This window comes from Hyperoodon ampullatus (assembly GCF_949752795.1).
Source record: "Hyperoodon ampullatus genome assembly, chromosome: 1".
Lineage (NCBI taxonomy): Eukaryota > Metazoa > Chordata > Mammalia > Artiodactyla > Ziphiidae > Hyperoodon > Hyperoodon ampullatus.
Window position 1 is genome coordinate 213,936,134 of NC_136914.1, and position 72,089 is coordinate 214,008,222.

The 72,089-nt window shown below is 38.5% G+C and overlaps 1 protein-coding gene across 1 annotated transcript; it reads left to right on the forward strand.

Annotated features, from left to right (window-relative positions):
* Positions 1 to 9,940: 9,940 nt before the first annotated feature.
* TRUB1 (TruB pseudouridine synthase family member 1) lies at positions 9,941 to 38,870 on the forward strand (the record flags this gene model as incomplete). Its single annotated transcript, XM_079705289.1, has 8 exons — positions 9,941 to 10,220; positions 13,870 to 13,968; positions 20,487 to 20,542; positions 26,806 to 26,887; positions 34,168 to 34,240; positions 35,578 to 35,717; positions 37,751 to 37,807; positions 38,611 to 38,870. The coding sequence occupies 8 exons, from the start codon at positions 9,941 to 9,943 to the stop codon at positions 38,868 to 38,870; spliced, it is 1,047 nt and encodes a 348-aa protein (XP_079561415.1).
* Positions 38,871 to 72,089: the final 33,219 nt, after the last annotated feature.

Sequence of the window (72,089 nt, forward strand, 5' to 3'; positions counted from 1 at the left end):
GAGATATAACCTTTAGCAAGATAGGCTAAAATAAGTCAGTTCGACCATTACCTGACCAGGGTTAATTCACAAACCATATATAAACTTGAAGTTCCCATCCTATAGTTTAAGAAACAGATCAAGGCCCAGCAACATTGAGTTTGAGTATGATCTTAACTAAACTGAGAGAAAATTGTTTTCTTCCCTTTTGTTACTGACCGTCCAGAGTCAGCCTCCAGCAACGGTCCTGCTACCCGGTGTCGTTCAGCTCAGAACAAGACCAAGTAGTATCAGAAGTAAAGGAAAGTTTTATTCTTTGATCAAAAAATGGAGAGGTGCAAGCCCTAGTTCCAGAGCACACCCTTTCCTGGACAGGCCATGGGTGGGGCTGCTTTATGGGGATCTCACCTGTGGAGTAAGGGACAGGGCTCTTGTTCGTAGGTGCAGGTGTGTTGCTTAGGGCTCCAGGTTTCACGCCAGGGGCAGCGTCTCTGCACACTGCATGCTGTTGTCATGGTGAATTGAGGTGTCGGGTGCACCGCTTCTGCACACGGCCCACCAAATCACGTGCCAGGTGCAGCGGTTCTGTGCTGAGAAGACTGATTCTACGTGTTAGGTGCAAGGCCTCTGCACGTGCCCCCTGTAGGCAAGTGAAACTAGACTAAGCACAAAAGAAGAGGTTAGACCTTATCTCATAACCTAGATTCCAGCTTATTCTCCACCCCAGTGGGCTTTGCCAGTGACACTTGCAGAAACTCTGTGAAGTAGACATTAATTTTATTTCTGGGGAAAATGACCAGAGTACTCATGGTGAATTAGTGCTTATTCAAAGTGGGAGAGTAGAATAGAAAATAGAGAAAAGAAAAATAAATTATGTTCATTATGGATTTAGATGCATGTTAGAACTTATTTTTGAGATCCCTATTATAAAGTCTGTAGGGTAATGACAATGAAAAATTAATCAGTCAATCTTAGAAAGAAACGGAAAAAAATTTTTTAGAAGTGCAAATTTTTCCAGTTTTATTGAGAAATAGTCGACTTACATCACTGTATAAGTTTAAGGCATACAGCATGATGGTTTGATTTATATATACTGTGAAATGATTACCACAATAGTTTCAGCTGGCATATATCTTCTCATGTAGATACAATTAAAAAAAGAAGAAAAGAATAAAGAAAAAAATGTTCTCCTTGTGATAACAGCTCTTAGGATTTACTCTCTTTTATTTATTTTTATTGAAGTATAGTTGATTTACAATGTTGTGTTAGTTTCAGGTGTACAGCTAAGTGATTCATATATATATATATATATATATATATATATATGAATATATATATACTTTTTCAGATTCTTTTCCCATATAGGTTATTACAAAATATTAAGTATACTTCCCTGTGTTTCGCAGTAGGTCCTTGTTGGTTGTCTATTTTATATGCAATAGTGTATATATGTTACTCCCAAATTCCTAATTTATCCCTCCCCCCCACCTTTTCCCTTTGGCAACCCTAAGTTTGTTTTCTATGTCTGAGTGCCTGTTTCTGTTTTGAAAATAAGTTCATGAAATGGAATATTTTATTTGAGCCAAATTGAGGACTATAACCCGGGAACAGCCTCTCAGAAAGTTCTGAGAACGTTTCCACCAGTTAGGGGCCAAGGCAGAGTTATATAAGTTTTTGAGACAGAGGGCTGTACATTAAATGATGTATTATTGACTGTTTACACAATCTAGTGAGTAGAGGGTCATGGGTCATCATGGCCCCTTACAAGATCAAGAAGGAATGTTATCTTTTAAGGAGTTGCCTTGTTGATGCTAGGAATATATTTCTCTTTATGGTTAAGCAGGTATTTTTGCTGATTGGAAGGTTGGTCAATACATAATGCAGATACACAATGTACAATAGTGGGAAAAGAGGTCAAAAGGAAGAGAACATTTTTTCATGTTTAAATTTTTCTTGTTTTGTCATAAAATATGAATTTTATTTCATAATAATAAATGTATAATATACTATATGTTATTCAATGTTAAGTAGTAAAAAGTAATTTTGGAATTTCATACTCAAGCTTTGCTTTTTCCAAAATAGCTTTTCATACTTAAGGCCAACCACAAGAATCAGAAATTTTTGGAGCCAAGGTATATCTACATAATCAAGAAACTTATGCAGATGTGCCTTGGCTCCAAAATATGAGAACATACTTTTATTTTCTAACTTAGCCAAAACATTCAGATGTTTTTTAAATTGTGGAATAGATAGCAAATCACAGATTAGAGTGAACACATCCAAACATTCTCCAGGCCAAAAAAAAAAAAATCAATCGTACATTTAAAAACCTGTAAAATATTCAAAAGGAAGATCATAATTTTCTAAATTCAATTAAGTAGTAATAGAAAAGGTTGAAGTCTTCAGGAGTTTTGAGATAACTAATGACCGGGCAAAGCTTTCTTCTTCTGCTAGCCTCTAGGCGTAGTCCATGCTAAGTAAGAAGCTTTTCATTCAACCTGGTAATGGGAAACATCCATCACCTCTGTCTCTGAGTCCAGCCTTAAACCCTTCCTCAAGTGGAGAACATTATTAAACGTTTAAAGAAAACTGAAGTCACAAAATGACATTTCCCCAGCTTATGATAGCATAGATTAATCAATGAAGACAAGTTGTACATTATCTTTGGAATGAGAATATAGAACGGGTTTTAAATATTCCAAATCCTCAGAGCCTACTTAAAAACAGATACTGATAACACTTTCTCCAGGCTGTTTATAAATGACTTTACTTGCAGCAGTGGTCAATATGAAAGTTATTTCACGTGCCTATCACAGAGCATGTGCATAATAAATATTTGTTGTACAAATGAATGTTAAATAAAATAAAAACAATCAGATCTACTGTGTTGCTTTGGCAGCATTAAAGACAACATTTGACCAATCACAGAGTAATCTGTTCCTTTGTGTTTGTAATTTACCTAATATATATAATCATGTATATTTAGTTTGTATTAAACTATCAATATTTATATTATTCATGCCCTTTAATACAAATTTAATATTTATAATTGTGTATATTGATTTAATTTGAGAGTTTATTAAATGTCCTTAATGTATCTCGATAACATTGTGTACATTGTAGGGAATCAATTGTGCTCTTTGAATAAACATTCTGAGAGCTCAGGAGTAATTACAGTCATCTCTTTATAGACCTAAAAACACAAAATGTCAAGCACTCTTATTTTATACATTGTAAAACGTTTGTGTCGTTCCAGGTCTTTCTGCATTGTATCTCCTCTTTTCTATCTCTTTGCCCCTTAAAACTTTTCACATTTGTTTAACCTGAGCTACTACATTGGGCAAGGGAGGGCATACTGCTCCTTTTTGCTTATTACTGTGAAAATGTGCTTTTTTTCATAGAGAGGTCATGTGAGCCAGCTAATGCATTGGCATGTGAACTAGCTTTTACTGCCAAATGAGTCAGCTGAGATGGGGACATTAATTTATTTGAATGGGTATGAGTTGACAATGCCATAAAGAGATATTGGTACAGCTTAATGGAACAAACTGTCAAGAAAGTGTAGGTTGGGTATGGTGTAATTCGGCAAGCATCTGAATGTTTCCATGTTCACAAGTATCTGCCTTTCCTGATCTGAAATGTTGTCTCTTGTCTCTTGGATTCCTCCACTAAAATGGAAATACCTCTAGAGAAATGACACGTAAAATTATTATCAGGTGTTAATATTAGAATGAAATTGCTGATATTCAAGCATTTTGACCTACACAAGTAGTAGTTTTATTTGATTCAACATCATACCTTTATAGGGATAGTTTATCACATTGCCTTGTTATTTTTTTAAATTAATTAATTTATTTTTGGCTTCAATGGGTCTTCATTGCTGTGCACAGGTTTTCTCTAGTTGTGGTGAGCGGGGGCTACTCTTGGTTGTGGTGTGCGGGCTTCTCATTGTGGTGGCTTCTCTTTTGCGGAGCATGGGCTCTAGGCGCGTGGGCTTCAGTAGTTGTGGCGCACAGGCTTAGTTGCACCATGTCAGATTGCCTTGTTATTGAACTGAGGGAAGAAAGGGCAAGAAATCTTTGCAATAGGAAAAGATTTGGAGAATGAAGTACTACCTAGAGTCAGCCATGTTATCAGAACCCAATAACACCTCCCTCATTCCAGACATAATAATTCTGTTATTGCTTCCAAGATTATATTAGTTGTTCTGGTGGCCATTTACTATTCATATAAAGTTTATAATGCACTCACGTAAGGCTAGATATAGACTGAAATCCCTCCAATATTTTCATTTAGGTTGATTCTAAATCATGTTTCCTATGACTTGTCCTTGAAAATTGGTTTTTAGCATCTATATTCTAGGACTTAATGTTCATCTCTATAAAAGTTCATTTGAATTCAGCTTATCTCTCTAGTCTATCCATTCTGATTAGTAGTCACTGAGAAGTGGTTACGTTATGGGTTTGGGAGTCAGGCAAAACTGAATTCTAAATCTAACTGTCACTTATTAGTTGTTGGACCTTCAGCAATCTGCTTGATCTTTTTGAGCCTCAGTTTCCTCATCTTTACATGCAATAATACTTCTCAGGGTTGTTTGATGAGTTACATGTGGGTCAGTTATTGTGCCAATTCTGTACATTCCAAAGTAAAGACTAGCCTTTGACTGACTTACTGGGAGGTAACCTCTGAGCCCCTGGTATATCCTGCCTGATAAGGATGCTTCAGTGTGCCTGAGGCCTTAGGCTACACTGAATTACTCTGACCTCTGGAAGGCTGGAGACTGAGTAGCTAAGGGTCAGTCATACAGGCACTGTATGTCTGCATAGTTGATCCCCAATAAAAACCCTGGAACCAAGGCTCAGGTGAGCTTCCCTGATGGGCAACACTTGACACAGGTTGTCACATTTCATTGATGGGAGAATTAAGAGCTGTCCTTGAGACTGCACTAAGAGAGGATAGCTGAAAGCTTGCACCTGGTTTCTCCTGGGGCCTTCATCCCATGTGCCTTTTCCTTTTGCTTATTTTAATCTGCATCCTTTTGCTATAATAAACCATAACCATGAGTTAATATAGCTGTTCTGAATTCTGTTAGTCCTTCTAGCAAGTCCAGTCTAAGTTTGGTCTTGGGGACCCCTGAAACATCCACTTTATGTGAGCTATATACCCTCAATGAAATTATCTAACCTCACTTAGTTTCATTTTCCTCATCTGTAAAATAATAATAATAATAATAATAATACCTACCTTGCAGTGAAGTTCTGGCACCCAGCCTACACTTTATTTTCTCCACAAGCATAACTTGAGAGATACTATAGAAATTCCAGGAAAATATAAAGTGCCAGAACATAACATATATATTCAACAAAAGTTGGTTCCCTTGAGTAATCTTGTTTGTAAGTTCTCATATCTTCACTCTCCCCCCACCCCTAGATGTAACTTCTGGACTAGGAGATCTAACTTCAATTAGTGCAGAGATGTCTTTTTCCAATCTTTTTGCCCCTCATGGACATCCTCCTCCTCCTATCAACTGTTTACTCTTTTCATTTTCATCCAAAAATCATTCTCCTTGATGGAGAAGACAGGCAAAGTAGAAGCTTGGCTCGACCTTTATCAGTTATTTGCCTCAAGCAGTAAATATATCTCTTTCTTGATCTTTTTTAAAAGTTCCATTTAATTTTCTTGCCTCTGGTATTTTTTTCCTGTTCCCAATAAGACTTTTCTGGGCTTACTCTTACATATTTGTGATACTTCTCAGTATTTATCTTTTATTATCTGCCCTTCCTCTAAAAAAATTCTTTGCCTAATTAAAAAAATATTTTATTGCTACCTGTTTTTCCTAATTACAAAAGAAATGTATTTTTTATTTATTTCTTACAAATATTTATTTATTTATTTATTTCTTACAAATATTTATTTCTTACAAAGTAAAACTTTCTTATTAGTTCACCTCTAAAGAAATCACAATATATTTCCTTTATATACTTCAGCTCAGAGTGCCTTGTGCAACCAACTACTGGTTTCTTTAATTATCTTACCATTTTCCTCCCTATCAGGATAATTCTCAATGGCTTAAACAGAAGATTTTTTTTTGAGAGTTTTCCAGCTCTTTCAAATTTCATACAATGAAACATGCCCATCTTTTCTCTAAACTTTAAAAATCTATGCTTTTATCAAGTCCATGGTATAGATTTGGGCTTTCTCTTCTTGGGTATCAGGAGCACATTTTTTTTTAAATTAATTAATTTATTTATGTTGGCTGTGTTGGGTCTTCGTTTCTGTGCGTGGGCTTTCTCTATTTGCGGCGAGCGGGGGCCACTTGTTGTGGAAGCTCCAGACGCGCAGGCTCAGTAGTTGTGGCTCACAGGCCTAGTTACTCCGCGGCATGTGGGATCTTCCCAGACCGGGGCTTGAACCCGTGTCCCTTGAATTGGCAGGCAGATTCTCAACCACTGCGCCACCAGGGAAGCCCAGGAGCACATTTTAAAATGAAAGTCTTGGGCTATATGGTCTATAAGTCCTCATTAAGCACTATTAAAAAAATAAATTTATTAATTTATTTTTTACTTTTGGCTGCGTTGGGTCTTTGTTGCTGTGCGCAGGCTTCTCATTGTGGTGGCTTCTCTTGTTGCGGAGCACGAGCTCTAGGTGCCCAGACTTCAGTAGTTGTGGCTCGCAGGCTCTATAGCGCAGGCTCAGTAGTTGTGGTGCACGGGCTTAGTTGCTCCGTGGCATGTGGGATCTTCCCGGACCAGGGCTCGAACCTGTGTTCCCTTCATTGGCAGGCGGATTCTTAACTACTGCACCACCAGGGAAGTCCCCATCAAGCACTATTTTCTATGATTCTGTCATCTATAGAAAGTTGCACAGATGAGCAACAGTTGGAGAAGCCTCTGTAAAGAGCAGCTCTCCCAGGCACACATACCTATAGCAAGGAGCAGAGAAGTGCCCCAGTGATACAACCATGGGGGAGCCAGTGACAGATTTGGAATAAAACCTGAAAGTCTTATCAATTTTTGATTCCCATTAATTAACAATCTTTGGAGGCACATGGGTAGTTGAGGACAGCATGGAAGCTAGTCTAGAAAGCTGAAGTTTTACGTAGCAGTAGGTAGTCTTATTTTTTCTTTGCTTCAGTTCCATACATATAAAATGGAGATAAAAACATTTGAGGCCACATGAGATAAGCTACACTGGGAATATATATATTTTATGTGTCCAGCACTCTACTTTTCCGGGAACTGGTGCTAATTCCCCTCTATCTACATGGTTTCTGCTGGAGCTGCCATGTTTATTCATTCCTTTATTCAACTACTATTTATTGAGTGCTATATCTGACACTATTCCAGGTCCTGGAGATATAGCAGCAACTAAAGCATACAAAAATTCCTCACAGAGCTTACATTCTGATGGAGGAAATAAGACATTAAGCAAAATAAGTAAATATTTGGTATGTCAGATGAAACATGCTATGGAGAAAAATCAAGCAGGAAAATAATCAAGGAAAGTGCTGTGGTTGAGGAATGAAATTAGTGAAGTGAACATAGTTCATTAGGTGGCCAGGAGTGGCTTCATCCAGGATATTTTTGGAATTGGATCAAAACAGGGTGGTCTAAAGCAAGAAGTGGAGTAAGGAGTAGAAAAAAAGCCTGTTAGAAGCAAAAGAGAAGAACGAAAAAGGCACAAGAGAGTAGCATGAAAGGAGGATGTGGGGAGAGAAGGAGAAAAAGAGAGAACTTCCCAGGCTCTGCATAATATTCCAGTACACTTCTGATAAACCCTTTTTAAAAAGAATCCTTCTGATAAATTCTAAGCTGATATGAATCAGTTTCGGTCACTCCCAATCAAAGAATCCTAACTCACACATATATTAAGATAACTTATAAATGCAAGGCTTGCCCAATGTGGGAGACGTTGGTTGCCTCAGAAAATTAGAACTTGATGCTTCTGATGCCAATAATACAGATTTGATAGCAGAGTTGAATTAATCTTGCTGTTCCCTAGCACCCAGGAAATAAAATGTACAAGAAATACTTATTTCTTTGTTTTCTATTAATCAAATGAGCTCTGATTCTGCACTGGGCTTGTGGAAAATTCAAATGAAAGCATTATTTTTTCACCCCTAGTTATGCCCTCCCTCCACTCCCCGCATCGGAGTCACAGCAGAATTAGGCAAGCTTACTGATGTCTAGACAACTGGGAAAAGGCTCTCTAATTTCCAAGTCATCACTGTTCAAGCTTGCTTTAAACTTTCTCTGCCAAGAGGAGAGCACAGAAATCTTACCAAGGCTGAAGGACGCTTTGCTCCCTAGGGTGTAGCCATCCCCTCTGAAGCCGAGCCACCTTCCTGGACAAGGGAAAATCCTGAAGCAGGCTGAGGTATTCACTAATCATGGGACCCGTCAATCTTTCAGTTTCTCTCTCCTGATTCTCAAAACAATTCTCTTCTCTTCTGGCCTCCAAGACATCCTGTGCATAATGTTTTCAGTTAGCTTAGGTTTTTATAATAGACCACAAGAGTAAGTAAACTGCTTCTAGGAATTTCAGCTTTCCACCCTACAAAAACTCTCCCTCCCTTTCCCACTCCTCCACAGATGCTGGGTTTTTTGTTTCTTGGGGTTTTTTTTCTTTCTTTTTGTGGTATATTATACATCACATAAAATTTCCCATTTTAACCATTTTACAGTGTACAGTTATGTGACATTAAGTACATTTACGTTGTTGTGCACCCCAAAGATTTAATAAGAGTCCGGTGATCTGACTGAGGCAGGGAAGGGTGGAAATATAGGAAGAAATAATTATTGTATTTAAAACCTTTTTTCGTTCTTCTTGAATGAATGGGGCAAGTTCAAATGGGATCCCATAATTGGTGATTGTGAGTAGCTAAGAGGCATCATTAGGATAATAGATATTAATGTGAAAAAGGATGATGAGGAGAAAGGGTGGCTGTAAGGAAATTTGTCGGAACAATGAAGACAAACTTTATCTGTCTCACAACACTGGTAATACCATTTAATATCTCTGAAGCAGGAGTAAAATGAAGAATTTTTCTCCACTTTGCCTTGTGCCAGGGTCAGAACAGTGTTCCTGAATTTTGTTGGGGAGTGAATAACTTCTAGAGAGGTCTCAAATCTAAAGTAAAGTTTAATTTTATGAACTGCAATAATGCCTAAGCAATGTGTTACTAAAGGCTGCAATCCACAGAAGAGTTAGTATTAAATATCTTATAATTCTTAAGAATTACATGTGAGTTGTGGGGTTTGGGGGGTGGAAAGGAGTGCATGAAGGGCATCAAAATAAGCCGACGTGATTGAGCACTGGCTTGGCCTAGAGGTTTCTTTCAGGAATTTGAAGAACTCGTATCCATTTATCTGTTCCCAAATATTTAAGTGCCTGCTATGTGTGAGGCACTGGAATACAGCAGTGAACAAGGTAAACATGTTCTTTGCTCTAATAGAGATTACATTCAGGTGTATTTTAATTCTGAACCATGAATCCAAGAGCACAATAAATTGAATAAAGCAGCGAACCACGGGAGCCGTGGTTCTTCACAAGCTGCAGCGGAAGTCAGCATTTTAAGTTTTCTATTCTTGGTGGCTGACTTCTGCTTAATTCTTGAAGGAGGCGGGGGGAGAGATGTGAAGAGATTTCTCGCCGAAAATATACACAGACTTGGTGTTTGGGTTCGGCAACCCCAAATTACACCTGCGGCACCGAACTAACCCCACCTAAGGAGGAGGCAGTATTATACGAGAAAAACTACTCCATCAGAGCCCTCGGAAGAGTCAGCGAGTCTCGGTCAGCACGGGAAAGCCACGGACTACAATTCCCACAAGCCCTTGCGATCCCACCCCGCCCGGGCAGCTTCGAAGCAAGGGGAAAGACTGGGGGTTGACGGGCGCACTCCTTGTTGCGTCATTAGCGTGCGACTCCACAAAACAAAATAGGTCTGGGCTACAAAAGTATGGCAGCTGCTGAGGCGGCGGTGGTATCGTCCTCATCCTTGAAACCAGACACAGCCCCAGTCCCCGAAAGTGCAGGAATGGCTGCAGCCACGGCCGCCACATCCTCAGCGATGGCTGCAGCCGCGGCGGTTGCGGCCAGGACCGGATCCGAAGCCAGGGTCTCCAAGCCCGCGTTGGCTACTAAGCTGCTGTCCCTGAGCGGCGTGTTCGCCGTGCACAAGCCCAAAGGGCCCACTTCAGCCGAGCTGCTGAATCGGCTGAAGGAGAAGCTGCTGGCAGGTACTGCAGCCGGGTGGGGACTAGGCCGAGGCGAGGCGGTCGCCGTGAGAGCGGAAGCCGCACAGAGCACACTGGGCTTTTCGCGCTCTCGTGGCTCAAGAGATAAGAGGAAGGGAAAGGGAGAACGGCCACAGTGTAAGCTCTGGACAGAAATCTGGGGCATCTCCGGCTTGCACTTGTCCTGACGTGAACTCCTGTAGCCTAGTTGGCAGTTGTCGTTCTCAAGGGGAAAAAAACAAAAAGCAGACCCCACACATCCACAAATAAACCTCTGCTCTTGGGCCTGCAGACTATTTTTCTACAATCTGATCCCTCAGAAGCCTTTTGTTTGGCTCACGTAGATGAACTCTACCCAACGGAATCACTGGCTCTCTACACCCCAAAGTTGCATTCTTAAAAATATGTTGGAAATGCGGATGTTACTTAGTTAACCAAGACTCAACGCAGTGGTTTTCATATAGTGGGCATAAGAATTATTTAGAGTCCCTTGTACAAATGCAGATTCCTAATCCTTGCCCCCCTCAGAGACTGTGATTCTGAGGATATGGGTATTTTTAGGAAACTGCATTTTTAAACTGTTGCTCCGGGTGATTCTGGTGTAAGTAGTCAATGGACCACATTTTGACGAACACTAAATATAACTTGGTCACTTCTAAGAGCATTCTTTTCGTTTGTTTGTTTGTTTCCTCATATACACTGGGAGAATATTAGAAAAGCCTGAAGGATCTCTTAGTTCATCAGTCCAGTAGATCATTTCAGACAGTGGAATCAAGGAACCTTGGATTTTTTTGGACTCTTGCAATAAGCCAGACCTGTGCTAGCCTATGGAGAGGTGAGGGTGAAAGACACTGTGTCTTGCTAAGCTCATAGCAGTAATTTCTGCAAACTTTGGTGATAAAACAAACTATTTAACTGGGTTTTCAAGGCCGTCCAGAGTTTGGCCCTGGCTTATTTTTCCATGAAATCAGTACAGGAAATTTCTTCTTTGTTTAGTGTCCCCTGGCAAATGTTACCGCATCCCCCGCCCTTTTTACTGCAAAAGCAAATATTCTGGTAGGAATTTGTTAATTAAAACTGACACAATACAGATTCAAATGTTTAATACCTGTGTTATATCTGCTTATTCTTTTGTTATACTTTCATTATACTTTGTTACCTGTAAGGATGGGTCATATACGGGATGCTGAAGGAAGGAATTACATCAAGGACAAGCTTTGTGATGTCATGATGGAGTTGTTTCCTTCATAGAATTGCTTTCATTTGGCCTGATTTGTTAGCTACGCTAAGGCTTGCTTTTTTTTTTTTTTTTTTTTTGCGGTACGCGGGCCTCTCACTGTTGTGCCCTCTCCCGTTGCGGAGCACAGGCTCCGGACGCGCAGGCTCAGCGGCCATGGGTCACGGGCCCAGCCCCTCCGCGGCATGTGGGATCCTCCCAGACCCGGGCACAAACCCGCGTCCCCCGCATCAGCAGACGGACTCTCAACCACTGCGCCACCAGGGAAGCCCGCTAAGGCTTTTTTGATCCTCAAGGTAATGATTATCATTCAGACAAGTTTCTGATAGGATTGAAGCCATATCCTGGCCTTCTGGTTAATCTGCCTATCAAGAACTGAAATTCCTCTTGAAACTTAGTTAAAATTGATTGTTTCAAGGCTGTTGCTGGACCATCTTCTGGAAGCCACTCACTCAGAAGTAGACATTCTCATTACTCTCCATTTCTATATTGCTTGTGATTGGCCTAGTCTATATTTATGTTAGACCAGGGCTTCCCAAATGCCATTCTAACTGGCTGTCAGAATTGTCTGGGAAGGTTCCCTTAAAGATACAGATTCCAGGACTTCCCTGGTGGCGCAGTGGTTGAGAGTCCGCCTGCCGATGCAGGGGACACGGGTTCGTGCCCCAGTCCGGGAAGATCCCACATGCCGCGCGACTGGGCCCGTGAGCCATGGCCGCTGAGCCTGCGCATCCGGAGCCTGTGCTCCTCAACGGGAGAGGCCACAGCAGTGAGAGGCCCGCGTATTGCAAAAAAAAAAAAAAAAGATACAGATTCCAGGGCAAGACATTCTAACGCCAGCCAGGTTTGACAACCACTGATTTAGGCCACAGTCAGTTGTCATGCTCTCTACTAACATCCCTTGCCTTTCCTTACATTGATTCATGTCGTACTAAAATCTCTGCTCTTCCGTCTTTTTGAATCCTTCAAGGACTAAAACATATCAGAATTTTATAGCTAGAAAAGATCTTAATAAATATTCATCCATGAGTGGTACCAGTGGGGTGAACCAAATTCCAATATAGTAGAGACAGTGTGTCTTCAGACTTGAAAGAGGTAAATTTGGACACAAAGGGAAGACAGTAAATTTTAGGGCCTCCACACTCCAAGGACCATCAAGTTAAAAATACAAAGAGTTCCCCAAAATATTTCTGTGAATACAGTACAAGAGATCCATAATGGGTTGCAAGTGAAAGTGCAGGGTTTGAAGCCTAGGCCTGGCCTTACAGATTTATGTTAAAGCATATGGTCATGTCCTTCCAAGCAGGGTGATGTTGTAATCAGAGAGGGACAATAGGACTGTGTTCCAGACTGAGTTCTGACTCAGTAAGGTGGTAATGACAACCCAACTTATCCTTTGGGCCATTTAACCTGGCTTCTTCACTGTTGCTCTGCCTTCCCTCCTTTCCTGTCTCTGTCCTCTCTTTTCATTGTCTTTTACTCTATTTTCCATCTTCTCTGTGTCAGTGGTAAAAAGGAAGGTTTGATGCGTTTGGAGGGGTACAGATCAATAGAGCTCTTCCTGCTGTTCTCGCCTTTCTCATTTGAAGCCTAGTAGCCAATATTCTCTCAATATAATGTTATATGCCATGATGATGAGGATGATGATAATAACAGCGTATTGTTATAGTGCTTTGAGTTTCCAAAGCACATTCAGATAGCATTATTTCATTTTATTTTTTACAATAGGAATATGAGATAGGCCAGGTTGGCTTTTTTTTTCGTTCTTTTTTAATAGCTAAATGCTTTGGAGTATAAGTGGCAACTTAAACTGTTACCCTCTTCCCACATAACCTTTTGTTGAGATTAGCTTCTTTAGGGAATTGAGAGTTTTGATGAGGAGACGGGGACAGACCTACAGATAGTTTGGGAACTTAGTGTTCTCAGAAGTGACCCTGTATGAGATGTACTCCCAACATTTAGGTAGCTGGGGAGACCAGCAAAGAACACCAGGGAACAAAAGAGATTTTAGAAATGAAATTGAGGACTTTAAAAACTAGCTGCCTATATAAAAACTAACTTCTTTTCATCATTCTCTATCTAGCAGCCCACTACTACCAGGAATTCACTAGATCTTTGTGGGTTCGTGTGGATATTTACCCACTTTAAAAAAAAATTTTTTTTCCTTGGAAAATGAATTCTAGTTTCTAGACAACTAATTTGGGAATACTATTTCTTTGTAATTTAGGGAGCGTCTGTACATTTTAAAGTCTGTTCTTTGTTAGTAATATCGTCATAATCTTAATATGTTAAGTTTGTACAGTACTTTTTATTTGTTTTGAGTACTCCATCCACACTGCCTCATCCCATATTTATGGAGATTCTACTTCATTTGTCTCAGTAATTACCTTTTTTTCATCCCAATTACTCTTATAGAAGCTGGAATGCCTTCTCCAGAATGGACCAAGAGGAAAAAGCAGACTTTGAAAATTGGTCACGGAGGGACACTAGACAGTGCAGCCCGAGGAGTCCTGGGTAAGAGATATGAACAGAAGTTTGATGTAACTGCCACTTACATCAGAAAGAAATATTGATTAAGAACAGATAAAATTAACTAAGGCCATGCCATTTTCAGTCTACTTTGGAATATTTCAGATCTACTGGATTTATAGTGCCATCTTCTCAAGAAGCCCTTGAATCATTTGGCACAAGGTATAGAAGGCTGTTAGAAATAGCAACTTTTATGTCTGGATGGACTTTGAGAAAGGGTTTGTATCTGTGCAGAAAAGAGTTAACACAGCAGGCCTGAAATCACTATCTTTAGAAAGGCCTGCTTGCATCTGAGGACTTGGATTTGGTGGTGTTCCCACCCTTCCCCATCCGATAAGGATGGGTTTACTGTGCCTTGACTGTTTGTGTGAACAGTGTGGTTTATGCTAAATGCCTGCTTTCTATCTTGGAATCTGGGATTTTGTCCCACCATGCAGGCAGAGGGTGTCTGGGTGACCATTCCTCTCATCCCCTCCAATAGAAACTATGGGTGCTGAGTTTCTAATGGGCTCCCTTGAGCAGGAACATTGTACACATGTTATTCCTTGTTGGATTGTTGGAGGAAGGAATGTGCTCAAGTGTCCCCCCGTCATAAGAGGGAGAGAGAATAAGGAACCTGAGCATGGATTTTCTCCAGTGTCTTTACCCTTAGGATACAGCTGTGTAACCTTAGGATGTCACTGTAGGTAAATCTTAGCCATGGATGAATCTTCCAGGGTGGGATAGTCTTGGGGACTCCTGACAAGGTATATGGCTCTTTGTTCTGCCTATATTGAATCTAACTCTGACATTAGCTCTCTTGAGAAGGCGAACCTTATAGTTCTTCAGAGGAAGTCACTTTGTCTTGGGGACATTAGTTGAATGTCTTATTGCATGTGGAGGAAAATTGATAGAATTGATTGAGGGGAGAAGAGTCATTTATCCTGTTTTCTTCCATCTTTTTTTTTTTGGCATCTAGTAGAGGTTCTGAAGTCTATCTTTATAGACTGCTAAAGTGTGTATCCACAGGACAGGGTATGTTCTTAGAAACTTTTTTGTAACTGTATCCACAGTCACAGAAATACGTATGTTGGGATTCTCCCTATCTCCCCCTTCCCCACATACTAGAAAAAAACTTTTATGGAACAATACTTACCTTTTTACATGCCCTGGTGTTTTATATTTTATTGTATTCCATTTTTTTTAATGTTGATCATAATCCAGTAAATTGATTTCATGCTGCCCTAATGGATTGTGACTCATGCTTTAAAAAATACTGTGCCACATGATCCAATCCATTTTATTAGAGCTAAAATTAGATACAAATAAAAACAAACCTGATCTAAGCTAGCCAAAGGAAATGAATGCTTACTTAGAAGAAAAGGATAAAACTGGTGAAAAAAATTGTATTTTTCAAGAAAATTAGAAGCAGTTTATGATTTTGCATTTTCTGAAATTATAGATTGTATTTGATGCATGTTGACAAAAACATCTTTACCTGAGGTTAAAATAGAAAAAAAACACATGGAAATTCACTTTCCTGAATTAGAGCACTTGAATAGGCAAATTCTGACACCTTAATTACTGTTTCTTACCATAACTAATAATAATCATTTATTGAGCACTTACTGTATGTGAGGTCTGTCCCATAGTTAGTGGCAAGGTCAGGAGCTGAACCTGGACCTGCTCAGTTTTAAAGTCTCTGTCCTAACCTGGGATGGCAAATACCTGGCACTCCTGGCTTCGTTCCCTGCTCCCCATGTCCATAGCAGAAATTGCCAGTCAATCACAGCATTCTTTGCCATTGGTTCTAGAAGTGGCTTCAGGATTCTTATCAGTTCAGCTCTTCTAGAGTTGAAGCCTATTTATTATAATCTTCTGTTTTCTAAGGCACAGCACCATAAATCCAAGAAGAAAGAGGATAAAATGTGCTGCTGTGATAGGCAGAATAATGGCCCCCCTAAAGATGTCCATGTCCTAATCTCCAGAACCTATGAGTATGTTAGGTTACGTAACGAGGGGACATTAAAGTTGCACATGGAATTAATATTGTTCATTAGTTGACTTTAAGAGATACCCTGGAATATCCTGATGGATCCAGCGTAATCAGAAGGGTCTTTAAAAGTGGAAGAGGAGGCAGAGGAATGTCCAAAAAGATGTGGCAATGGAAGCAGAGTTTGTAGTGAAGAGATTGCTGGCCTTGATGAGGAAGGGGGTCATGAACCAAGGAAGATGAACAGCTTCTAGAAGCTGGAAAAGGCAAGAAAACTCCTCTAAGAAGGCTCCAGACAAAGATTCTCCCCTAGGGCCTCCAGAAAAGAATGCAGTTGTGCTGACACCTTGATTTTTACCGTAGTAAAACCCACCTCAGACTCCTGACCTCTAGAACTGTAGGATGATAAGTTTGTTTTGTTTTAAACCACTATGTTGGTAATTTATTACAGCAGCAATAGGAAAGTAATATACCCATCTATTATAAATCGCTTAAAATGGAAACTGAGTTTTTTTTGTTTTTTTGGGTTTTTTTTTTGCGGTACGCGGGCCTCTCACCGCTGTGGCCTCTCCCATCGCGGAGCACAGGCTCCGGACGCGCAGGCTCAGCGGCCATGGCTCACGGGTCCAGCCGCTCCACGGCATGTGGGATCTTCTCGGACCGGGGCATGAACCGGTGTCCCCTGCATCGGCAGGCGGACTCTCAACCACTGTGCCACCAGGGAAGCCCGGAAACCGAGTTTTTATACACCATTTTAGAAGTATTTTTTAACTTTAGAAGTTAGAAAATTACAGTGAAAAAATTTAGAAAATACAAAAAAAGTTGAAAATAAAACTTATACATTTTCTACCTTCCAGCAATAATCACTGTTAACATTTTTGTTTTATTTCTTCCTAGCTTTTTGTCTATGCAGAATTTTTAAGTTGAGCTGTTTTTTTTTTGTGTGTGTGTGTTTGATTTATTTTTATTTTATTTATTTTTATTTTATTATTATTTTTTTTGTGGTACGCGGGCCTCTCACTGTTGTGGCCTCTCCCGTTGCGGAGCACAGGCTCCGGACGTGCAGGCCCAGCGGCCATGGCTCACGGGTCCAGCCGCTCCGCGGCACGTGGGATCTTCCTGGACCAGGGCATGAACCCGTGTCCCCTGCATTGGCAGGCGGACTCTCAACCACTGCACCACCAGGGAAGCCCTGTTTTACTGTATGTATGTACGTTGTATCCTTTTTTTACTTAACATCATAACAGCATTTTTCATGTTAATTAAAAATATTTTTAAACATGATTTTTTTCTTTTTTTAGACTTTATTGAGGAATAATTGACCAATATAATTGTGTCTGTTTAAAGTGTTGAAATCATATCAAGTATCTTCTCCAACCACAATGGTATGAAACTAGAAATCAATTACAGGAGGCAAACGATATTAAATAACACACTTCTGAATAATCAGTGGGTCAAGGAAGAAATCAAAGGGAAATAAAAAAATATCTTGAGACAAATGAAATGCAAATACAACATATTAAAACTTATGGGATGCAGCAAAAGCGGTTCTAAGAGGGAAATCAACATTATTTTTAATGGCAGTATCATGTGATGTCATATTGATTTAACCATTTCCTTATTTGAGGTCATTGGAGGTTATTACCAGTTTTGTTAGTAGGACTGATTTTGTAAGGGTCATCTTTATGAATAAAACTTCCTCTTTGTTTTGGATTATTAAGATAGATTCCTGGAAGTGGAAAAATACTGGTCTTTTAAAGTGATTGCAAGGGTCTTGGAGAGTTAGATAAATGGCAGTAGAAACTTCCAACTGCAGAATGCTTTGGAATTACATGTGTAATAGACTTGCCGACCCTAAAGCGACTCTCATCATAAATAAGTTCAGTGATTTGAGAATAGAGTATTAGGACATTTGTATAGGTTTGGAGATAGTGGCTTTATTTTTTTATAGAGAAACATCTGAGCACAGAAAATTTGGGAGATAGAGTAGTAATTGTGAGACAGTACTTGGAAAATCCTGGTTTTCATTCATTCTTCTAATTCTGCACACTTTTTCAAACTGTTATGTATTTGCTTATGCTTTTCCTCACAGATAAACTGCTCATCTCTGTCTTCTTTAGTTGTAGAAATCCTACTAACCTTTCCTGATTTGGTTAAAATGCTGTCTCCTACATGTGAAGACGGCCCACTTGCTTTTTTATATTGCCAATGTAAAACTTCACTGTATTCTTTGTTTTTGTTAACTCACTGAGGGCTAAAACCAGGTCTTATTTATTTCTGTACCTATACAATAAAATTTTGAATGGTTGAGTGGGAAAAAGCTGAATAAAAATTCTGTCCCATAAACTGTCCCTTGAATGAAAAGCTGCTGGTTGGCTAGTTCTCAACTCCAGTTAATTTTTCTATATACCACTTCTGTATTAGTCTTCCTAAAATTCTGCTTTCACTAATCACCTAACTTCAATGGGCCTTGGTCTTCTTGGATATAAAATGAGAGCGTTAAGCTGGGTAACTCTAAGATGCCTTCTTGTTTCATTCTGGATCACTGAACTAGCAGAGAAATCATCATTAGTCTAGCATTTAAACCATGATAGAATCAAACACATCAGCCTGCTCTTAAGACGCCCTGCACTCTGGTTGAGAAACCCACTGTGCTCATCCTTGTATCTGAGAATTTGTCAGTTTGTTCCTTCTTTAGAACATGCTTCTCTCTTGTCTGCATCTTCAAATCCTGTACATCCTTTAAGACCTAACTCACACTAAGTGCTTGAATGAAGCATTCTCTGGCCTCTGTAGCCATTTAGAGTGCTTGCTCCTTTGACCTCCTACAGCAGTTATTCTCTCTGTGTTCATTTTGACACAATCATATACTGTTGTATTGTTATTTAGAGTTATTCACTCATTAATTAAGGCAACATTTTTTTTGAGCACTTGCAGTTTCCCTTATCTGTATTGTATTTTTCCCATGAGATTATAAGCTCTTTCAAAGTCAGGAAATGTGCTGTTCCATTAAAAGTGTTCTTCTTGGCATTGAGTGCATGGTAGCTCCTTGCAAAATATTGATTGGGGATTCTTGAATGGAATAAAATTGAATTGAATCTTTTATTATTGTACAAAGTTTTTGCCTCAGCAGCAGCTGCTAGTATTTGAAGAGTGCTATGTTCAGCAGAGGATCCTTAAGGCAGACAGTTTTTATGTTGGTCCTTGAACCAATATGCCTGTCAGAGAAGCCGAGAGGGGTGGGGGTTTGGGATGGACTTTATGAAGGAGTTGGGATGTGAGCTGTGTTTCAAAGGATGGACTTTGAATACTTTACTAAGGAGTTGGTACTGTAGGCATTGGGACCCTATTGAGGATTGTTTGGGGGCTTTGTGCAGTATAGGTTTTCAGAAATGGTATGAATTGGAAGAGGAAGGGATACGATGTAGAATAGCTAGGTTTACAGTATACAGGCTGATTTAGGCTGGTGGCAGTGGGAAGAATGCCTAGATGAGTAAGGTGGCAGGGGGGATGAGAGGAAGGGGGTCTGCTGTTAGTCTGGTTTGAACTTTAACTCCACCATTTACTAGTTGGGAGATGCTGGGCAAAGTTCTTAGCCTCTCTATGCCTCAGTTTCCTCACCTATCAAATAGGGATAATTGTATTATCTTTCAGGGTTGTTATAAGGATTAAATGAGCAAATGAATGGAAAACATCTAGAGTAGAATTTGATTCATAGTAAACTCAGTGAATCTGCTATAAATATTCATGATAATTCTTTTAGCTTGCCAATCATTTCTCCTTGTTGCTTATAATTCTGAATTGTGGTGGTTATATTGTGTTCTTTTACAAAATTGTATCCATTAATGAGAAATACTTCAATTCTTACAAAAATTTGCTTGCTATTAGGTGAAGAAATGATTATATCCTCTCATCCTCGGCTGGTGAAATGTGTTGTCATAAGGATAATGTTTGAAATTGAGGAGACGTGTGAGCCATTGTACTCTGTGTACGGCCTACACGGACATACACTCTCCAGGCTCTCATTTTACCCTGTATTCTTTTTTGTGTTGGGTTGATTTGTTGTTTCTATTTTCTTGATTGTATGCTGCTGGGCACTAATCATCTTTAAATGGTTCATTAGTTATGATGATGGCTTTTGCTTTGTTTAATAATGAACTCTATCAAATATTTTATCATACCAAGATTAATTGTACCATGTATCTTCACTGATGCCCATATAAAATTCCAGTGAGTCCTTTGAGGTTTTTCCAAAACTTTTTGTTATCTGATTGTCTGGATTGAGGTTTCTATTATGTTTCACACTTCGGAAAAGGAAAAAAAGGTCTCCCACCTGCACTCCAGAATTTCTTACTTGCAGGACAAGTTCAACCGATTGGAGTAATAGGAGCCCTCACATTATGCTAAATAAATGGTTTTCCAACTTTACATTACATATGCCAGGAAATTATGACCAATGTATGTCATAAAACATTTTTAAAACCTAGTTTTCACAATAGAGTGTCATGATATTTCTTTCTTTGATTTGTAGTGGTTGGAATTGGAAGGGGAACAAAACTGTTGACCAGTATGTTGTCAGGGTCCAAGGTAAGAATACTGCAATGGTTCTGTTTTTCTTCAATGTTTTCTTAATGACCTATGTGTTGGATTTTATCAATTAAAAAATAAGCTGTATAAATTGCATGAATGGGTGTCAACACTGAGTATTAATCACAATGTCTATAATCATGATATCTGAGATTCAAAATATTGAGACTATAAATTCGTGATTTAAAAACAAATTTGACTCATAGAAGCAAAACTTTTGTGATGCCCATAATTTAAATATATATGTATTTAGGTTCTTTTGGGTTTTTTTGTTTTGTATAATCATACTTCTTAACTGAAAGGGAACTTACAGATCATAAATTCTACCAGAAGACTTTTTTAAACCTTGGAATTTTTGTAGAAGCAATACCATTTTGTAAACCATGCAATTTCCAACAAAAGATATGCTTTGTTCAATGGTTATAAAATGTTTACTAAATAAAAGAATGGGGCCTCTTTAAGATGATGTTACGTCATTCCTTGACTAAATCTGAAAGCATCTTTCGAGGTATTTGCTAGGAGAGGGAGGAGGGGTTAGGCAGAGGCAGGAGAGGCTCTAAACCTGTTGAGTGAGAACCCTCATTGAAATAGCAGGGGAGCCCTAAGACAAGTCTAGATGTCAGTGTTTGACCTCTCCGGGCCTCTCAATTTTTCCTTAGGAAAAATGGTTTTGATTCTCTCAAGGGTCTCTTCTAGCTTTAAAAGAGATAATAATATCTGTATTCTAATTAGCAACTAGTTGCTGGTTATGATAGTTGGGGCTAGGGGCCAGTGAAAATGCCTGTGGAAGGAAGATTAATATGCCACTAGTTAGGGAAGAATTTCAGCAATTTCCTGGACTAAACTTTTTATTTGTTTTAAAACCCTTGCTCCAAGCAGGATATAAATAGTTTGGATAAAGTGGTTTTGTCTAAATTGTTTCTTAAAAAAAAAAAAAAAATGTGGTCAAAGACCATTTAAAAAACCTCCCATTTCATTGCAGACTGATTGATGACTTTTATAAAATACAGTTAAAATGTTATGGCAATGTCAAATTGCTAAAGAAGCTTCTAAGCACCTTCATTTTCTGAACTTATCTCATGGTGGATACTGGCCCTTGGGCCATACTCTGAGTGCCAGGGCTCTAAGTAAGCTTTTCTTAAAATAAAAAGCCCTGGAGAGCCTGTTGCCTTTGACATCCCATTTTAGTTATTAACTGGCATAAAAACCTGTGTCTTTCAGTTGGGAAGGATCTTAATACCTTAGATAAATGGAAAAATTTCCATGCAGCTTGCTCTGCAGTCTTCAAAATATTGGTGTTGAAAAATCACAGAGTATAAAAATTGTGTTAGAGTGGAGGAGTTTGACAGTTTTACAGTAAATTTGAACATTGTACTTAAATACCGACCCATGGAGTTTAGAATCTGTTTCTGTTACAGGATTTGCCAGTTGCTTGATATATGTTTCTTAATTCTAAAATATAAACAATGGTTACCTTGATACAGGATTATGGATGATTTTATTTTCTTTTTTCACATGATTTGGTATTCTCCAAAATCTTTACAATGAAAAGTCACTTTTATAATAATAGCAAAAAGATATATTTACATTAAGGAATGTGTTTGTTTTCTTTTTCCCTCCAAGATAAAATACATGAAGTTCACTGGAATATTCATTATCCAGCCCTCCCCTCCAAAACCACAAGTACATGTAACACACTATATGTTGTTGAAAGGTTTTACATGTAAATTCCAGGCATATTTCCAGAAATATGATGACTGGAAATATAAATACATCATTGGCTCTGGCTTAAGTTTATTTATCACAAACCATTTTGGTATTCAGCTAGGAAAGCTGAATGTCATACAGTGAAATCACCGATCCTCAGATGACTGTAAAGTAAATAGAAAATCCCAGGTGCATCTTATTATAGAGACCTAGTTCTTGGGTATTTCATGTTTAAAAAATAAGCGTTATTGGGCTTCCCTGGTGGCGCAGTGGTTGAGAGTCCGCCTGCTGATGCAGGGGACACGGGTTTGTGCCCCGGTCCGGGAGGATCCCACATGCCGTGGAGCGGCTGGGCCTGTGAGCCATGGCCGCTGGGCCTGCGCGTCCGGAGCCTGTGTTTCGCAACGGGAGAGGCCGCAACAGTGAGAGGCCCGCGTACCGCAAAAAAAATAAATAAATAAAAAATAAGCGTTAGCTATTTGTGTTTCTTATACTTTTAATTTTAGATTATGTACTTGTTGAAAAAATTAAATCTTTTAAATTTTACCCTTAAGTATGTTGGACATTATACTTTTATCAAAAGTAGTTAAAAGCTGTTAATGAATTTTTTTAAATTAATTAATTTATTTATTTTTGGCTGTGTTGGGTCTTCATTGCTGTGCGCGGGCTTTCTCTAGTTGCGGCGAGCGGGGCCTATTCTTCCTTGCGGTGCACGGGCTTCTCATTGTGGTGGCTTCTCTTGTTGCGGAGCACGGGCTCTAGGCGCGCGGGCTTCAGTAGTTACAGCACATGGGCTCAGTAGTTGTGGCTCACGATCTCTAGAGTGCAGGCTCAGTAGTTGTGGCACACGGGCTGAGTTGCTCCGCATGTGGGATCTTCCCGGACCAGGGATCGAACCCGTGTCCCCTGCATTGGCTGGCCGATTTCCAACCACTGCACCACCAGGGAAGCCCTGTTAATGAATTTTTTAAAATAGATTTTGTTTTTAGCACTGGCTGGAATCTTGGAGATCTTCTTATGCAGTGACTTACAAAAATTTTTTGACGAAGACCCATAATAAGAATTTCATTTTACACCATGACTCTATATATCCATTCATGTATAAGAACCAAACATTTTATCAAACAAATTTAACCCTATATACAGTGTACTCTTGATATCTTTCTTTCATTTAAAAAATTGTATGCAGCCTTCTAATGGGGCACAGACCTGCTGTTTGACCTCATGTTTACTTTTTCCACTTTTACAGATGAATTTTTATTTGCATCACAGTGCTACTAGAAAAATTAGACTTTTAGTATGTGTAGAGTGGGGTTACCTCAAGAGTAGAAATATTTAGTTCTAGGATGGCAGATATTCGCTGTTCATGTTATAGCCATATCGTAATACACCGTTGCCTCACCATCCAGTCCTAAGGAGAGACATTGCTGATTGAATATGGCCTAACACTCTTTCCTGCTGAGCCAAGAAATATCCTTAGAATCCTGTTCAATGTAATAAATACCAGTTCATACAACACTATCAATTAATGGGTGGAGTGCTGACCTTTACCTAAAATCTTTAGGCCATCAGATTAATTTGCCTCCATTTTGTGAAGACCGCAGATTATTTAGACCACCCCACTCCTTTCATGCATTCCTTCCCAATCAGATTGGAGTAAGATTTAAGAAAAGAGCCCTTCCTTGTCTTCGTCATTAGCTTTCTCTCTTGTCATATGGTAAGCCTTGCTCTGCCAATGATCAGCTTTCTCTTGAGTCATTTTTTTCTCACTGCATTCTCTTTTGGGATTATGAATATAATATGTACATAAAGCATATAGGTTTTCTGTACAGTGCCTGTTATACAAAAGTTGCTCAATAAATACTGTTATTACTATTCTCAAGTGTTTCACTATCCCCAAATCTCTCTCTCCCGAGTTTCAGGCCTCTTGGGTCTCTCTGGCTACATGTTCCATAGACATTAATTTTATTCAAGCAATTTCTATTGGAAATCTTGAATACAGTTAATTTCATTGCTTTTATTTCTATCTGTGATTTTTGGTGGCCTAGGCAAAAATATGACATTCATTAGAAAGAGAAAGCATGCCAGTTTTTTAAGGAAGAGACTTTACTCTGGGCATTATAGTCAGAAAGAAATTTCTTACAGTAAGGGTTATTAAGTGACAGATAGTGGTTCTCAAAATAGTTTACAACAGGTGAAGAAGTGGATCTGCATGAAATATAACTTTGGTAAAAGGATTCTAAGGGGGTTAGGCTAATACATCCCTTTGACCTAACTTGATCTAATTATGGAATACAGATTACCTAGAAGAAGGCAGTAGATGCATAGTCCCTTTACTCTCTTGCCTAAATTATACTTTCTCTGAGCCAGTCATTCAGCAGAATCTGGATGGCAGATGTACTTTGAAGTAACAGACTTTGATGAGGTTTTGGAGTATTATCTTTATTAGCTTTCTATATTGCTGATTAAAAGTTGCTTACTTATATGTGCTTTTGAAACCAGTGAGCGATGGAAGGGTTGATGTTCTATTAGGAAATCATTGATGCCGGATAAAGACTCTTAACTAGCATTTTCCAGGTATATAAGGTATGTGTGTGTATATATATATATATATATATATATATATATATATATATATGCAGAGATAAACCATAATAGTACCTGTAGGCAAAGCCAGCATTTCATCAGAAAGCAGCTTTGTATCCCCCTCCAGCCCTTGAACAAGTGTTATCATTGGGATATACAAACTTTTCCCCCGGGATATGTTCAGAGGGCAGTAATTTCCCTCAGGTATACAGTAGCATTTTTAGGTTAACCAGTCAATGTCAACTCTGAAGTGTGACTTGAATAATGTTCCTCTGAAACTTAGCAGCTCTCGGAGATTAGAGCATCGCTAATCTACTTTCTCTAGAGGTAGTCTAATTTGTACCTTTTCTTTACACTCTATTAATATTCATACATTTCATAAGTACTATATTGAAACTTTTGAAGGACTTACATTTATGAACTGTATAGAGCTATTGCTTTTTAATGAAGATATTCAAAACCACATGTTTTCAGTGTGGTAGCATAATAAGCTTATCATTAATAAACATAATTCTGCAAAGTTCTCCAGCTTAAATTGCTCAGTGTAACTACATATTCTTTTCAGTGGGAATTATATTCCTTGCATTTTTCTCACTACTTCATGTGAACCTCCAAATAAAATTTGAATTTGATCAAAAGAGAGGAATACAAAGAATATGTAGTATAAGCGTGGCCTGAGATGGGAAGGAGAACAATCCTCAGTTAACTCACTGATCTACTTCTTCACTTATGAATAATGAGCAGTTCTGAGAAGTGACTTGTATCCTTTCAGAGAGCTTAAGAAGTAGCAATTTCTCTTTATTAAGAAACACGTATGTACATGACTTATGCTACACTAGTTTTGCCTTATTTTCTACATATTTAGCTTTTGTTTAAATGCATAAACAAGTTACTAAGATTACTCATGGTATTTCATGTAAGAAGTAATAAATTGATTAATTAAAAATTAATTTTACTTTTAAGTATGGTAAAATCATTGAATCTTGAGATGACTAGGTAGGGGATTATTGTACCATTCTCTCTACTCATAGGTATATTTGAAAATTTTCCTTCAAAATCAAAACTGCCCAGTAGAAAACTGGTGTAAAAAAATTTTTTTTATAGTAACAGTATATTTATAAGCCATGATTATCAATAAAATCAGGCTTTCCCAGTCATGTTGGCTGGTATGGGAAGTTTGTGAATGTTCGTCAATCTGTACAATACTTCCCACATATCAAAAACTAACAAAGCGGGGCTTCCCTGGTGGTGCAGTGGTTAAGAACCCGCCTGCCAACGCAGGAGACACGGGTTCAAGCCCTGGTCCGGGAAGATCCCACATGCCGCGGAGCAACTAAGCCCATGCACCACAACTACTGAGCCTGCACTCTAGAGCCCGCGAGCCACAACTACTGAGCCTGTGTGCCACAACTACTGAAGCCCGCCCGCCTAGAGCCCGAGCTCCCAACAAAAGAATCCACCACAATGAGAAGCCCACTCACTGCAACTAGAGAAAAAAACACGTACAAGGGCTTCCCTGGTGGCACAGTGGTTGAGAGTCCGCCTGCTGATGCGGGGGACACAGGTTCGTGCCCCGGTCCGGGAAGATCCCACATGCCGCGGAGCGGCTGGGCCCGTGAGCCATGGCCACTGAGCCTGCGCGTCCGGAGCCTGTGCTCCGCAACGGGAGAGGCCACAACAGTGAGAGGCCCGCGTGCTGCAATATAAATAAATAAATAAATAAGTGAAACAAGATTTAAAATAATAATTAAAAAAAAAAAAAAAAACGTACGAAAACCCAGTGCAGCCAAAAATAAATAGATAAATAAATAAACTTATAAAAAAACTAACAAAGCAATTGCAGTCTATTGATTTTTGCCTTTATTTTGTATCAGGTAGTATTAGTAAGGTTCTGTATAAACTTTAAGACATGCATAGCAGTTCTTCTTTACCTTATGGCCTATTTCTCTCCCTTGTTTCTCTTCCTCTAGAGGTATATTGCCACTGGCGAACTGGGGAAAGCTACTGACACGCTAGATTCTACAGGGAAAGTAACAGAAGAAAAACCTTACGGTAAGAAGTTCATCTTAGGTAGTCCTTGTTTTTAATATTTAGAGAAAGTTTCTCTGAATTCAGAATTTAAAATAAATCTCATATTCCCAGTGATTTTAATTGTCAGTACATTTCTTTGGGTTAAGAAGGTTGGAAATGGTTTATCACATATTTGCTTATTTGGTATGTCTGTTAATAAAGATTTATAATAATTACCTCTTTTCCTATAATCAGTTTTTCTTTAATGTGCAGAATTCTTCCAAATAACTCCCTTGCCAAAAACCATTTATAGCTAGGATTTAGGACATTTTTCCTAATGAATGTGAAACAAAGCAGAGAAACTCTCTTGCTAGATTTTACCTGCATCTTGCCATTGTTGTTTTGTTTTTGTTTTTTATAATTATCTCTTAGCTGTTGAAATAAATGTACTACGTTTAGTACTTTAAAATTGATCATATTCCTGTGCTTTTGGAGTATGTAAAAAGATAAGACAAAAGGAAAGCTGTTTCTCTAGCAATAAAGCAGAACTCATTGGGGCCCACCTTAATTTTTCTACCATTCCTTCTTGCACTACTTTAAGAAAGGACAGATAAATGAAATGGTTTCCTAGCAATTCTCATAGTGCTTATGCTATTTATAATGCAACAGTTGTGGTTTTTGTACAGTCAGTTCACCTACATTATTGTGTCATCAATTGTGAATTATTTGTAAGCTTCCTGGGTTTCTTTTCTGCCTGGGCTTAATATTATCTTTTTTTAATGTACCTATAGGCAGTCTAGCATCTGCTTCCCTATGTTTTTATGTTGAGTGGTCTTAATATATATTACATATCACCCTAGTAGTGAGACCAACCTTCTTGTTCATAATAGCTTCACTTGTCCAGTTAACATTTATATGTGGCTTAGTATCTTGCATGATTAATCAAGCACCAAAATGAAAAGAAAAATCACTGATTTATTTTGAGTCTTTTAAAAAATAGATGTTGAATTAACCTTGAAATTATTATTATTATGGAATAATAGCAAATGCTCACTTAATGGAAACCCAACTGCAATCTTCAGCCAGAATGCTTTTAAGATTCAAGCGGCCTAGGAGGATGTCAGCGATTTCCAGAGTATCCTACAGTATATGTCAGTACACATATAGTTAGAAGAACGGTGAGGAAGTGAAATTGGTGAGACTTGGTTGGATGGGGTAATGACAGAGAGGAGGTTGTTAACCACGATCTAGGTTTCTGGGTTGTAAAACTGGTTACATGATGGTGCAGTTCGTTGAGTAGGTGATATTAGAAGAGGACCAGGGTGATGAAACTACTTAAACATACTCTTCCTTCCTGCCCTTAAGCATTTTGGAATTTTTACAAACTCTACTTTGTATTGTATCATTTATAACCTTATTTACTTACCTTAAAGAAAGCATATTAGTTTGTTAAAATCGTCTCATTATAATCTTGAAAAGCAACTTTCTTTAGGCCCTGAAAAGGAGCGCTCCCTATAGTTTATTGAATAGTATTTGTAGTCCCAGAAAATGAGAGCTCAGAGAATTTTGCTGATTGACGTGATTTTTCTGTATGATTTCTGTAAATCAGTAAATGTTTGTCATCTGTTTAAGCTGTACAGCAGGATACCAGGGGGAAGATAAATATAAGACCTACCCTGTTTCCTTAAGGAACTTCTGTCATATAGAGAACTAAGACCTATGTTCTCAACCCTCTGTGAACTAATACGAAGACCTATAACCTATATTTTCTAATGGCTTCTTTATTATCCTGAAATAAAAGTCAGAGGTATTCTCCACTACCTACATGTTAAAAAAAAATCAGTGTTAATACAGTAAATGGACTATAAAGAAGAAATAAAGGTAATTTGTAGCAAAATAGACACATCATTTTGTAAATACACAGATATTACTACATGGAAAGTCTTCATGAAGTAGTCATATATATATTATATATAACAGATACTTATACATAAATCACTGTGAATGCCACAAGTCAAATGCGGACTGACAGGAATGTTGTATTGATGACTCAGCACTGGAAAGTTCAGTGTATGTAAGACTGTACAAAGAATTCTGCGTTTAAATGGGAAATGGAGTTATGTTCTAGCCTAAGGTAATTATAAACAGACTTTCACCCACATGAACATCTGGCAGACCTCCAGAAGTCATGCAAGGGCATAGGACAGTTCTTCACTGTGCTGTACCACTGCACATTGCAGGAAATCTAGCAACCCTGGTCCTCGCCTATTAAGTGCTGCTGATGTCGCCACCCTACCCAATCATTATAACAATCAAAAATACGGTTCTTAATTAACCTGTTGAGAACAACTGACATCTGGATAAAGTAAGGCAGTATGCAGTAAATGGCAAGTGAATGATCTTAGGTCATTTTATCCTATCTAGACAAATAATATATATATATATATATTTTTTTTTTTTTTTTTTTGCGGTACGCGGGCCTCCCACTGTTGTGGCCTCTCCCGTTGCGGAGCACAGGCTCCGGATGCGCAGGCTCAGCGGCCATGGCTCACGGGCCCAGCCGCTCTGCGGCATGTGGTATCTTCTCTGACCGGGGCACGAACCCGTGTCCCCTGCATCGGCAGGTGGACTCTCAACCACTGCGCCACCAGGGAAGCCCGACAAATAATATTTTTAGCCATAGAAAATGAGTCTGTAGCTCGGTAGACACAACGTTCAAACCATATTAATAGGGGCCCTTTCTTTTATTCTCTATCCTGACACCTTCTGTTATTTCTAAATAGTGTTTTTCACCATTTATTAAAAATCAATCTTTGTGCTAATACCAAACTATCTTAATTGCTATAGTTTTAGAATAAGTCTTGTTATCTGAAAGAGCAAGTTTTCCTCCCTTTTCTATTTATTTATTTATTTTTGGCTGCGTTGAGTCTTTGTTGCTGCGCGCAGGCTTTCTCTAGTTGCAGTGAGCGGGGGCTGCTCTTCGTTGCGGTGCGCGGGCTCCTCGTTGCGGTGGCTTCTCTTATTGTGGATCACGGGCTCTAGGTGCTTGGGCTTCAGTAGTTGTGGGACACGGGCTCAGTAGCTGTGGCTCGCGGGCTCTAGAGCGCAGGCTCAGTAGTTGTGGCGCATGGGCTTAGTTGCTCTGCAGCATGTGGTATCTTCGCGGACCAGGGCTCAAACCCGTGTCCCCTGCATTGGCAGGCGGATTCTTAACCACTGCGCCCCAGGGAGGCCCTGCTACCTTACTTTTATAGATTTTCTTTTATAGGTTTTTTTAATAGCTTTCTTATCAAAGTAAGGAAATTGTTTTCTATTCCTAATTTGCCATTTGTTTTTTTAATCATGAGCAGCCATTGAATTTAATCAAATTTTTTTTGTATCTGTTGATTTTCCTCCTTAGTCAAATATTAAACTAACTTTACATTTCCAGAATAATCCCAACCTGATCATAATATGCTATCCTTTACATAAATTGTTGGATTTAGTTTGCTAATATTTAGTTCAGAATTTTTGCATTTTTGTCTATGAGTGAGATTACCCTGTATTTTTCCTTTCTCTTAATGTCCTTGACTGGTTTTGATATCAAGGTTATACCAACCTCATAAAATGGGATGGGGAGTATTCTCTCTCTTTTTTTTATTCTCTGGAAGAATTTATGTGAGATTGGCATTATTTCTTTTTCTACTGTTTGGTAGAATTTACTGGTAGACATCTGATTCTGGAGTTTTCTTTATTAGGAAGCCTTTTAATCATGGATTAGATTCCTTTACTAGCTATCAAACTTAATATTTTTTATTTCTTTTGTCATTCTAGATCATTTTTCCCCTAAGAATTTGTCCATTGCATCTCAAATTTCCAAGTTATTGGTATAAAGTTGTTCATTGTAGTCCTTTAAGATTTTTCTTTTTATTTTGAAATAATATCAAACTTAGAGAAAAGTTGCAAAAATAAAGCCATATTTTTATAGATTTCAATGTACAGATCTTTCACTTCTTTTGTATATGAAATCTTTAAGTCCTTCGTTTTTTTAATGCTATTATAAATTGGATTTTTTAAATATCAATTTCTGATAGTTCATTGCTAGATATACATAGATGGAGATGAGTTTTGTGTATTAATCTTATGCCTGTCAGCCTTGCTAAACTCACTTATTAATTCTAGCCACTTTTGTAGATTCCTTGTTAGGATGGGTCTAACGTAGACTTTTTTTTCAGGTCTGCATTAGCCCTACTCCAAAGGCATGACTTTTCTTGGGTGTCTATCGAGTGCTGGGGTATTCAGCAAAGTTTCTTCATTTTGGGGGGTTGGAATTTGGACATCTTCCAGCCTTGTAAGAGGTTTTGTAGTAGCTCTTTTTTAACTTTGTGAAGACTCACTATATATATGCGCAGCTTGGAATTTAGCCAGTTTCAAGTGGACCCCTGTAGACATCTCTTTCTCTGTGTAATGCTCTCAAATTCCAGCTGCTGCCACTTCCCCAAATTCTGATCTTTGCTCAGTGTTCTGTTTGCTATTCCCCTCCCTGCAGTACAGTTTAGAAAGCACCCCTAAGCAAAAGCAAGTGATTGTGGGCCTTACCTTGTTTTTTTCCCCTTCTCTCAGGGATGATAGTCCTTGCTATGTGTTGTCTAATGTTTGAAAACAATTGTTTGCTGTATTGTTTCCAGTTTAACAGCTGCTTTTGGTGACAAGGCTTGTCCAGTAACCATTTAACTCTATCCTGGGTGAATTTTTTTTTTTAAGTCTTTATTGAATTTGTTTACAGTATCGCTTCTGTTGTTTATGTTCTGGTTTTTTGGTCATGAGGCATGTGGGATCTCAGTTCCCCGACCAGGGATCGAACCCACACCCCCTACATTGGGAGGCAAAGTCTCAACCACTGGACTGCCAGGGGAGTCCCTGAATATTGTTTTTTTAAATCCATCATCCTGCTTTTAACTCCATAGTTCAGCTAAGTACCAGCTTTCATGTTGGAAGTTCACTGGAAGAGCCAATAAATTTTAAGCAAATAATAACATGTAACATGGTCTTGTATATATTAATTTTATGGGAGTGACTTTAAAAAATTAATTTCAAATGAATACTATCACATTGATGATTTATTAATTTGCTAAACAAAGAATAATTACTCAAGCTCTATGGTACTTCTATTGTACCTATCATCTTCTACCAAAGGTCCTTCTTTTGGCCAGTTATTGGATATACTTGCTTTAGAGATTTTATTCTTGATTTCTTTTTAAATCCTTTGGAGGTAGAGTCTTTATTCTTATAGGGACAATGATTATTATTTGGATCAGACTAGTATCATGTTTCAGATATAGCCAGCATGCTTCACTACATATTAAAAATATCTAAAATATTATATTTGCTTTTATTGTAAAATAACTTGCTGCATAGGCTTTCTGTCTGGTGATTCGAACATCAAATGAATGATTCCTTGGTGACTTTTAAATGCTCTTTTAACCTTGAGATTCTATTATTCATCAGCAAATTAAATTCAGCAAGAATGTCTTTAGTACCATCTTAATTGTGTGCATTATGTAAGAGGAAAAGCTATCTTTGCCTTTAAGGAGATAAGAATTCCATTGGTGAGGTAATACCTACATATATATAGTAGGTGACAGTTAAAAATTGTGAATGATTAATTTCAGAATGAACAGCAAAACCATAAATGCCTAGGATGCATGGCAGAAGTAGAATGAGAAAGAGTACATCTTGTCACCTTGTGTGAGGGAATATCAGTAAAAGAGCCACTGAAGCAGAACAAAGGAGCACGCATTGGCAGGAATGTCAGTAAAGAGACCAATTTGGCGGAAGTAGAAAGCTGTTTGGTCTTATTTTTAAAATGTGTGGCAGACTAGATTGTGAGCTATAGCAATTTTATCAACAGTGGCATTTCTTTCAGCAATTGCCAGCATGGTGGTCATGTTGGCTGTCTAGATTTGGAAGTTTTGCATAACTAAGGTGCCACCAGTAATTATGTTTTAATGTTTCAGTAGAGTAAAAAATTTTCATGGAAAAATCCATTCATATCATGAGATACATCTGTTTGAAAAGCAGTTTGAACAGAATAGGCTTTTCAGATCTGCCTTTTTGGAGCTAGATGTTAGAGAAATTCTTTTGAGTTCTGTAGCTCTCCTCTGAGTCTAGTAGATTCTGGTCTTTTGTTCATGTTTAGCTTGTAAGGATCAAGGTCACACTGAGGTTAAGACTCTTTTGCTGCATTGATATTGAAATCTGGACACGTTCCATGCTGTCTCTTAATTTTTATTCTGTTGTTTGAACAGTAATTCAAAGCACATTAGTTTTTGTTTAATATTGTTCAAATAAAATCAAATGTGACATGTATACACCAGAATAAAAAGTTTAAATAAATTTCCTACAAAGTGAAAAAGAAGACTGTAATTTCTTTCCATCGCTATAACCTAAACAGGTTATAGAATATTTCTGTAACTTAGTTTATTACTGAATATGAAATATGGATAGTCACCTATCTATATGTGAAAATCCCAAATATTGAATTTCAGTGTGTTATAGTTTTCAGTTGTTAAAATTATAGAACAGTACTTTAATATTGCATCATTTTGTTTGAAAGAGTATCATATACAAGCTGAAAAGCTTTATCTGACTAAGACAGATAAAATCTTTGCTATGTATATTCTCTTTTTGCACTGGCTTATTTTTGAGGCAAAAGCCAGACTCCTGACTGCAATTCAAAGAGCAGTGAAGGAGACATAAATACAACTTTACTTGGGGACAAAGTTAATGTGAGTGTGGAAAATGTATACCATACAATACAACAGTTTTGAAATCTATCAGGTAAAATTTTAAATGTGGTTAGTACTTGATAATCTACAATAACTTATTCAGTTATTTATAATAGTTGATGCCTGGAAAACCTTAGAAATGAACTTTACTGGTATTTTTCTACTTACTTTCTGATCACTGCGTTTTTGGTTTTGATCACTGCAGGACCATTCCTATAGCTTTATGCAACATTTTTCTCAGGTCTTCTGAAGGCCATAGTAAGTATGTAGTAAATGCATATAAGATGATTGGATCATTTTTAATGGAGAAAAAAATGAAGCAAAGGAAATTAAATTTAGTCTTAATATTGGACAATATAAGACTTTCCCCTTTTTATCTCATTTGCATGTATTTTATCCATCTCAACAAGGTAGAATTTGACCTGCAAAACATACATTGTAATAAATGCTTTGTTGGAAATTTTTTTTTAATTTTCAGAGTTGTCAGTGCTGTAAAAATAGCACATGTACTTCTGTGGTTGTTTTAGTGTCACTTTTTTGGTTCATTTTTGGCAGATAAAATAACACAGGAAGATCTTGAAGGCATTCTACAGAAGTTTACTGGGAATATAATGCAAGTACCTCCCCTGTAAGTTCAATTAATGAGTTTGAATAAATGTTTAATTTTATTTTCCAGTGGCTAACATCACTTTAATGAAAAAAAAAAAAGAAGAGGGGCTTCCTTTTACTATATGGTGAGGCAGGTTTTAAATCTGACAAATGATCAAGTAAGGTGAACCTGATTCAGATAGGATGCAGAGCTTCTGACACGCTCGAAGAGGTAGTGGGATGTCGTCTCCTCTGTCTCTGGATATTGCCACAGCCTGACCTCTGTGCTCTTCCAGGATTTATTGGTTCTTCTGATTCCATCTGTAGACATCAGGGCAGTTCTGGAGAGCAGAGATGTCACTTTTCCCAGAATTGCTGTGAAGGGACCAGTCCAGTCTGGTACAGGCATCAGAGCTGTGATTCAGAGTCCAATTGGCACTTCCTGTCAGGTGTTGGGCCCATTCCTTTTGGGCCCAGAACCTTATACTTCACAATTCTCTGCAATAAATGAAACAGATGAGAATTATAACTTATTAAAAGTATAATGATATTGATTTACCAGTTAGCCATATTTTTGTGCATGTTACCATTTCAAGCAAATTGCTTCTTTTTTTTTTAATGGCTTATAGGATGTGTCAGGATATGTTACTAACAGTTCTTTTAGAATTTAGAATATATTTTGTGTTTTTAAAAAATCTTAAGTTTTTTCGAGAACACTGAAATATCTATGGAGAAATGTTTCTTCATAATTTTGCCTCAAATGTGAAGACTTAAAAATTGTAGCAGGATCTGAATAAACATTATTTTGGATCATTATTGTTAAGATATAGTAAACATTTATATTTATAAGAATTATTTTAGAATTTTCTTCTCTGTGGTTGTTGCAAGGATTTTGTGGTCTAGTAAAATTTAATCACACAAAGATAAGATCTGTTATTTGCTTATTTGCTCTTTGGAAACATTTTGGTAACTTATATGTGAAAATGAATATTATTATAATGGAAATATATTGTTAAAAGGAAATATAGCTGAGATCATTGTGACCGGAGACCCTTAACCCAGAATGAGGACTAGTGAAGACATGAATAGCCCATCTCCAGGAAGATGGTTAAAGAGAAATATTGACAACATTGCTCACTGAGTGCCAGAATGAGCTGTATTAGCCTCAAAGATATTTAGGAACTCTATCTGTGACACCACTGTGAAGTAGATTAGAAGAAAAAATTAGTTCATTCTTAGAAGGATTTTCAGTTTAAAGGGCTGCTAATCATCCTTTCTTTCCATGCTGTAATCTGGAATTATTCTCTCTTTCTTTCTCAATCTCTCTCTATTCTTCCTCCCTCCTTCTCTTCCTGACTCCCTCTTGTACCTTGCAAGCTATTCTGCATTAAAGAAAGACGGACAGAGACTTTCAACTTTGATGAAGAGAGGTGAAGTAGTAGAAGCAAAACCTGCCAGGCCAGTTACCGTGTACAGTCTTTCCCTTCAGAAATTCCAGCCACCATTTTTCACATTAGGTAAGATGAAGAAATTTGAAAACATTTGTATTTACATGTGCCTTTATTTTATATTTCGCTACTTCTGTGTAATTTTAGTGGATCCCTAGGATATTGGAGATTTTTAAAAATTTGAATTTAAAGAAGGTTAGAATTTGTTAATACCTTTTTGACAGCACAAATAATGAGAATACCTATAGCTATATGGAGGCTCAGAAATATCCTAAATAGTCTGAGTTTTTCATATATTATATTATCTTACTATAAAGTTGGAAGTAACATACTTTGGATCTTTATGGGGAAGAATAGGTAAGGAGTACATAGTTTCAATATTTTGTATTTTGTATTTTATTATCTTATGGATACTTGTTCCCCATTTTGCCTAGTACCTGATAGCTTACACTCAGTTTTTTATTGACATTAATTTGTCCTTTTAAAACAGTGCATTTTCAGTTTTTGGACCAGAAATTCTAAGAGTGGAGTGACACCCCCCCTTCTTTGTCACCAATAGATTACTGCTAAAGATCATGAAAACATAGGAGTAATGGGTAAGGCAGAAATGTATTCCTAGACATGTGGTAAATTTTAACTCAAGTTATCAATTTGAATTTATCTATAATCCATATTTGAAATAAATTTAAAACCCAAAAAGTTTTTTTCTATTGTTTGGAAATTTTATGATCTCCTAGCTAAAGCCCTGAACGTATAAGAGCTGTGGAGAATCAAAAGCTGTAGTTCTTATTAATCCTCAGGCTCCCTGAAATTGACCCTGCTCCCAATTTCATGGTGCACATACTGAATGGGATTCCTTGTAGACATAATTTCCCAAAACCTTTTTTCCTAAACTTCATTGCTTTTTTTCCCATTGACATTATTATTTAGTGTGTATTAAGTTCCTGTAGATTGTGGGTTTTGTACAATTTTCTTAAAAAGTCACTCCTTAAGTTTCCTGATTCTAAAATATTAGGCAAACAATGAAACAAACATACTAAAAAATGTTTCACTCCATTCCATGAAAATGCGGCCTCTGTGTTGGCACAATAGATATTATCTATGAAAGTCAAAAAAACCTCAAATGTTTCCAGTTGCATTTGTTCACTGGAATTTGTAGTAGTCCATATTTGACTCTTTTCACCAAAGTCAAATATAGTGCAAGAATGTAGAACACCTACATTTGATCCTAGTGCTCATTTTTTTTTTATCTCAGCAGTGGCTCCCAACCTTGAGCTGATGGGGAAAAAAGGAAATTGAAATCCCCAGGTGGGGAGTTTTGATTAATTCCCTCAAATAGCTTTATTTGTATGCTAAGCTAGAAACAGAAAGTAGTCCTCTTCTGTGAAAATACAGTTCTTTTCCGGATGTCTTCTGGATGAATAAAAATAATCCAGAGCCCTGCACTTAACCAATAAACTTGTATTATACTGCGTTAAGAAGATGTTTAGTTATGCATTCAATTCTGGTACATTGTGTAATCTTAAGTTATTTCATGATTTTTTCAGGAATATTTCCAAGAGAATATTTAAATATGCTGAGTTCTCCATGTAGTATATTACCCCAAACATAATTCCTATCACTGAAAAGGGTTTTTTTTTGTTTGTTGTATTTTTTGAGTGTACAAATCTGAAAATATTTTTTAAATCTACAGCTCATGATAGCAAGGCTGAGATGTTTAACCATTTAAAGCTGATTAAATGAAAAAGATGTACAAATCTGAAAATAGTTTTTTAAATCTGCAGCTCATAATAGCAAAGCTGAGATTTCTAACTATTTAAAACCTATTAAATGAACAAGGCTGAAGTATTAAAGTGGTATGACTTGCCATGTAATTTAAAATGTGTTCAAGAGTTTCTGCTGTTTGCTTTCTCCACACTCTGACTTTTCAGTCTCACAAACACATATGCTACTGGATGAATAATTTATATTTTAGTGCATAAATGTTTTATCACTCGATTGTTTGCATAGTACATTTTTACATTTGTTTAGGGGCATCATTTCTATGTAAAGTGGATTTCATAGGCGGTTAGCAATTTACCATGTCACTGTTAACATTCCAGATGTTGAATGTGGAGGAGGTTTTTATATCAGAAGCTTGGTCAGTGACATTGGCAAAGGTAAGCATAAAGATGAATTATGAATTATCATTTAGAGAGTAATATTCCTTTTTGATGGGAAGAAGGAATTTTCCGTTTTCCATGTCTCTGGGTACTGGCCTTAGGAACTGGATTCTTGCTGCCTTCCACCTTCGAAGCGTTATAGGTTTATGGAAGACAATTATCAGCGTGAGCAGCTGCAGTGAAATGCTTGTAATGGGAGAGAGGAGAAAAAGAGGAATAGAAAATGAAGATGTGAATAATGAATCTAAGGACCAACATTTTTTTCAAGTATAAAATATTTTAACTCAAAGTAGGGATAAGAAGAAAAGATTAACCCTTCTAAAAGTTATTTTTATCGCTACAAGTCAAATTTTTTTAAAAAAACTGGAAGCCATAGTCTTACAAACAGCCAGGAAGTTGCAGTTCTGGCCCTGCCATTTTCTGGCAGTTGTGACACTGGACAGGTCACGTTACCTCATCCGCAAAGTGAGACTAATAGTTACCTCATGGGGTTGTTTCATGGGTTAAATAAGAAGAGTGTGTGCAACTTCCTTGTAGACTTTAAAGCAGTTTATTAGGTGAGTTATTAAATGTTATTTTGCTCCTTAATTGTTTCTTAATCTCAAGGCTCTTGGCTATTATATTGGATAATTAGAGTTTTACATTTGAGGTGGTTTTGAGAGTTCTGAATCGAGTTCTGTCATTTGTAAAATTATAGCCGATGAAATACTGAATTACTGGATCATTTATGTTGCTTCAGTATTTGAATGAAATACTGAATCATTTATCTTGTGTTTTCTTTTCACCTTTTGTTGCCATAGAACTGTCTTCCTGTGCCAATGTGCTAGAGCTGACCCGCACTAAACAGGGACCCTTTACACTGGAGGAGCACGCCCTTCCCGAAGACAAATGGACAATTGATGACATTGCACAATCTCTTGAGCAGTGCTCATCCCTTCTCCCAGCAGAGATGGCACTTAAAAAATCAAAACCTGAGGAGTCTAATGAGCAAGTTTTGAGCTGTGAGTACATAACTCTAAATGAGATAAAGGGAGAAGATGATGTGATTAAGACATTTTAAGTTTGGCTTGGGATTGTCTTCATTTCCTGGTTGACATTTGAATCCTGTGTGCAGAATGACAAGCTGTGTGTGTGCCAAGACAAACGATTCTTTTTTTTTTTTTTGCATGAGGAAAAATGTCCATCATTTATGGTTTCTACGGTGCACAATTTATCTGCTGTACATTATAAATAGCCTTGAAGTTGTTCAGTTCTTGCTGTACTATAGAATGTTCTTCTAGGATGTTATTATGTTGTTAGATTAGATTCAGGAAAATCAACTTTCTGATTTTGATCTCTCATCAAAGTCTTTTCCTGTGAAAAAGTTGACCACATTTTCTAATCAGAGGGGAAAAAATGAGCTAAATGTTTCTTTGGTGTGACAAAGTGAATGTATATTAGTTTCTTTGACTTTATTTTGGCTTCCTTGTGACTCTGGTTATTGAAATTCCTTAACTATGTTTGAAAAAGCCATTATTTAACTCATGTTTTGGAGAGTTTATGATTATTAGGAACATTTCTTTGATAAGGCTGCACTTATCTTGGAAATAGCTGTGTTTGTTTAGATCTTAGAAGCTAATAAACTTCTATCGTAAATATTTGTGGAAGAACCAAATTATTGCTGCTACCACTAATGGAATGTAAATAGAAGACTAAATGTTTAATTAAATTCACCTCTACTCTCCCATTAGCACAGAACAGCTCCTATGGCTTATGTTTTGGCAGCTATGAGATAGTTTCCTGGTAATTTAATCAGTACAGTCGACCACCCTGTACCAATTTACTAAATAACCTAATTTAAAAAAATTAAGCTAAAGAATGCCTTCAATGAAAAACTTCTTTATTCTTTAGTACTTGTTTATACATCTTTATAGGGTATTAATCCCCATGATACTTTGCTTTCAATTTGCTCTTTCAAGTGATGTTTATAGATGCTGAGATTGCTGCCCTGCATTTCCAGTTAATCCCTTCTGCTCTAAATGTTTAAAAACAGTTATTCTCAAACGTTTTCATTCAGGTAGCCTACTGAAAGTTCCCTGTCCCTCTTTACCATAGTTGTGAAAACAGTCACATTCTGAAATAGTAAATTTCATATGTAATGAGTGCTTCATATTTTTGTTATAGGAAAGCAATATATAATGCAGCATCTGTAGAAATTTTCAAATCCCACTGCATTTATCCAAATAAATAGTTTCAAAAGGAAGACTTGTTAAATTTTTCATCATATAAGAGTTTTTACATTTTTATGGATTGTCTTTCTTTCAAAGGTGGTTGCTTTGCAACCTCTAACTTATAAATTTTAAATATGTAAACAAACATGATCTTATTTGTGGTTAACCTAATATAAACTCAATATAAAGTTATATGCTTCAATAGAACACTTTCAGCATATTGGCAACATCTTTCAAGTGGAAATGGAAATATTAAAACATTCTTAGTATGACACAGAAAATTATAAGGAAGAGTTAATTATCATAATGCCTTAAATAAAACACCAAACACACAAGGTTGTAAACTGAAGCTTTTACAGTTTTACATATTCATATCTAGTGCCCTGCAGTTTGTGTAACCAAAGGTGGCAGTGGCTGCCTCTTTCTGTTGGAATGGCACAGGTTACAGTATGTCTTCATACACTGCCAGCTAAGGTCCAAATAGAGGAATATAAAACAACTAGGGCCTCTCTGCTCTATTTCTCAACTTAAAATTTAACATGTATAATTTACTAATGGAGAAGAGTATAAATTTTTGGAAAAAACAAGTGACTTTTTAAAATGGTAACCAATCTTTTCCTTTTATTGAACATTGAAGAAAATGTTGCCAAATGGAAAAATTACCAAATCCTCACCATCCTGATACAGTGACTTCAGAACTTTAATTTCGTTTATTATTCTTTTCCCTTCTTTTGTTCACATAATTACAGTCTGAAGACACCTATACTTTTTTATTGACTATTTTTTTAATTTCATATTCTTTTACTATTTGTATTTAGCTTCGACAATGATTATTTTAATCATATTACTTCAGTTTGTTTAAACCATTTCTCTATTGCTGAATACTTAGGTTATTTTCAATTTTATTGGGGTAAGTTCTGGGAGCGGGATTATTAAATGGAATAATATGAACAATTTAATTTTCCTTAATGAGTTTGCCTTATTGCTCTCCCAAAGAGTTGTAACATTTTACAGTGTCGTCATTTGAGTATGTCAGTTCACTAAAAGTCTACAGCTTTGGGTGGAGGATTTATATGTCGTTGCTCATTTAGTAAGTTATATGGGTTCAGAGTTGCTCTGATTTGCTTTTGTGTAACTTTTTCACATACTTTGTTCACTTATGTAAATAAATGTCTTAATGGTTTCTTTATACATTTGTGTGAGTTATTTGTGCAGTAAATACTTGTAGAAGCATTTTCATGGCCTGTTGTCTTTCTTATTTTAGTTTCATTTTCCATTTTTACTAACCACATTTGCTAACTAATATGAAGAATTCTTCCCCTTTTAGAGTCACCAGATTTATGAGTATGAATAGTTAATATTTATTGAAAACTAAAGATATTATTCTTAACTTTCATAAGCAGCTGTAACTGATCAAGATTCTCTAAAAAGTTTAAGACTCATCCATAAACAAATTAGTTTTCTCTTGAGTCTAGTATTTGAATACCAACTGCTTTGTTTTTTCCATTTTAATCAAAATATTAAAGAAATATCTGTGCCTTATATATTTCTAGGCCTAATTCTTCATATAATAATAAAGTTGTTTTACTTGTAAGAAAAGATGTGTTAGAAATTTCTGAAAATGTTTCAACCTGGAACATACAGATGACTTCATTTTGACACTTAGTTTTTTATATTTCTGGAAAATATTGTCTTAAAAGTCATCAAAAGTGGTCATAGAATTATTTTATTTACAGTTTTAAGATCCATGAGAATTAAAATAATATAATCTTTTTCTTTGATAATTCAAAATTATAAAATTTGAATAAGGGCTAAACTCACATTTTCCTATACTGACTAGGTCTTTTCTTCTTAAATACTTGAATTAATACAAGCTACTGATCCATCATCAGAAATGATTCATTGTACTACATAAGAAAAGAACGCTTCAGTACGTTAAAAGGTCTTCAGTACATTTTATGCCTCTCTGATCAGTTTGAAATTTGTATCAGACTTACAATGAACATTTAGAGGTTTAATTAGTTCTATTTCAAAAGAAGAAAGTAATTTATCTCATATCATGATGTCTATAATAGGAAAATTATAATTCAAAAAGCACTCTAAAATATTGAAACATTTAAATAGAGGAATATGATAAATATAAGCTTTATGGCTTGAAATGATTGTAATGGTCTTGTAATTAAATTGAAATAGAAGACTTGTCTTGAAACTATTTCTTTAAGGTATGTGTGGGCAGCTGTAGCCTGGCCTAATCATTTATTAAATGTCACTTGTTAAACACTTACTACATGGCACTTGAATCAGTAGTGCCTTCATAGTTTCAACTTGCGTTAAAATTCTCTCTTTGAACAGGAATATTGCTGTTCATATTGCTGTTCATATTCATATTGCTGTTTTACATAATCATACCAGTAGGAAAGTTGAAGTCAGAAACTATATTTTGCTCCTCTTATTCGTAACTCTTAAAATATAACATATTAAGATTATTTCCATCTCTACTAACAGTTTTTTGATCCAGGCAAATCACTTAATCTTTTTAGGCCTCAGCTTTCTTATATTTAAAACAAAGGAGACAGACTAGTCTATCTCTAAGAACTTTTGCAGAACTAAAATAGGCTGGTGAGTGTAGGTGATTTGTATTTATTCTGTTCAGAGCTCGTTCTTTTTAAGCCTGAATTTTCATGTTGTTCATCAGTTTTGGAAAATTCTCATCCCTTATCTCTTTGAATATCACATCTTTTCCATCTAGTACTTCTGTTAGATTTATGTCTTCTCATTTTATTGTGTCTAATTACTCTTTCATATTTTCCAGTGCTTTATCTCAGTGCTTCTTCTTGGGGAATTTCCTTGAACCCTTTTCCCGGATATGAATTCATTCTTCTGCTATTTTAATTTACTGTTTACGCATGTATTACGCATGTATTACATGTAAAACCACGATTACTGTGGTTTTTTAAAGTTTATAGAACATCAACTTTTTTTTTCAAAATCCTTCTTTTTGTGTGTGTTGTCTTTCATCAGGGCTTTAGTTTAAATATATATCATATATATATTCATATAAGTATCAGTAAAAGTTTTATATGTGTGTGTATATAATTTTTACTGATATTTAATATCTATATAGAAAATTGCACATACCATAAATGTATCACCTGATAAATTTTTACAAAGCAAACATGTGCAACCAACAACCAAATGAAAAAAAAATACAGAACATTACTAGTCCACTAGAGGCCCTCTAGAGGTTCCCCTCCAATCACTAGCTCCCAGCCCCACCCCACTGCCAAGGGTAACCGTATCTAACATTATAGATTGTTAATTTTGTCTGCTTTTGTGCTTTATATAAATAAAGCATACAGTATATACTCTTTCATGTTTGGCTTCTTTTGCTCAAAATTATGTTAGTGAGGTTCTTCCATGTTGTTGCACACATTCATAGGCCATTCATTCTCATTGTTTAGTATTCCATTGTGTGAATATACCTATATTTGTCCAAAATTATGTTAGTGAGGTTCTTCCATGTTGTTGCACACATTCATAGGCCATTCATTCTCACTATTGTTTATTAGTATTCCATTGTGTGAATATACCTACATTTGTCCATTTTACTGAATGATGGGCACTTGATTAGCTTTCAATTTTGAGTATTTTTAGCATTCTATTACATCTTACTCATTATTTCTCACTATTGGCTTGTTAATGTTACCTCTTTAAATTTTTTTCTTACTGTTTTCTGTAGAATTTATGATACATGTCTTTAACTTATCACAGATTACCTTCAAATAGTACTGTACCACCTCATGTATATTGTAGAAATCTTACAAGAGTATATTTCCATATCTTCTATCGTTTATGCTGTTTTCATAGTTTTTACTTTTACATATATTATAAACTCTATAATATATTGGTTTTTTTCTGTTGTTGATGATCTTTATTTTTGCTTTATTGCTTTAGACCAGGGGTCAGCAAACTTTTTCATTGTTTTGTGAAAGTAGCCCTTGACAATACACATAAATGAGTGGATGTGGTTATGTTCCAATAACACTGTATTTACCTTCATGTTGTAGCTTGCTGACCCCTGTCAGTTATCTTCTAAAAAGATTTCTAAAACTTTTATATTTATGTACATTCTGCTGTTCTTCATTTTTTAATGTAGATCCAAATTTCTATCTGGTATCATACTCCTTTGTGAATAATTTCCTTTAACATTTCTTATAACACAAGTCTGAGAGCAATGAATTTTCTCAGCTTTTGTTTGTCTGAAAAGTGTTTTTTTTTTTACCTTTGTCTTTTGAAAGATATTTTTGCTGGGTATATAAATCTGGATTGGTTAACTTTTTTTTTTCCTTTCCGTTCAGCACTTTAATGTTGTTAATTATCTTCTGGCTTGTTTAGTTTCTCTAGCTCCCTTCAAGGTTTTATCTTTGGTTCAAGGTTTTTATCTGTGGTTTTTGGCTGTTTGACTCTGATGTGTCTAGGTGTGTTTTCCTTTGTATTTATCCTTGTGAGGGCTTCTCAATTTCTTGCATTTTCAGTTTATTTTCATCAAGTTTGAAAAATTCTCGGCCGTTATCTTTTCAAATATTTATTCTACTCCTTGCTCTCTCTTTTCTCCTGAGACTCACATTGTTATGTTCAACCTTGCGATATTGGTGCATACCTCTTGGATGCTCTGCTCTGTTTTAAAAACCTTGTATTTCAGTTTGGACAATTTCTGTTCACCTGTCTTCAAGTTCACTGATTCTTTTCTCAGTCATATCTAGTGTGCTGATACACTTGCTAAAAAAATTCTTCATCTCTGATATCACGTTTTTTAATTCAGTGTTTTTTTCCGGTTTCCATCTCTCTACTGAAATTCCCTATCTCTTCATGCATGTTGTCTACCTTTTCCACTATATAGGTCCATTATATTAATCAAAGTTATTTTAAAGTCTCTGATATTTCTGACACCTGGGTCATGCCTATTTCTGTTGATTGCTTTGTCATATACAGTCTTTTTTTTATTACTTATGTGTATGTTTCATGATTGAATGCCAAATATTGTGTATAAATAGACATTGAAATAAATAAATTCAGAAATGGGCACACATCTTCTGTCGGGCCATTAGTGTGGGGATTGGGGCAGTCTAGTCAGTAGTTGAAAAAGGTTTGGGTTTATTGTTGTTATATTTACTGTCAGTGTACCAGACTTCCAGTCACTGTAGGAGTGGTCTGCTGCTACTTTGTGTTGAGTGGGAGTCTGGATTGTGGAAGGATTTTTCTCAGTGTTCCTCTCCATGCTCAGATTTCAGCAAGTCCATCATACCTATGGAATGGAAGGAATCTGACCCATGCTTTTTCACCTCTCCCGGTGGTAAACTGCTACTGCTTGTTACAATAGTGAGGTTCAAGGGGGTGTTTCTCAGTTCTCTCACTCCAGCCTCAGTCTTAGGCCCTGCAGCCCTGGACTTCAGGGGTGGAGTCTCTGAGCAAGTCTGCCCCTTCCCCAGTGGTAGCAGATCACTGCTTTGTATCAGTGCAGGATCCTGAGCTGAACTTATTTTCTCCCCTTCCTCCAGTCGTGGGCAGTTTCTTCGTCTACCCTTTCACCAGAGGCAGTGCATCTTTGCTTGGATCTCTCCTCTCCCCCAGCACTTATAGCTTTTGCTTCATATAAGAGAAAGGTTCATGTAGCAGTTGGGTTTCATGACTTGGTGCCACCTACAGGGTCTTTCTCAGGTCTCCTGTCCTGCCCCTAATCTTTCTTATGAGCAACTAGTGGAAACCCTTGGAAAAGAACTAGGAAGTGACTTCTTTTATGTGTGGGGCTCCCAAAGTTTCTAAACTGTCACTCTTGGCCTTTAAGAATTCATTTCAAGTTTCAGCTGTTGTCGTCTTACCTGCTTTTATGATGACTGGCTCTTCCTTCTGTACTATGCCCAAAGTGAAACAATTCGTTTCCCATCTCTCCTCTGAGGAGTGTGTCACCCGTTTGAACTCGTTTTACCTCCCAACCGTAGCTCCCTGGTGGGCTCAAGAAGTTACGCAGTTTTTTCTTGCTGTTAGGGTGTGATTGACATTCCCTTAAAGCTTTTTATGTCTAAGTGAAAGCAGAACCTTAAAAATTGCTTATATATAATTTCCCCAGGAGTTATAGTTGTGAGGATTTTGAGGTTATTTTATCTATTATTTTTGCTAGAAATGAAACTCCATATCCAAAGAGCGATTAAGACAGATAAAGTTAATGACTTGCAACACCATTACATTGTAGTTAATTTTATATCCTTAGAAAATAATCTAAGCCCCTGACTAATGGCAAAGCACTTAATAAGTTAGCATTCATCTATTCAGGGTGCTTTGAAATTATTTGACTTTTAATTCTTCTATTACAGGTGAGAAAATTAGGACATAGAAAAGTAACTTTTCCCAACTCCAGATTAATGCATTAGTAAGGATAGGACTTAGAGGCCAGATATCTTAAGTCATGACTATTCTTTTGGCTTGTAGAACTGACTATATTATCTAAAGGTGTTGACTAGGTGATTTTATTCCATATTATTTAAATATGTCAATAGTCAAATATTCACCAGTGCCTTTGCATGGGGAAACAATGTATGGCATACAAAAGAAGTCTTGAAGACATGGTTCAGGCCTTTAAGAAGCTTTCACTTTACTTCAAATAGGAACTCAAGAAATGTACATATAAAAATGTAAGTAGTGCCATAAGACAATGCATAAGTATCAGTGAGTGATATTGCCAAAAAATGCTATTGATGTTTAATGGAGCAATAATTTTGGCAAACATTTGTTGAGCTCCTACTAAGAACAGAGGAAGGAGAACATGGATGTTTAGTGATCAGTACAGCTACATTGAGAAGGAAGACCTGATTTGAGCCTTGAACAATAGATACTATTCAAAGAAGAGAAAAGTCAGACGGGGGAGAATAGTTCCAGCAACGACGGCAGTGTACAAGGCATATTCAGTCAGGAAAGAGGAGAATGGTCTGGGTGGAGAGGAGGATTTATGTTGATATGTGGTTGGAAAAGCAGATTGGCATTACATCGTTCGGAGCCTTGAAAGGCAGAATTGAGTAAAGCTTCAGAGGAGGGACTAGTTCATATGGAAGCTTTGTTTTAAGGAGCTTAATCTGGCAGTGATGCATGGCAAGAACTAAAGAGGTGGGAACAGGAGGCAGAGTCCAGCTGGAACTGAATCTAGTACAGTAATCCAGGACTGAGGTAATGAAAAAACTCTGAACTAGAGTATTCTCAGATAATAGATTTTGAATGGACAGTTTAAAGGAAAATAGATGATATTCAGTGATTTATTAGATAATTGACAGCCAGGGAATTGGAGGAAAAATGATTAGCAATAGTCATCAAATAGTTTTTCTTAAAAGAAACAAATCTGAGTTTTTGCATAGGAGTAAGCATTTTCGTAGGCATTGGATAGTTGGTACAGCTGCCTATGATAACGATGACCACTTGCTTATTCCTTTTTTAATAGCCATGTGTTCCGTGATCAAACAGTGAGCCTCCTGAAAAGAACTACGCCTTTTCACTTCTCCTCTAAGTGTCTGGCTTATAGTAAGTTTGTTGAATTTAATCTGTAATTAGGGGTTCCTAATTATTATTTGAAATATTATATAAATCATGCCCGTGGTTGAAAGCATGGACTCTGGAGTTGTTAGGTTTTCCAAGTTCTACTGCTTACTCAGCTATTAACCTTAAAAAAGTTAATTAACTTTCTTGAGCCCCAGTTTCCTCATATGTAAATTGGGGATATTAATAGCAACTACTTCATGAAATTATGAAGTCTAAATTAGGTCATTCAGGTAAAGTGGTTAGCATACTTCTTAGACCTCAGTAAATAGTAAACAAGCAAATGCCATATACCTGATTTACATTTAAGTGAAGGATAAATCTGAAATTCTCATGGCTTATGGATTCCAGGTATATATGTCTAAGAGGCTTTATAAGATATTGTTTTGGTGGGAAGAACTGAGCTGAAATAAAGAATTTCCTGACAGCAGAGATTATTAAATGGTACAATAGGCTATTGATGCAAGTAGAAAAATCTTTAGAGAACACAGATGTTCACCTCTTGTATATTTAGTGTACTAATGTAGATATATACACACACACATATGAACATACATGCCATTAAAGTTAGTGAAACTTTTTCATTTACATCACCTCATTTGACCCTCCAACAGTCCAGTGAAGTAGGAAGAATTAGTCTTTATCTGTTATTTAGGTGAAGGACTCAAAGTGGCTCTGAGTACTAGGTGACTTGCAGGGTCACATCGCCAAAGTGGCAGAGCTGGGCGCCTGTACTCTTTTGATTCCCAAATGCTCTCATGTTACATCTGGAGAAAAGTGATCTGAAGCACAGATATTTTGTGGGAAGAATGAAACACATGCTGTAATGCCAAAAAATAACTGGGAATAAAAGCAGAAAACGACATTTGTTTCTGTTATAATGTGACAGAAAGCAAGGCTCTTGTGGTTTGGGATTGAGCATTCAGAGGAGAAATGAGGAGCAGTTGAATTTGGTTGCGACTGCTCTTGGAACACTGCATCTGGTTCTGGCCTACTCATCGCTGGGCTTATGGAAACCAGCTGGACAAGGTTCAAAGCGAAGCACCAAATGATCAGGAGCTGAGGGCACTGATGAGTAAGGGAAGATTAAAAGAATTAAATATGTATAGTTCAGTTAGGTACAGACTACGGAAAGAGAAGCTAACTATGTACAAATATCTGAAACGTGTAGACATTAAAAAGGTAGATTAGGGCTTCCCTGGTGGCGCAGTGGCTGAGAGTCCGCCTGCCGATGCAGGGGACACGAGTTCGTGCCCCGGTCCGGGAAGATCCCACATGCCGCGGAGCGGCTGGGCCCGTGAGCCATGGCCGCTGAGCCTGCGCGTCCGGAGCCTGTGCTCTGCAGCGGGAGAGGCCACAACAGTGAGAGGCCCGCGTACTGCAAAAAAAAAAAAAAAAAGGTAGATTAATTATTTAGCGTGATACATGGGGGGTGTAATATGCAGTAATAGGATGTAAATTTAAGCTGAACGTAAGGAGAAATTTCCTGATAATCTAGGAAAGCGCTCTGTGGCATAGTCTTTCTCTAGAGAAGCAATAGAGATTGCAAGCCTTCTGACTTCTAAAACTTGCCTGTGAACTAGGTATTAGACGATGTTAGAGACTTATTATTAACATGGTCAGGTGTGATAGTGATACTGTGTTTATATAAGAAAATGTCATTTTTTAGCGTCACTCTGAAATCTAGGTGTAGAACAACATGATGTAAAAGATTTGCTTAAAAATACTACTACACGGGGCTTCCCTGGTGGCGCAGTGGTTGAGAGTCCGCCTGCCGATGCAGGGGACACAGGTTCGTGCCCCGGTCCTGGAAGATCCCACATGCCGCGGAGTGGCTGGGCCCGTGAGCCATGGCCACTGAGCCTGTGCGTCCGGAGCCTGTGCTCCGCAACGGGAGAGGCCACAACAGTGAGAGGCCCGCGTACCGCAAAAAAAAAAAAAAAAAAAAATACTACACGAAAGGAGGGAGGAAGGGAGGGAAAGAAAGAAAGAAAAAAGGAAAGGTAAAGAAGAAAGAGAGGGAGGGAGAAAGAACAAGGATGAAAGAAAGGGACAGATGAAGCAAGAGTGATAGAATGTTGATAATGTTGAATCTGAAGGAAGGACATATGTGAGTTCGTTTGACTCTTCTCTTACTTTTATGTCTATTTGAAAACTTTCATAATAAAAAATCTAAATCTTCCTGAACAAAACTCAGTAGTGTCTTATTACTCACTGGCCTCCCTGAATAGAAAAGCCTTATGGCCCCACACACAGACTTCTGGTTGACCTGGGCCTCTGCTCACCGCCTTACTCTGGGAGATAGATGGGGCTGGGCTGAAGGACTCTTTCTAAAACTGGAGAGGGAGATCCAAGGAAATTCTTAGAAGTGTAGGCCTCTAGTGGTAGCTTCAGGAGGTTGAATTTCTAGTGAGAGAGCAGAGAGCAGGGTTGTTGAACCATTAACTGACCTCTCCTGCTCTTCTGTCCCTTGTTCATGGAAAGTACTGGCCATTGAGCAGAGAACCAGGTGCCTTCAGAATGGCCAAATCCTATTCTCTTGAATGAAGAAACATTGCCCCCTTGTTTGTAGAGTTTGTGAAGCAAGAAGCGGGGTAACTCACGAAGTGAATGATTTCAAAACCCAGTAAACGTCTATGAAGCTGAAGCTTTTAAAAACTTCTTACAAAACCATCGTCCCTCCTTTAGCCTCTCAGAGCAGATCTCACCTTACCTTGCAGGTGAATGTTTAAGGCAAGAGATTTAGGGAACATTTGAAATGTGTATCCCGACTCTGCTCTTTTGTTTGTTAGAGGAATATCAATATTTTATCTGAATTTCACTAATGGCAATCAAGCATGAATACAGACCCAGCATTTGAGGACCTGTCATGTCTGAATTTCTCCAGAGTGCACCACTAGGCCAGCAAATGTGAGGCAGATTCCAGCTCAGTGTAAGAATGGATCCAGTAGCCACTGGAGCTGTCTGGAAATGTTGCAGAGGCTGAATGGTGGACAAGTTTGTCTGAGTCTCTCTCGTGTCCAGACGTCCTTCCTCCAGCCCCAACATCACTCGATTAGCTCAGGCCCTTATGTTTCACCTGGGCTATTGCCGTCGCTGTAATTAGACTTCCTCACCGCCACCCTCTTCCCTCTGCCGTTATCCTCCCCTTTGCCTCCAGAGTGGCTGTTCTGCAACACAGCTGATCATGTCATGCCTCCGTTTAAACTCTTAGCACCTATACCCAGCGATTTTTCAAGACTCCAAGTGTATAGTAATGAAATCTTTCATCATGGCTCAGTCAGAATCAATCCATCCTTATCTCAGTTGCCATGGTACCTCGTATACATTTTCATTACCATACTTAGCACCCCATTTTAATCATATCTTTACTTGTCTTCCCCACCAGACTGAGGGCTCTTTGAGGGCAATTACTATGTTTTCATCTTATTTCCCCAGTGCCTGGCACGTTCTAGGCACTCTGTATCATCAGATAAGCCTTAGTTGCCATAATATGCCAAGTATAGGAAGACAGTGGAACCTCAACAATTTTAAGGGTGTGAATAAAGTATAAAATAAGTACCTATTTATTTTATAAATAAAATACATTTTATTTTTTATATTTTAAAATAAATATGGAATATATTTTTATATTTAATAAAATAAATATTTAAAAAATACATTTTTATAAATAAAAATGTCCTGAATAAAGGACATTCATTCAGCCCTTATTTATTGACCAGAGATCTAGCTGATCTCTCAGTTAACCTTTAGCCTATCAGTGGTCCTTGAAGGAGGAAGCATTTCCCCCCATTTCCAGTGTAGTTGGGACAGGAATATGAGTAATACAGTGAATGATACAGTCTAGAAATATTTATTCCTCTACACTAAGCTGTCTTTCAACTTTCAGATTCTATGAAAGAAACAAGATGATATATAGCTTATTCTGATTTGTGGTAGCATTGTTTATTTGTTTCCTTTTTAAATTTATTTATTTATTTATTTTTGGCTATGTTGGGTCTTTGTTGCTGCGTGCGGGTCTTCTCTAGTTGGGGCGAGCCAGGGCTACTCTTCCTTGTGGTGCGCAGGCTTCTCATTGTGGTGGTTTCTCTTGTTGCGGAGCACAGGCTCTAGGCGCACGGGCTTCAGTAGTTACAGCGCATGGGTTCAGTAGTTGTGGCTCGCGGGCTCTAGAGCGCAGGCTCAGCAGTTGTGGCACATGGGCTTAGTTGCTCCGTGGCATGTGGGATCTTCCCGGATCAAGGCTCCAGCCTGTGTCCCCTGCACTGGCAGGCGGATTCTTAACCACTGTGCCACCAGCGAAGTCCCTATTTGTTTCCTTTCTAAGGAGGAGGTGGAATTGGATTGTTTGTTTGGTTTCTTCTTCAGTAAGAAGCATCTTAATATAACTAGTCTGGACATCTGTCCCATTTTCAAAAATTACAAGCTTCGATCATTGCTAAACTGTACAGATCCCAATCTGTCTGCTCTGCATATATTTGCATTTATAAAAGCAGAAGCAGCCTAAAAGTTGTTCTAATGCAATCCCCTAAATGCATGAAGTATTAGATTGCTTTCCCCCATTGGTTCATGCATTGCTAAGGGCTTAAAAGGATCATTGATTTGAATTATTTAATGTGTACAGCAGGTTGAGTCTCTCTTTTTTTTTTTATAAGGACCTTTGGGACATTGCCTTAGTTTTTTTGTTTTTAAGTTAAATCTCATTTTTCTCTGAAAATAAGAAGTTAAAGCTGTATTCACATAAGCTCCCAAGTGCCAGATTTTCATTGTGTTTTTTTAACCATATAGGAAATGTTTGATTCTGACGTAACATTGCTGCTGAAAATTGGGCTGAAATTTCTAGGCTGAAAATATAATTATAACTACACGTTATTCTAGTGTTGTTTTATTTTTCCTTTCTTTTAAAAAAAAATTATTTATTTATTTATTTATTTTTGGCTGCGTCGGGTCTTCGTTGCTGCACGCGGGTTTTCTCTAGTTGCAGCGAGTGGGGGCTACTCTTCGTTGCCGTGGGCGGGCTTCTCATTGCGGTGGCTTCTCTTGTGGAGCACCAGCTCTAGGAGCACAGGCTTCAGTAGTTGTGGCTCGTGGGCTCTAGAGCGCAGGCTCAGTAGTTCTGGTGCACGGGCTTCATCGCTCCGCGCCATGTGGGATCTTGCCGGTGCAGGGCTCGAACCCGAGTGCCCTACATTGGCAGGCGGGTTCTTAACTGCTGCGCCATCAGGGAAGCCCTATTTTTCCTTTCCTGAAGTTGATGCAGAAGAAATAAAGGAGAGAGGGAGAGATCCTATCTATAAAAGCCATCCTCGATTTTTGTTGTCTTGAAATTTAAGCTCGTTTTGACTTAAATTCAGTAAACACAGTCCTAGACTTTAAATGTTGAACATTTTTATTGGGTAATATAAATTTTAGTTCCTATTGTTTTTTGATGGTTTACTCTTTCGCTGTGGAAAGGCAGTTGTGCCGTGTCAGCACAATTTGTGATGGTAACATCTGGGTGAATGGATTTATTTCAGTTTGTGTTCCGTTCAGAAAGCTTACCAAAAATAGAGACTTGTTTGTGATGTCTAGTGTGGCTTCCTAAAACAAAGCAAAGAGTCTTACTTAATTCATTTGTCAGGACACTACACAAATAAAAAAATGGAAGTCTCATTCACATAAGGCAGTCATGTGATGTAAAAAGTTTAGGTAAGGGGATTGATAGGGTGACCATATAATTTAGTATCTCAACCCCGATGCTTGTGAGAGTGAAATGGGAGTCCTAAAATAATTGAGACATTACTGATCTACAACAGGTCTAAACTGGGGTTATCCAGGACAACCAGATGCCATTGTCACCCTAACTACTTGCAACTACTATTTAAAGTCTCATTTACCATGGTATATAGCAAGTTCTTCTGGGAATTCTTGTAGGTCATTGATGTAGCTGTGTCAAGGAGTGATATGGTAGGAATTCTAATATATCAGGCAGTATAACACTTTCCTGGCTTTCTAGTAGGTAAAAGGCGTGTTAGAGCAGAAGACAGAGCAACTGGGACTTGACAAAGGCTTTAACACTGCCTAATGATAAACCTGCTATAGCTGATGGTTAATTGTTATTGGCTAAACATCTTTCTTAGTAAATCAAATATATTTAGCATTTGTAGGAGGGCACAGAAATTGATAGCCTACAGGGAAAGTTGAGATTTGGGTTGCCTGTGGCTTTCATTCTAGAATCAGAAATATTAGCCAAGGATGTCAGCAAATGAAATACGTTTTCTTTGTTACATGTCATGAGATGCAGCTACTGCCCTATTTTCACTTACAGTCTTCCTTCTGAATTAATATACCTTAAAAATAGCTGCAGATTCTCAAATCTGTAAGAATAGTATATGTTGCTTGCCACAATTTCTTTTTTCCTGAATATCTCTTCAAGGTCTTTCAAGAATGCAGTTTAACTTAGCAAATATTAGGGGACCTACTCTGTGTGTTAGATGCCTCTGAGATACAAAGAGGAGGGTGAGTCCCTGCCCTCAAGGCATTTTCTGTAATACAAGAAAATAAAGTGAATGCATAGCAATACAATACTACAGAGGCAGTTGCCATTAAAAAGATACGTACGTTACAGCAGGGTGGTGGGTATAAGGATATTTATAACACAAGTCTATAATTTTCTGCATGTTTGAAATATCACTTAAAAAAATTTTAAGCTGTGTATCGCTATATCTATATAGTACCAGGAGAATTCAGGGAACTGGGCAGTTACATCCGGTTATGAGGATCTGTGTTGGGTTTATCTACCCTTTTCTGCAACATTCCATTTCCTTGAATTGTCACTTAGCTTCCCTAAAAACTCTCTCATGGAAAGAGTCTTCTTTCTCCCACACCTGTTCAGTGGTAGGCAGCACAACACATCCTTTCAGGTGCCCGGAACATCCCCCATGGTTTGCCGCTAAGAGTCTTTGATGTGAGGTTCACTCTGTCTTTCCCTCTCTCTCTCTCTCTTTTTTTTTTTGTGGTACGCGGACCTCTCACTGTTGTGGCCTCTCCCGTCATGGAGCACAGGCTCCAGACGCACAGGCTCAGCGGCCATGGCTCACAGGCCCAGCCGCTCCGCGGCACGTGGGATCTTCCCGGACCTGGGCACGAACCCGTGTCCCCTGCATCGGCAGGCTGACTCTCAACCACTGCGCCACCAGGGAAGCCCTGTCTTTCTCTCTTAACCTTGCCCATCTCACATACACTGCGTGTTGGCACCTGGCCCTAAGGCTGCCTCTCTCCTCACCCCATCCCTTGCCAAGGCAATCTGGTATATGCCCACTACTCACCTTCCCCAGAGCACAACTGCAATCCAAGCCACACACAGCTCTTGACAGGACTCTGCAGTGGGTTCCTTTCTCTCCCCGCACAGGTCTTGTTCTCTGAGCACCTGAAGGAGGTGAGACTGGGGGAGAAGCAGGTGTGGAAATCCAGAGGATATTGAGAAGTGCTTGTGCTGGTTTGAGAAGTGTTATATTCAGGAGTTGCAGTTGGGTTGATCTCAAAGGAGAGATGGAGGCTGAAGAGCTGAGATTCTTCAACATGTGATGGATGTTCGTGGGCTAGGATCAGGTCATCCTTCTAGGGAGAGTGTAGATGGAGAAGCTGAATGACTTCTGAGTCCTTAGTCATCCCAAATCAGGCTGATGTGGTAGGAGGAAGCCTGGGGAGAATGAAGGGGGTACTGGTCAGTGCTAATGAGGGAACTGGTCAGGTCAGAACCAGTGATCACCGAACCTGGAGAACTTGAGTTTGTTGGTCATCTTGAAAAGAGTAGGTTCAGAGACCATTTGAAATTATTTGTAATTGCATTATTCTGGGCCAAATGACCAGAAAAACAACCAATACTTACTGAGCAGTTACTGCATGCCCCGCTCTGTATTATCCCCACCGAGGTCTCCCAGCAGCCCTCTAAGATAAGTACCATATCCCCATCTTACAGATGACAGCACTGAGGCACAGAAAAATTAAGTAGTTTGCCTAAGGTTACACCAGCTGATTAGTGTGGAGCGAAGATTTGAACCCAGACACTGTGACCCCAGAGCCCATGCTCTTAATTACTAGGCTGATGCTCATAGAAGATTGTGTGGGAGGTAGGGGGAGGAGGGGAGGAGAGGGCAGAGAAGGGAGAAGAGGGGAGGGAGCACCCCTGGACCAGAGAATTAGGAGTTGTTTACACAGAAGTAAAAATTAAAGCTGTAGTTGTGAATGAGATCAGTGAGGAGAGTGAAATTAAGTGTGTGGAAGAGAGAGAGACCCAACAATCACAGGGACAGTGAGCTGATCACCAGCTGAGGATTAGACCCTTGAAAATATCTACCAATAGACCCAGGTTTCTTAGACTCTGAAAAACTCACATCACCTTTGATGAGCACAAGAACTTCATATCCTCCTGTAATGTTATTTATAATGCAAGTCACATGAAATATTGTGAAGGAAATCAAAGCAGTGGACAAAATGCCACTTTGTTTTTGAACTCAACCCTTACTCCCAGATTTTGATATGTGTCTATACAGGGGCTGACAACACACACACACACACACACAGGAGCAGCCCTGACTTGGCAGGTGGGAGGAGAAAGTTGAACAGAATGAACCATTTGAGAGAGGGTCAGTTGGAGGCCAAGAGAGGAGACTGGGACAGGTTTTCGTAGTGAAGCCCAGGGGATGAGACCTCTTGTCTGAGAAGAGAATGGCAGCGCTGCTGGATGTGCAGGACAGGGTTCCTTCAGGGGCTGCTGAGATCTGTTTACCTTGGTAATAACACTGGTGCATATGCAGTAGTGTAAGGAAATGGATATTGTGTTTACAAGCAGACAACGTGGTGGGAAAACATATTTTCAGACCTATAATGGATAATAGAACAACAAGCTGAAACCCTCCAATCCATTTTCTTGCTTTCCTGAGAGAACTGATCATTAGAATTGCAGGTAACCTTGAGGAAGGAAGGAAAAAAGCTCCACTGAAGCTGGGCTCATTTTCAGCTGTCAGCGGAAAAATACAATCCCGTACCAGCCTCCAGCAAAGCTCTCAGTCTTGGCCAGCCAGTAGTTGTTTTCCAACTTCCCTCTGTTACCTTTAAAATCCAAACATTTTTCCATCCGTTCTTTTCTGCTGTGCCAGCACTGATCAAGCTAAGTGCGAGCATTTGCAACATCAAGACACCAAGATTACTCACCATGTCACTGGACATGCAGGTGCGGACGGCCCACCTCCTGCAGCTGCTGGATCAGGCTGCGCTTTTTTTTTTTTTTTGGTAGAAGTTCTTTACATATTTGCATTGTTAACCCCTTGTCAAATATACGGTTTGCAATTATTTTCTCCCATTCCATAGGCTGTCTTTTCTTTTATTAAAAAAATTGTTTTATTGAATTAATGCAACATGTAACATTGTGTAAGCTTAAGGTATATGGTATGTTACTTTGATACATTTATGTATTGTAATATTGTAATATGATGTTTTACTGATATTTATTACATTACATAATTATAGTACAATATTATTGTCTGTATTCATTATACTGTGCATTAGATCTCTATGGCTTATTTACTACTTGTTACAAATTTGTACCCTTAAACACCATAAATCTTATCCACACCCCATCTCCCTAGTCACCAGCATTTTTACTGTCTACTTTTTACAGGTTTGACTTTTTTAGATTCCATGTATAAGTGATATACAGTACTTGTCTTTGTCTGACTTATCTTGCTTAGCATAATATACTCAAAGTCCATCCATGTTGTCACAAATGGCAGGATATCCTCCCTTCTCATGACTAAATAATATTCTGTTATGTATATGTACCATGTGGTTTTTTTCCCATTCATCTGTTGATGGGCATTTGAGTTGTTTCCATGTTTTGGCTAATGTGAATATACACTCCCATATTTACTGAAGCATTATTCACAGGCTGTGCTTTTTTTTTTTTTTTCATTTTGCGGTACGCGGGCCTCTCACTGCTGTGGCCTCTCCCGTTGCAGAGCACAGGCTCCGGACGCGCAGGCTCAGCGGCCATGGCTCACGGGCCCAGCCGCTCCGCGGCATGTGGGATCTTCCCGGACCGGGACACGAACCCGCGTCCTCTGCATCGGCAGGTGGACTCTCAACCACTGCGCCACCAGAGAAGCCCACAGGCTGTGCTTTTGAAGGGATATGGTAACAGCCACGTTCAGTCAATCTTGCCTTGAACTAATGGACGAAAAGAGGCAGCTGACCCTCCACTGTAAGGGGTAGCAACACTATAAGAAATCTTTTTTTTTTCTGTGTCAGTTTCCTACCTTTCCTTAATTTCATAGATGAAATCACATGTGTAGAACCAACTTGGCAATTTACCTCTGAAGTCCAGAATGGCTACATGGGAGTGCCGTGCCTTTTCAGATACTTATTCCCTTATGTGTTAAATCACCCAGAAAGCTGGAGGAAGATGCTTTCCTGCTTGAGCAGGTGCAAAAAGGCTGCTATCTGAAGGATATTCTGACATTTTACAGTTGAAAGGATGTGGAAGGTCTGGGAGTATTAATAATAACTATTACTTTTTATTTTTTAAAATAAATTTATTTATTTTTATTTATTTATTTTTGGCTACCTTGGGTCTTCGTTGCTGCGTGCAGGCTTTCTCTAATTACAGCGAGCAGGGGCTACTCTTCATTTTGGTGAGTGGGCTTCTCATTGTGGTGGCTTCTCTAGTTGCGGAGCATGGGCTCTAGGCACATGGGCTTCAGTAGTTGTGGCTTGTGGGCTTAGTTGCTCTGTGGCATGTGGGATCCTCCTGGACCAGGGCTCGAACCTGTGTCCCCTGCATTGGCAGGCGGATTCTTAACCACTGCGCCACCAGAGAAGCCCCTATCTTTTTATTTTTAACCTCAGAGGCAGGGAGTGGAGTCAATTATACTGCTCAGTTCATGGCACACTTTTATTGCCATGCCTTACAATGCCTGCTCTTCTTTCATGTATTTATTCCCCATTCCTGTTCTCTCACTGACCACTCCCCCTTACCCCAATAGGTGATTGCTCTAATGTGTTTACTGTGCATTCTTACAAATTGTGTACTATCAATCTACATAATGCTACTTACTGTGTTATGTATCTTTCTCTTTCTTTTTTCACTCAACTAGGTTTTCAAGATTTATCCTTGTTGCTATGTGCATATCAAGTCTATTGATTCTAATTGCCGCAGAATATTCCACAATTCTTATCTCTTCATTGGGTGCTTAGTATATGCTAGGTTCTATATTAAAGTGCTTTAGATGCGTGATCTCATTTGATCTTACCGACAACCCAGGAGCAGGGTACTGCAATTTTGGCCGGATTCCCAAACCGAGTGAAACAAATCAGAATCATGATAGGGGATTCAATAGAGTGAAACCAGTGTGCCAGGAGCCAAGTAGTATTTGCTCAGCATAACTCAGGGGCTGCTTGAGCAGCCCCTTCCTGCTTCATTTCATCTCTTGGTCTCTAAACACTGCTGATTTCAACTTATGAGTTCAGCAAATGATTCTTGGGAATCACCTAATGCTCAAAGACAAAGGAGCTACAGCAAGCATTGGGATCCATGTAAATTCTCTCGAAAGAATAATTTTATAGAAGCTAAGGTGGCCCTAGTGCCCCTTGAACATAGTGTGCTCAGTCCAGACTCAAGCCTAGTGGTTCCAATAGGAAGTTATAGAAATTTTGAGCTTCAGAGCAGGATCTACATCTTCAGTGGCCCAGCCAGTTGGGTAAAGAGACAATTGCCTGTGATCTCAGTTGCCTCCTTTTCTCCGGTGGAATGGAGAGATGGTGGGATGTGTCACTTGAGTGTTGGCTAACAATCTCGTACAAGAGGCTGGAAACTGGGACTGCAGATCATAAGCATGTAAAAATTAATAGACTATGCAGAATATGAACTCTTGTATGGATATAGTTAAAGGGTTGTCCTTTATGTCTTGATTCCCACCTGAATCTGGTAGAATAATATATACCCCTTAAAAACTTTTTGTCAACAACTGCACTGTATCCAGTGTAACTCCCAAATCAAACTCCACGAAAATGCTTCAAAACCCAATAGAGGGAGATTTTTAACCATGTGTGACAAAAGACAGCTTACTTCAGTGTTGAAATTCTTCAGAGAAGTATTTAATTATGTTCTCTCAGATCTTGTATTTTGTTTCTCAAGGCTTCATTTCTATCTTATTCATTTTGGAAGTAATGCATTTAAGTAAAACTTTTAATGATCGAGTATCTTTGGAAAATTCTCTGGTTCCTTTCATATTTCTGTAAAAAATAATGCTGATATTACATTTCTTTCAAATTGTTTATTTCTCTAAGGATTTAAAGCATATGTCTAATTTGTATGGACTAGTTTTCACTTCTGGTCATCAAGCTTCTGTTCTCTTATTACCCTGTAAATCCAACTGGCTAATCTAATAAAGAGCTTCTAACAGATTCTTTTTTTCCAGTATGTCTTACCTTTTGACTGAATGCCAGCAACAAACTTAACTGTTAGGATTCTTTGCAGTATTTCACAGAGTACACTGACTACTTCCCCCTTCTGAGCGTAATGCCAAAGTATGATGCAATAAGATAATGTGAACCCAGCATGGACATAGCAAAAATTGGAAGGAGAGGGACCTCTCTGGGCTTGAGCCGTAGATGATAGGCTCACCGAATCTAGGCTCTGAAAGGTCCCGAGGTGAAGCAGACATAGTCTGTGCCCATGAAGTACAGAGGAGGGATGGAAGAGGCATGCCTGATGAAGCTTGATACACACCAGGGAGGAACTCAGAGCTGCCCTGTGCAGCCCAGGGGTCAGGGAGAGCCTCCCGTAGGGAGCAGCGTCGGAGCTGCCAGGTGATGGGGAAAGTCTAGGTCAGCTCTTCTGACTTCCCAGAGCTGCTTTTTCACATCCACTCATTGGCATTGGAGTGTGACCACCTTCAGGGACCCACAAGTCTGCTGGGTCCTCTTCTCCGCAGAGTAGTAACACTAACATGGAACCAGGCCCTAGGAAAGGGCTGTCACCATATCCTACTCAGAAACTAGTTCACTAGAAGGACCTATGGGCCACTCACTTTCTGATTGCAGAAGCCCATGGACATGTCCATTGCTAGGTCTCCTTTTCTCCTTCTCTTCCTTAGAATCAGAATTTAGAGAACACAGTGTGCCAGAAAGTCATCCCTTCCTTTCAGGGCAAGACCTAAGGGCCTTTCCCAGCAGGAATAAGAGTGGATGCAAGTTTCCTCTTCTTCCTGTGGTGGATAGGCTCTCTGACAGCCCAGAAATTTTTAATTACTTGGGGGTTTTTTTTGGCCACACCCCAGGGCTTTCGGCACCTTAGTTCCCCGACCAGGGAGTGAACCTGGGCCGTGGCAGTGAAAGCACTGTGTCCTAACCATTGGACCGCCAGGGAATTCCCAGCCTGGAAAACTTTGACACCGACCTGGCAGGCAGCCCAAAGTGGCAGGGTGGGGTGGTGGTGGGATGAATTGGGAGATTGGGATTGACATGTATACACTAATATGTATAAAATGGATAACTAATAAGAACCTGCTGTATAAAAAATAAAATAACATTCAAAAATTGCAAAAAAAATTTGGCTGTGTTGGGTCTTCTTTGCCGTGCGGGGCTTCTCATTGAGGTGGCTTCTCTTGTTGCGGAGCACGGGCTCTAGGTGCGCAGGCTTCAGTAGTTGTGGCGTATAGGCTCAGTAGTTGTGGCTTGCGGGCTTTGTTGCTTCACAGCATGTGGAATCCTCCTGGACCAGGGCTTGAACCCATGTCTCCTGCATTGGCAGGCGGATTCTTAACCACTGCGTCACCAGGGAAGTCCCTTCTTCCTTATTCTGAGCTCTATGTCTTCAGAGCCTATTCTGATTATCCTATGATGTCTGCCTCTCCCTCTTCTCTGTTAGAAATGGAAAGACATGGAAGCCACTTGCCTTTTACTGAATGAAGAATTAGTTAAAGAAATAAAAATTGATAGTAAAAATGAAAATATAAATTAGGCAGTATACTAACAGGAATGAGAAGATATTTGACTCAATTAAAAACTGACAGGAAGGAAAAAAGAGGGAAGAGAGGACCAAAATAATAACCCGAATGACCTATTTGTTAGAAAAATAACATCAGAGAAAGTAGATATTGTTTATACTCACGTATATTTCTATAGAGTAAAATGTACAGAGATCATATCTGATCCTTTCTGAGTAGAGAGAGCTGCAGGTAGAATTAAGAAGCGATTCAGGGCTTCCCTGGTGGCACAGTGGTTGAGAGTCCGCCTGCCGATGCAGGGGACACGGGTTCGTGCCCCGGTCCGGGAAGATCCCACATGCTGCGGAGAGGCTGGGCCCGTGAGCCATGGCCGCTGAGCCTGCGCGTCCCGAGCCTGTGCTCCGCAACGGGAGAGGCCACAACAGTGAGAGGCCTGCGTACCGCAAAAAAAAAAAAAAAAAAAAAAAAAAGAAGCGATTCAAAGAAATGTAAAACCCTAGCATGTGCTGTGTCTACCTGGAATAGTTACTCATCTGTTCTAAACTATGAAGAGTTTAAGACTCAGCTTTAATGTAGTTAAGATACATAAACTGTGTTTACATGTAACTTTGTACACTATGTAAATTGTAAAATGTAAATTGGTACAGCCTCCATGGAAAACAGTAGGGAGGTTCCTCAAAAAATTAAAAATAGAACTGCCATAGGATCCAGCAATCCCACTTTGGTGTGTATACCCAAAGGAAGTTAAATCGCTATCCCAAAGAGATATGTGCACCCCCATGTTTACTGCAGCATTATTTACAATATTCAAGCCATGGAAACAACCCAAGTGTCCATCGATGGGTGAATGGACAAAGAAGATGTGGTATGTATACAATGAAGTATTATTCAGCCATAAAAAGAAGGAAATCCTGCCATGTGCAACAACATGGATGGACTCTGAGAGCATTATGCTAAGTGAATAAGTCAGACAGAGAAAGACAAATACTGTATGACCTCACTTATATGTGGAACCTTAAAAAACCGAATTATACAAACAGAGAAAGGATTAGTGGTTGCCAGAAGCAGGTGTGAAAGGCAGAAGAAATGGGTGAAGGTAATCAAAAGGTACAAAGTTCTAGTTAGAAGATAAATAAGTTCTGGGGATGTAATATGCAGCATGGTGACTGTAGTTAACAATACTGTATATTTGAATGTCACTAAGTGAGTAAATCTTAAAAGTTCTCATCACAAGAAGAAACATTTGTAACTGTGTGAGGTGATGGGTGTTAACTTACTGTTGTAATCATCTTGCAAAATTACAAATATCGAATCATTGTTGTACACCTTAAATGAATACAATGTTAAATGTCGATTATATCTCCATAAAACGGAAAAAACGGAGTCTATAAAGAGAGAATGAGAGAACGAGGCAGCAGGCAGTTCACTAGGAGAACACTCAGGATTTCTTACTTCTCAGTCTCCAAAATCACAAGTGTCTTAGATGAAAAAGGAAAAAAGCAGCTCTATGAAAGAAAAGCTTGGTGCTGTAAGAGGTTTAAAATGTACTCCTGACCCAACTCCACCATCGAAATCCTCCCCAGTGTTGCACAGCAAAGGATCCCAATCCTAGGAAGTGTTAAATTGCATTTCTGTAACATAAAATACAAAATATCAAAAAGTACTGTGAAGCAACAGTTATTAAATCTGAACTGGTGCAGGAATAAATCAACAGATCAATGAGGCAGATCAATCAACAGATCAATGAGGCAGAAATCAAGTTCAGGAATAGACTCAAATGCATAAAGTAATTTAATATAAAATAAAGGTAACATGGTGAACCAGTGGAAGAAAATTGATCACACAATAATTGATATTGAGGTAATTGGCTTGTCACTGGGAGAGAATTAAGCTTATTCCCTACTTCATTCCTTATACTAAATGAATTGGAGATGGATAAAAGACATCTGTGTATGCTAAATACATTGAAAATATATTTTTTTAGAATATCTGCTGGAACCAACCATGCCACTGATCAAATAAAGATGCAGAACTGTAAAACAGACCCAGTTTATCAAAGCATTTTACTTAAAAAATGTGTTTACTTTTTAAACAATTTATTGAGGTATATTTGATTTACAATATTATATAGGTTTCAGGTATACAACATAGTAATTCACAATTTTTAAAGCTTATACTCCATTTATAGTTATTATAAAATATTAGCTATATTTTCTGTGCTATACAATATATCCTTGTAGCTTATTTATTTTATACATAGTAGATTGTATCTCTTAATCCCCTACCCCTATCTTGCCTTTCCTCCCTTCCCTCTCCCTAAAAAGAATGTTATTTTTAACATTCTGCACTGACTCGCTGAATGAGCATTAATATGGAAGTTGCCTTCTCAAATGATGAACTCAATCTTCCCATTCAATGTAGGAACCTCTCATATTTAAAAAATAAGTGGACCAGGTTTTTTTAGGCCTGGTTAGAGCTAGACGTTATACCTGAAGGACCAGGAGATTGGTAGTTCTTTGCATAGGGGGTCAGAGTTAAAGTTGAGCTAATTCTGACATCTACTAACACGAAGCAAAATTAGTAGAGTATACCTGCTTGGACACTTTTATGGTTAAATTTGTTTATTGAACCAACAGATGCAGTTTATATTGGGAATTTTTAACATATCAAAATGATCTTGGCTTAGCCTAGCAAAATAATACATTTTGTTTATGTTAACTATTTTCTTCAACAGGCTGATTTTAGCTGCTTGAAAAAATGACATACACACAAACACATACATTTAGAAATTATATAATATCAAAATTCAGTCCTAAATGTCAGGGTGCAGAACTACATCCTAACAACAGAGATGCATATAAAATTTGTATTTTTGTGTTTCAAAAATTACTCATAGGAATTTGATAATGATTTCTTGGATATGATACCAAAGGCACAGGCAACAGAAGAAATAAGAAAGCAAGTAGGACTTCATAAAATTTTCAAATTTTGTGCAACAAGACACTTTCAACAGAATAAAAAGTCATCCCACAGAATGGGAAAGAATATTTGAAAATCATACACTTGATAGGGAATTAATATCCAGAATATAAAAAGAACTCCTAAAACTCAACAACAACAAAAACAACCCAATTCAAAAATGGGCAAAGGACTTGAATAGACATTTCTCCAAAGAAGACACACAAATGACAAATAAGTGCATGAAAAAGATGCTCAGCATCACTAATCATAAGGGAAATGCAAATCAAAACTACAGTGAAATGCCATCTCATGCCCATTAGGATAGACACAATTAAAACAAAACAAAACAAAACAGAAAACAGCAAGTGTTGGCCAGGATATGGAGATATTGGATCCCTTGTGCACTGTTGGATGGGAATGTAAAATGTAAAATAGTGCAGCTGCTGTGGAAAACAGTGTGGTGATTCCCCTAAAAATTGAAAATAGAGCTACCATATGATCCAGCAATGCCACATCTAGGTATATACTCAAAAGAATTGAAAACAGAGTCTTGAAGAGATATCTGTATACCCATGTTCATAACAGCATTATTCACAATCATAGCTAAAATGTGGAAGCAATCCAAGTGTCTGTTGACAGATGGATAGATAAGGAAAATGTGGTTATACATACATTATTCAGGAAATAAAAAGTAAGGAAATTCTGATATATGCTACCACATGGATGAGCCTTGAGGACATTATGCTAAGTGAAATAAGCCAGTCACAAAATACAAGTACCATATGATTCCACTTATTTGAGGGACTTGGAGTAGTTGACATCATAATAGAGACAGAAAGTAGAAGGGTGGTCACCTGGGGCTGCAGGGAGGGGAAAAGGGGAAATTATTGTTTAATGGGTAGAGTTTCAGTTTTACAAGATGAAAAAAGTTCTGAAGATGGATGGTGGTAATGATTGCACAACACATGAATGTACTTAATACCATTGAACTGTACACTGAAAACCCATCAAGATAGTATATTTTATGTTATGTGTATTTTACAATTTTTAAAATTATTTTTTAAAATTGCTAGTAAGAAAAACATCAATAGTTCCACAATCAACCCTCAATTACCTGAGGGAAAATTAACGTGGTTAAAGACTCAGAATGGCATAATGAAATATACCCAAAAGGACGGAAAAAAGGAATGAAGAGTAATAAATGAGGACATTAGGGCACAGGCACCATGAGGGCTGGGAAATGAGCTTGCTTTTGAATGAAAGCAAAAGGTAAGACTAACACGCAGAAGTACCACAAACTGATAGCTGAGCTCTTATGATGTAACTGTTCTAATCACTTGACATACATTAACTCATTGCATCCACACAGCAGCCCTCTGAGGCAGACATTATTATCCCCATTTTACAGATGAGGAACAGACCCAAAGAGACTGAGCAACTGGCCCAGTTTCATAGCTGACACGTGGTGGAGGTAGAATCTGAACCTGAAATTGACTGATCCATGTTCTCAGTCGCTGCACGAAGTGAATATCAACGTTGGCAGAAGTGGGCCCCAAATCTGCCTCTGTGTTTTCCAGTAGCCAAAACAGAAAGTGTGATCAGATCTCACTTTAATAAAAAAAAAAAAATCTCAAGGCAGAGAAATAGTGTCTTGATGAACACACCCTGCTAGTGTGTGTTTGTGTATACCAACCTCACTGATATTTTCCAGGTGGCCCACGCATTTATGCTCTAATGTCTTACAGAATAACAATGGCCAGAGTTAAGGTGTGGTTTCTAGGCCCTGAGGTTCAGACTGAGCTTTTGATTTTGTTTTTCCTTGTAGACTTTATTTTTTAGAACAGTTTTGGATTACAGAAAAATTGAGAAAACAGTACAGAGTTCCCATATACCCCACACCCAGAGTCCATGATTATTACCATTTTACATTAGTATGGTACATTTGTTACGATTGATGAACCAATACTAATACATTATTATTAATTCAGGTCCATCCTTCATTCAGATTTCCTTGCTTTTTACCTAATGTCCTTTTTTTCTTCCAGGAATCCACGTGACGTTTGATTTTCATGGCCCCTTAGGCTCCTCTTGGCTAGGACTGAGTTTTAATCTGCCTTAGGCAGAAAATGAGGATGTTAGCTTAGTTCCTTTGAAGAATCACAGCTCCATATTTTCAAGCTCTATACAAACAGCCTAATGTTATGATGGCTCATAACAGTGTTTCAAGGTAGTAAACATCTCTGTTTTCTGTGCCAACTGAAAAAACTGCTGCTTAGTCTCCTGCCAGATGACTAATTGGGTATGCAAGAGCATTTTTCCAGGTAAAGTATCTTTCCTGGGATTTCTTAAAATGCAGGCTTCTATGCAATAATTGTCCAATTACGAGACTTATGTTCACATTTCATCCATTCTATTTTCACTGACTATATCTCCAACTCTGAAAAGTATGGTTTTAATCACTCAGAAAATTTAACACGACTGTAATTATTTTTTTGCCATCAGCTTCCCCTCCATCAACTCTTTCCCTTTTGCCAATTTGCTTATAAACACACTCAGGATTCCCCAAGCTTTAAAAAGCAAAGAAAAAGTTTCTTAGTATCCAGTTACTGTCTGATTCCCTTGTTCCATTCATTGCTGGAATTCTTGAAAGTCTGGCCTGTATCATTATTTCTATTTCGTTTCCATCTTTTTATTCCTTAATCCAGGATAGTCAGGCCTCCTTCACTGCTTGAAACTTCTCCCTGAGGGTGACTCATAAGCTCCAAATCTAGTCACCTTTTCTTGCTTCTCTTCCTTCTTATGCTCTTAGAGCATCTGACTGTGTTGTTTATTTCCTCCTTTAGAGCGTCTCTCATTTGGTTTTCAGGCCATGAAGTGATGAGGTTTTCTTTTCCCTTTCCAACCATGCCGTTGTCTTTTCAGCTTCCCTTCCCCTCTCGTGTCCTCAATGTCACTGTTCCCCAGGATTGGCCTCACCTCTTTGTCTTCCCCAGGCCATCCTGTCCACACACGTCTTTATGACATTGTTATATCTATGTCAATAACTCCGGTCTTTCTCTAAAGTCCCAGTTTCCCATTTGCAAAAGTCCGTAGACATTTCCAATTGAATATCTCTCTAATATATTTAACCTGCTGAATATCTAACAGATAGTCTTTCCCACCAAGTCACTTCTGCTTCAGCTTTTCCTGTTTCCTCTTGGTGATACCACAGTTCTCCCAGGAGCCCAGACTTGAAACCTTGAATTTTTTCACAACTTCCCTCTTGTCTCCCATAATTAATCAGCAGCTGCTATCAATTTTTCCTTGATAAAATCTTTCTATACTTCCTTTCCTGCTATTATCATTCATTCATTCATTCATTCAGCAAATATTTATTGAGTGCTTACTATACACCAAACATTTTTGTTTTGTCTTGTTTTCCTGTCTCTAGTTGGTCCCCTGCCAATTAATTCAAAAGTGCTGCCAGGTGTATATTCAGAATATTCTATTCTGATGATGTCATCTCCATGCTTAGAAACATTTAAACGGCTGCCCTTTGCCTACTGCAAAATATAGAAGCACTCTGCAGAGTCCTAAGGGTTCCGTGGAGCTCCTTAAAGGTACCAAAGTGGGCTTCCCTGGTGGCGCAGTGGTTGAGAGTCCACCTGCTGATGCAGGGGACACGGGTTCGTGCCCCGGTCCGGGAAGATCCCACATGCCGCAGAGCAGCTGGGCCCATGAGCCATGGCCACTGAGCCTGCGCGTCCGGAGCCTGTGCTCCGCAATGGGAGAGGCCACGACAGTGAGAGGCCCGCGTACCGCCAAAAAAAAAAAAAAAAAAGGTACCAAAGTCTGTGAGTTTAATGGGAGGAAGCACTTCAGCCACAGCAGCTCTGTCTGCTCCCATTTAATAATTGTCTTTAAAAGCTAAAAAAATGTTTTCAACACTACTGTTTTAACCTTAGCCTAATACTTCATGCCATCTTCAATCAAACTCTGAATGACTTTCCAGACTAACATATGAGTAATCAGCTACAGATAATCCACTTCTTAACCAAACTGGACTGGTTGTCACCTATGGAAATCAAGTAGTCCACCACCCCTTCAGGCCTTCGCTCCACCATCACCTTTTCCTGGAATGTCCTGTGCTCATCTTCCCGTGTTGAATTCCATACCCTAACTTTTAAATGCTAGCTCAAAATTCCAAGAAGAGTGTTCCTTTTTCTGAAAGTCTATGAACTTGGTTTCACAAATCTTTTTGGCACTTGTTACAATACTTACTTGATTTTGTGATTTGTAAGTTCATTCCTTATATGCCCTTAGATGATCTCAAAGCGTTTTAGGCTCCTTGAAGGCAAAAGTGACGTTCTACATAACTTTGTATCTTCCATAGTAGCTAACATAGTAGCTCATCTATCAAAAGCAAGGGATAGACATTTGTTGAATGAACAAATCTGTTTCCCTATGGTCTTGCCATGAAAGATTCTGTCAAAAAGAAAAAGAAAAATTGTACAGTCAGTCTTTTGTGTGTATTCATGTAAAGGAGAGCAAGAAAAAAGAAAATGAGGAACCATGAAAACGAGGGGCAAGTAAGAATAATATGTAGAAAAGCCATCCTTTCTTACTCAGGGGCATCCAAGAAGGTAAACTGGGTAAGCAATCATCTTTCTTCACTTTGTATCTAGTTCACTGTTTTTTCACCTTAGTTTTGATGAATTCACATAGGAGACATTAAATTATTAAAGTTTTCAGTATCCCTGGAGATAAGAAGGGCTGCTATGTTCATTAGATAGATAGGGAAGCTCAAATTATCGGTGACTTAAACAAGGACACATGGCATAGAAATGAAGCATAAACCTCCAGGTGCAGGTTATAGAATTTGGATTCCCAGCTGTGACTCTTCACCTTTTGTCTCTCTCCCCAAAGTTCTGATCTTTTCTTGTGCACACGAAAATCATGTTTGTTTCTCACCATCCTTAGGATTATAACAGCCCCTTTAAAGCCTCCTTTATACATTCAATAATATCACCAGTCAGTGTTCTTTGAGCACTTACTGACTGTATATCATTATGTACACACACGGTTCCCACTTTAACACAGAAAATCCACAGCACTGTACTACTCTCAGCAGGTCCCACCAAGACCCCTCTGAAGCAGGTGGCATACATAGCTAAGCGCCGCCATGCTGATCTTGAGTACTCACGGGATGCAAATGATGTCTTTCATCACTTTTTGCTGGCTTATTTATTTTGCCCATGGGGGAGTGGCTATTGCATCCATGTTATATCCATGTAATGTTGGACGGTGAACATCACTTGGCTTTTTCCAAGCAGAACTTATAGCTGATGACAAGCTGTTGCTGAGAAAATGAAAATTTTTCTGAATTCAGTTCTGCATGGAAACAGTTGACCAATTTTCATTGCTGCAATGTGGCTCTTTTGCTCTTGGTTGATTTTGAGTAATAGCTTCTCTTCTGTAGCAAGGATATTTTATTTGAAGTCCATTCAGAGATTTGGTTCAACAAACTGGACTACAGTTTTCAGAAAATCTCTTTTGAACCTTCCAATAATAGACTTTTTCATCTATTATTCCTGGAACACTTTATCCTTCACAGCCAGGCATGTGGACAGCTTTGTTGTTCACTGTGTTCTGTGTTTGCCGTTATGACCTACATTTTCAACTTGGGATAAAGAATAAAATTTCTTTTATTTTTCTTATTAATTACTTGAATTCCCACTTTCCTTCACCAGCAGGAAGCCTAACATCTTCTCGAAAGTTTCCTTTTCTCAGTCCAGGAACTTACTTGGTCTGTAAGGGGTCCGTCTTCTTTCTTAATATCAGAGAAAAAAAGAACTGTAGCTATTGTCATCTGCAAAGTATCACTTTGGAAAACTGGTCCTGTGTAGATCTTTGGACCCTTGTCCACTTGGTAATGGTACACTGGCCAGGCCAGCTTCCTGTTCAGGCTGCAATCGTGTTCCATGTTTAACTTGTAAGTTACAGCAGGTACTGAGTAATCAACTATACACAGCTGGTAGAGCAGTAGAGACTACCAGCTGGTTATTAGTCCTGGTAATAGTCCTTTTCAGTTCCTCTGCACATGGTCAGCCCTTTTCCAGCAGAGAACTCCCACCATGCTGAAGTGGCTGAATCTGGAGGCGCCTCCAGCAGCCTGGACCACACGCTGTACTAGAACCAGCCCACCTCCAGAGCTGTGGAAGAGCTGCATCACCATTCTTTTTTTTTTTTTTTTTTTGCGGTGCACGGGTCTCTCACTGCCGTGGCCTCTCCCGCTGCGGAGCTCCAGACGCGCAGGCCCAGCGGCCATGGCTCATGGGCCCAGCCGCTCCGCGGCACGTGGGATCCTCCTGGACCGGGGCACGAACCTGCGTCCCCTGCATCGGCAGGCGGACTGTCAACCACTGTGCCACCAGGGAAGCCCTGGATCACCGTTCTTGACACCCTTTCTTCAAGGTATTTTATTTCGGGGATATTTTTACTTTTATCAACCACAGGGATTATTTAGACTCTTGGGGCGCAGGAGTAGAATGCCTTTACTTCCAGAATGCCCCCGTATTAGTGTCCTAGGGCTGCCATAACAAAGTACCACTGGGTGGCTTAAAACAACTGACATTTATTCTCTCACAGTTCTGGAGGCTAGAAGTCTAAAGTCAAGGTGTCGGCAGGGCCATGCTCCCTCTGAGACATGTAGAGGAGAATCCTTCCTGGCTTCTGGCAGTTTACTGGCAATCCTTGGAATTTCTTGGTGTTCTCCCCTCCTGTGTCTCTGTGTCTCTCCTAAACTTCTTATAAGAACAACAGTTATTTTGGATTAAAGGGCCCGCCTTACCCCTGTTTGACTTCATTTTAACTAATTCCATCTGCAATGACCCTGTTTCCAAATAAGGTCACATTCTGAGGTACTGGAGTTAGGACTTCAGCATATCTTTTGGGGAGACACAATTCAACCCATAACAGCCCCTGTGCTATTTTGCAAATACATACACCTCCCCTTCCCAAGGTTCTTCATAGCTGAAAGCAACTCTTATACCAAGAAACAAAATACCATGTTATGTAAGCTCCACCTAGGATAATAGGTCCCTGCTTGCCTGCACTTTCATAAGCCTCAGAACCACCCAGGAAACTCAGTATTAAGACAAAGAAGGTCCTCTCCAAGGAGACTTTCTGTTACTGCCTGTCCAGTGAATTTCTCTTGGGAGAAAAAAATCAAAGTAAATTTTACCCCCCTATGTATATTAGACTTGGTTGTTCAAAGAAATTAGCTACATGAATGCAAGGACTCCCATACCAAATGGAAGCTTTCCTGCCCCAGTAGAATCAAGGGAAATTTTCAGAACTCTTGTTTTAATTAAGAAAATTAAGATTCAGAGAAGTGAAGTGGCTGTCCAGGTCACTCAAATGGTAAGTGACAGAACTGTGATTAAGAATCTTCACATCTTCATTGCTCTGAACACCAGACCATGCTAAATTCCGTCCATCTTCTCCAAAACCCAGCTGAAGACCCTCAACTTTGAAGACAGTATTTTTTGCTTCCATTGATGG